Here is a 68,416-nt window from a genome sequence, read left to right as displayed (position 1 = left end):
AACCTAGTGTTTGGTACGGTGTTAATTTGTGTTTGCAAATCCGAGTAATTGAATTACTAAATATTATATTATATAGATAAATTTTAACTTGAATTATTAAATTAAATGAATTAGTTTTTTTCAATTTTAATTTATTAATTTTGTATTAAGTTTGTGTCAGGTTTGAATGAGACGTGTCAAAATTTACTTGTTCTTACGTCGCATGTCAGGTTTAGGTTATATCAAGGCATGAAGATAAGATTATATAGTTTAATTCTAATCATTTAATTAAATGGATTAAACCTTTATCTTTGATCCACTAATTTCGTATTGAGTTTATGAATTGTGTTAAAAATTGTCCGCTCTAATACTGAAGCCATGGCTACTTGTTCATCAATTTTGCTTTTTTAAAAAGGATTATGATTTTCAACCATTTGGATGACAGGATGTGTCCAAAGCTGGCTACTCAATTTTGATTTTTATTCAATTGGATGAATCAAAGGGTTGAATTCGAGCTTGCCGTGACTGAAAAATCTGATTGGTTAATGTGTGTAATCAAACTCGATTTTGTTTCTTAAACAGCCTCCATCCTGGGAAAGATTATGAAGGAAAAGACGAAAGAAACTTCAAAAGAAGGAAATTTTCATGTTACCAGATTTCTTATGTTGAAAAATCAACCTATAATTATTTTAATTTTGTAATTTAGTGACAACATTGTCACTTCAAAATGTTTGTGACTTGTCTGTGGGAGGAGGGGGCAACCTTATGTACACAATGAAGCAACCATGAAGTGAAATGAATTTGTAATTGGTAAATGTATAAACCTTCTTTTATTTTATTATTATTATATTAATAGTAAATGCATCTTTAGAGCTATGAAATATCAAAATCATTCTTGAAAAAAATTTACCATCATTGTTGCTAGAATGAATTCCAATAATATTTAAATATTATAAAGAAAAAAATAGATAATCCGGCAGAAAATTCATTTGAATACCATTAGCTAATATATATATAAAAAGGTTAACTATTTTAGATTAAAATTTAGAAAGATAAGTATATACACCAACTTAAAGCAAGTTCCACAACTCATGAGGAAGATAAGGCTGCAATGTCCCCAAAAATGGCAGCCTAGTGGGTAGTATTTTGGATTACTCCACAGTTCAAAGTCGGTGAAGCGTATGCCTCTCTCTTGTAGGGTATGTCCTCCTACCTTGTAATTTTTGTCAAAAGTACTATAAGGTTGACCCCAAAAAAGAAAGGAAAAGAATGCTGCCTATCCCCTATATTTATCCTAATTAAATTCCGACCTACTCAATGCACTTTTTCTGGTGACAATTGCAATACGAAAACAATTGGTAGCAAAACCACATCGATAAGAAAGATTGCTTTTCGAAGTACGTATTTTAAGAGTTTGTTTTCGTTTGGGTAACACGTGTTTGTGGGGAGCTTTTTTTTTTTTTAATTTTTTATTGGAATTAAAGAAGTTTGAGGTTATTTTGAAGAATATAATAATATTCCAATCAAAATTGGGATTTTATTCTTATTAAAAAAATAATTCGCAGCTCAAGGTGGACATAATAATAAATAAATATAACTTGGCATTTGAAATTTAATTTGTAGCGAGTCAAACTCATTTTATAATTGAAAATTGAAAGTGGGGATTTGTGGAAGAACCCGAGGTAAACTAGAATCCATTCACCACTTGGGAGATGCGAGAGTGCGTTAGCCAATAATGCAGTGGATTACCCCAAATCCATACTTTTCACCATTTGCTTATTGTTTTTAAATATCGTAAATCCTCACAAATCTCACACAAATAAAAGCTTGAATATGGACCCTCTCGGCCTCTCCAAAAGTACAAATAAAAAAAAGTTGTTATCAGCTAAAATCGCTAGTCGCTAACCGAAAAAGAAAAAAAAAAATCAAAACAATATCGTTTTTACAGTAATATCATATTTAAGATATTATTCATTTCCAACCCATTACATCCATTAGCATATGTTTGAATTTTCAAACAAAAATTCAACTTGATTCCATTACCATTTCCAACAATAAAGGGGAATTGCTAATACAAGTCTTCGACTGCTAATACAAGTCTTCGACTGCAAACATATGATAAGTCAGATGTCAATTTCGAGTCCCACTCCCACATCTAATTTTTGACTTTTAAAGGAAAAGTCTTCCACACTGCAAATCATGTTTCTCCTTAATGTTGACTCTCTACAATTTTCCTTAATGAGGAGGATTTTTTTATTTTTACTTTTGGCCCGTTTAAAAGAATTTAAAGCAAGATAACCCTTTTTAAAGTTAAATTTTTAGTTCTGTCCCTATGTGTTATCCATATCCTGAGGCAAAATTGTCTCAAATTATTATTGGATTGAAGTTAAAAAAAAAAAAAAAAAAAAAAAACTTGAGAGTAATTATGTAATTTTATAAATTTGATGAAAATTAATAACGAAAGGTTTAAATTAAAATATTTTAAAACATTAAAAGAATATATTGCTAATTTTTAAATTTTAAAGTTTAAATTAAAAATTTTTTAATACCTCATAAGATAAAGTAAATTTTTTTCGAATATATACTTTTGTAGAGGATAAATAAAAAATAAATAAAAATGGAAGAAGACAGGAGAAGCGTGAGAGCTCGGTTCTCAAAAAAAAAAGTGACGTGTAGGTGGGTGTTGGAGAGAGAGAGGGGGGGGGGGGTGGTTGGGGATGCAGGAGTAGGCATGTCATATATAGCAGAGGGGGTGGCATTTGCTCCTTGCTGGTTCACCATTGCATGCCTAAAAAGCACAAAAGATGAAAAGAAATAAACTCTAAAAATCATACGTACGGATATGTCATCTTTTGATGCACAGATCTACGCCTTCCCCCGTCTTTGTGGGCTTCTGTTGCCTCTTGGTGCCATGAGAGAGAGAGACAACCAAATTTACCTTACAATTCTTCTTCTACTCTCTCTCTTCCGCGATTCAACCACACTCGCCGCCTCTGCCTGACATGTTTATGCAGTCCTTGCTCTCTTTTTCTTTACTCTAATATTTGATTTGCATTGCCATATCAATTTAATAAAATAAAAATATAATAATTTTTATTTTATTTTATTGAACAATGATATATATTATATTCTTACGTCCGGTTTCTATTACGTCAACTTAATATGATAAAAGTAGAATAAAAATGTAGTGTTTAACATTTTTCTTATTAAATTGAGGTTTTAATGCTCGGAGAAGCTTCCGAAATATTATGGCCCAAGTCTTGCATTTTGTATGGGTCATGGAATGACATGTCGTGGACATGCCTACCAATATCTAATTTTCTTAATTTTGTATGGAATCCGATGTTGTTGAAAACGTACACAACTTTGAATTTAAATGTTGGGTTTGGGTTTATCAAATTGATTAAAAATTTTAAACCATGATTTTAGGAATTGATGTAATCAAATTGAAAACATACTCTCGGTAATTTTTTGCAACTTTATTATTTCCTTTTCTTTTTTTTTTAATCCTTTTTCTGGGCAATTTCTTGATGGATTAATTAAAGAGGTAATATTCTCGGCGCAGCCAAAAATGAAAAAAATAATAATAAAAATAAAATAAAGGAGGAAATTGCCATTAGCGTCGTCGTCAACTACCGCCCATCTGTACCTGAAGTTTCCTTCTTTAAAGACATCGCTTTATGTCGATTTTTGAAAGCTGTCAACCTTCACCAAGAAATAAATAGTAATGAAAAAAAAAGCAGACAAAAGCATCCAACATGGACTCATTAAATAATAGTTCTTAAATTGGAGGAATAAATGCTTCTTTTTTTTTAAGAGTTTTGACAAATAATTTTTCTTGTTTTAAAAAGTGATTAATCATTTCATAGGATAAGTAAAAAAGAACGATATTATAAAAATTGATAGAGTTTGTCAATGTATTAAATAAAAGTGGTTGAACCGCTCCTTATAGTCTTAGAGGTAACTAAGGTGATTCAGTCACTCCCTTTAAGCATATTTGGGGTTGGCCAAACTCTTCAAACCATCTTATAGCCATGGCATAAGATAGTTCGGTCACCTCCAATATCAAAAAAAAAAAGACAAAAAAAAGTGAAAGCAAAGGTGACGAACCACATCCAATGGCCATTTGGTGGTTTGATTACTCCCTTGAACCTCTTGATTCGTGCTGATGATGCACTTGTTAATGGATTTTGTTAATTTTTCTAAGTGTATAAACATATATGTTCTTTCTTTATTTACTTTTTATCACTCTTTAAAACTCAAATTTGTCAAAAACATAAAGCACACGGACCAAAAATACATTTATATACATATATATATATATATATATATATATATATATATAAAACAGAAGCACTTAGACTTTGTGTGTTATATATAAAACAGAAGCACTTAGACTTTGTGTGTTGTCCATGCCTACTCTTATCCTACCTAGATCTACAGCTATGAAAGCAGCTCAACATTGACAAGGCAAGGCAAAATTTCAGCATATGCCAACTCTTATCCTATTTGGCATGACGTGCATGTGTTGAAACTCAAGTCTTCCAATTGCTCAACATGATGTCCGTGTGCCGACCAAACAGAATTTGGCAAAATACTACACTTTACGTCCCACAATGCTTTCCTATTGATCCACATCACACACATATATATATATATCAATCACGCCCATACATACATACAACTCGACCGTTGCGTGCATGCATCTTTCTCTTTCTCTTTCTCTCTTTCCTGTTCACGTACGCACATATATTCGGCAGAATATGCTTGCTTATTTGGTAGTACTCCAAAACCCAAGTTCCTCCTTTAATTTCCTGCATCATCATCTCTCCATGATCATCGAAGATACGTGCATCAATTTTCTTACTTAAACGACTACTAAATTACTAATCCTTTTGAACTTCTCATTCTTCTTCCAAACCATGAAGTTAACGACCACCACAGTTAGGATATATAAGGCATTTTCTTGGATATCATCACTGCCATTATATTTACCAGGGAAAATGATATATGGGCATGTTAAGTTAACCCTTTTAACTTTTTTACCCTTTTAATCATATTCGGCAACTTATTAACCTCGTATTCTCATAATTTTACAAGTGTAAATGCCCATGCTAGTAAAGTTGAAAGATAGATGCAGGCACAGTTTTCTGTTTATGATTTTTTTTTTTTGGGTGAGCCGTATTTGCACAATGATACAGAGAAGATGTTACTTTCTTCGATACAAAAGTCAGAATAACAGAATAGTACTGTGATTGAGTGATATAACCGTTACTTAAGAGAGAGGCTATTATACAACATGTCAGAAATAGCTGCCAGAAACTCTGGTTTAAGGAAAAAAACAAAGGGGAAACCTTATTTACTCCCTAACTACCCAGCAACTAAGTCCCTCTTCAATTTTAAATTTTTTTTGTTTCAAATTCTAATCTTTCATTCACTTTCAATTATGTATTGCTAAGGAATAGCTCAATCAACTGGAAATCTTGTCTCATAAAACGAAGGTTACTAGTTTAAATTTTTCTTTTCCCACGTGTGTGGACATATAAAAAAAAAAAAAAATTTATGTATTAATTTTTTTGTTAACTTGAATAGCTAGCATGTAAAATGCCTGTTCTACCCATAAGATTTTTAAAAATATAACCATGCCTTTATTTAAAAAAATTAAAAAGGACAACCGGCCGACGGGCGACACCGTGGGTATGGGTGGGTATCGGTCAAAACAGTCCGGTTTTGGCTCTTATCGGTTATTAACCGATAATTTTCGGTTAAACGGTTTCTTGACCGATACCGAACCGATAAGAATTTTAACCGAAATTATCGGTTATAACGGAACACGGTTAAACAGTTCGGTTAAACCGGTTAACCGATTATAAATCTCACCTTCTTCAGTGTTCTCTACTTCTCTAACCCCCAAGCACCAAAAGACAAAAACTTTTACCTGAATTAAATCTTTGATGCTAAAAGAGAGGTCTATGAGAGCAGATGGGGGTGGATGTTGCGAGAACTAGAAAGAGAAAAAAAAATGGGGAAGAAACCCATTCTCATGCAATGGTGAGAAGGAAAAGAAAGAAAAACAATGAGGAAGAAAGAGTCTGCTGCGTGGGAGGAGGAGAAAAAAAAAGAAAAGAAATATGTGGAGAGGAAGAAAGAGTCTATAGGCACTTGAACCCATGACCACAAGAATCTGAGCCTTATGATCTAGTTCCTGAACTAGATCAGTTTTATTACTAGTCTTCCTCCACACCGGTTATTATTGGTTAAAACGATTAACCGATAACAAATTGTTAACCGGACCGAATCGAACCAATAAGAATTTCGGTACAAAATTTTTAACCAATAAGAATATCGGTTAAACAGTTACGGTTAATATCGGTTCGGTCGAAGCCGGTAGACGGCCGGTTAAACGGTAACGGTTAATTTGCCCACCCCTAACCGTAGGTCATTGTTTTCTTTCTTTCTTTTTTTTTTTTTTTTTTTTTTTTTTTTTTTTTAAAGGAATAAATTGATTCTTTTGTTCCCTCTGTAACCGTAGAGGTGATCGAAAAGAATTGAAATATTCAAACCCCACATTACAAATTTTCAAATCATCTAATAGTTATGTTTTCTCAAATAGTTAAACTTGGGCTATCAAAGTTATTTTCTTGTAAATTATAGTCCAAAGCACGTTTTAGAACATGAGAGCACACCAGCCTTCGTTGTTTTATCGCACCTAACAACAATAATGAGCCCGTATGATCATCAGTTCCTGGCCTCTAAATTCTTAAATGGGGTGCGGCCACATGTCGGGAAAGACATAATCATGCCCAACATGAGGCTTGTTTGGAGGGGGACAAGTCTTCTCCATAATTAAGTACTTTTACACTAATATTATCATTCTTCATCTACCCCAATGAAGATCGTGCAAGAAAAAAGTAAGTAGGAATTCCTGATTATGCTGTCTTCTTGAAGCGACAGCGTTTGTTATACCAATATACTTCTATTATTAGATACAGTGACTTGGGATATCACTGGATTTTCCGACCATTAATAAAATTTGCTTTTCCATACATGTAGTTCCAATCAAACCTCTTGGGATATCATGCATGATTTTATGGCAAATTTTATTGATTAATTATTCTTCTTTTTATGTTTTAAAACATTGAGAGTATCAAATTTTATCATTTTCTTAAGAAGCTAAGCCTTATTACTAGGGTTGGCAATTTAATATGCAATATTCCAATTTAACATGAACACGACAAACAGTCTTAAAATTATGGTTTAAGTTAAATGGGTTTGGATCATAAATGAGTCAACACGTTTAATAAATGTGTCATGTTCGAATTAACATAAACAGATTGGTGGTTAACCAAGGTGACACAAATTTGATACGTGAACCCGTTTTGTCAAACTTATTTTTTACTTGATTATCACAATTTTAAATCATTTTAATCCTCAATTCTTAAGTGTAATCCAGATATTGCCTTCATTTTCAGGCACAGAACCCGGTTCAGATTAGTTTTGATGCATCTAAAGTGTATATGCATGTTATCACATTATTATTAAATAATTATATCTGAAAAATTTAATGGGAAGAAAAAATGTTACTAAGATAATAGAAAAAGAGAGTTAAAAATCTACTGGTGGGTGGGAAGATAATCAATCATTGCAGCTCCTAGAAGAGAAGGAGCCAGTGCTTTATACTTGAACAAATTTGTCTTCACCTCTCCATTCATCTCCAACTAGGGAGAACCCCAGTTGGAAGAGGATAATAGAGTATGAACTGTATGATAAAAGGTTGGTGGGGTGATAATAATGTCAGTGCACGACGACACGACGTGATTTGCACCTTCGTAATAATCCAATAGTACAACAATAAATGAAAACGTGGGGGCACAATGTGATCATGAGAAGTCAATTCTAGTCAGAACAATGTAATCCGGCCAGCAAATTTGCCGGTATTCACAAACAGCAAATTTCGGACAATCTCTCACATATACAATGAACAATTTCATTCTAGAGTTCCGATAAAAAGGAACATAAATTCCCTGACCTTAGATTTGTGAAGTTTGAGGTCATAATTAAGGGTTTGTTTGTTTGTTTTTTTTTTTAAATTTTTTTTTTTAATGTACATAATTTAAATAGGACTAATAATTTTTGACATGACTAACAATTTCAATTCAAATTCAACACAAAATAATGTGAATTGTAGCTAAAGGGTTTAACCTGTCTAATTAAATGAGATCAAGTTATACTTAATTTATACAGTTTTATATCTATGTCTCGATACAATTTAAACCCGATAAGTGACGCAAAGGCCGACACACTTTTGTTTTTGTAGAAAACATGAATCCGACACAAAAATAAGTTGACTAAAATTGAGATATTTAATTTATTTAATTAAATAGATGAAGTTTCAAAAGGATTGAAACTGAAACACGTGAATAAGCATGGCTACCCCATAATTTAGAAAGAGGAATTAATAATGCGGAAAATGTTGAACGAGATGGCAGTTTGGGTTAAGAAAATGAGCAACCCTACCCTAGAACTGGCTAGCACGTAGCACTTGAAAACTGAAAAAAAGGACGTGTATGTGTCCTGTTGGGCAAGCAGTCCAAACTTGAAAAGAAAAAGTGCGGCCAGTGGTCTAGAAAATGTCCATATCATTCCCAACACCGGGTTCCACCGGAGGGAACACTCACCTAACTATTTATTTGTTTCATTTTATTGCTCCATTTATTAATTCATCAAAACCCTTTCTACCTCTATATTAATGTTTCCACCCACACCCACCACCTTATCGCTCTAACAAAACCAACGTAATCTTAACTATTTTGTTTCAGGTTCCTGAAAAGTTATACTTTCCTGTATTCTATTATACCATTTTATAATAACAACAGTGAAAATTTTGCCTTCATTTTTTTTATTTTTAAAATTAAAGCTCCGCTTTGTTTTGATGTAAAATATTTTTATGTTAGTGTTCGGCTCGGAAGAAAAATAGTGATGACAACGGCAACGGTGACGGTATGCTGCGTCCAGCGAACTCCAATAAACTCGAACACTGACTTTCAGGAAAATTCAGTTGTTAAAACACTATTTATTTCAAAAGTTTAAACTGATAAGAATAAGTAAATATAATAATTTAATCAATATTTTAACATTCTCCTTCATGTATGAACTCAAACTTCATTTGAATAAGTGAGGCTAATAAGTAGAAGTAGAAGGAGCAAATTGATAAATGAATGATTGATGGAGACGCCAAAGCTCTTATTACTATTGTTCTTGTCTTTCTCTTTGGGGATCAGGATGAAGGCAGCTTAAGGTCACCACTCACCACTCTGCACTACTTTGATGCTTGATGTGCACCTACTACACGTGTGAGTGACAGTCTAGTCACAATTTTCTCCATTGTGATGATCGAAATGAAATTGGATATAAAGGGTCAATTATTATAAATGACTTTTTTTTTTTTTTGTTTTGTGTGAATAATATTTTTTTATTAAATTGGGTTAAAGAAATTTATCATAATTTAATAAAATAATAGTATTTAGTAGATAATTATACAATTTTCAATCATGGAATATAATATTTTTTCAGATATTTAGAAAAAAATATGTTATTAGACAAACTAGTGAGCACCTTGTAGTTGCATTTCACTGGAATCATATCTTTATTTCCATTTTTTCGAGTAAAGTAGTTCAAATCGACATGATAGAAAAATTGAATAAGTGCTAAACCCGTGCCCAAAAATTAGTGGCGCATTAGCATAGACGTTATCCAATTGGACTGGACTGGGCTGGGCTGGGCCAATATGGTCACGTCTAGCCCGTTGGGTTGGCCTTCCATCTCATATTTTTCAATTGTACAGAAATGCTCAACAGAAGCACAAATTCTAAAACATTTTCAAAGCCAGATATGTTTGAGTTCTAGTTTGGTTGGAATAATCGAAATCTGACAAGAACTGGCTTTTAACTTTTGCTTAAATCACGTCAAACATTTGTAGCCAAGCAAAGCCTTGAGACTGAAACCAAACAGTGCTTTGCAAATTGCAATGATAGCGTAGACCACAAGAAATGTCACGGTTTGAGGTCTCCCAGGTCGAATGCAGAAAACCCCACCTCAACCCCCACACAATAAATTGATCAAAGGAAGGTGCCACGATTTTAGGCTAATTAAGATTTGACAAGTCCTTTGCTGGCGGGATCATTGGTGGTGGTTGAACCAAATCTTGTGGGGTCCAAAAATCAACCCTCCCAAATGGGTGCCTTTAAATTACATGTGGGACGACGTGTCGTTGCCAGCTCTTACTGAAACATCTTGGAGACATGAGATAACAACCATTGAGGGAGGAGGCAGTGTCATTGACTTGTTGGTATTCCCTGAGAATGTTACAAAAATGAGATGTCGTTTCATGTCTGGGGGTACCCTATAGCAGAAGCAAAATCCTGTGAAGAAAAATGGACTGCCCTGTAGCACAAGCAACCTACCGTGAATGAGAGAACCTTTGGGGGACCTTTGTACTTTGTGAGAGGTGCGACGGGTTGCTCAACATACATAGATTGCCAAGAATAAAAGGGAATGACTAATTTTAAGAGTTAATACAAATTCAACTTGCAAGTATTGGGTCATGATTGACACGACCAGTAAATCAAATGCAAACTTAGAGGATTAAGATTGATGTGTCTGACTCGTTTAATTAAAAAAGTTAAATTATGATTGACTTAAAACATTTATATTGAGCTCTTCAAATAAAAGTTAAATTTGAAGAGAAAAACTCACTTTTTTAAATTTGAAAAGTCACTTTTAAAATGAACAAAATATTAAACTCTCAATATATTTCTCTATTTTAGTTAAATATTATTATTATTATTTTAATTCTTTTTTTATTCTTGGTAGATGTGAGAGAGAAGGAAAATGAATATATAAGATTAAAAAACTAAATAATTTTCACTTTTTAGCACTTGGTATTTGGAGAGTCTTGTTAATCAAAGTTAAATTTGAAATAGAGTAGACAGCTTGTTAAATGATTATTTTTGTGAGTTTTTTTTTTTTTTCAAATTTTTAAAGAAAAGCCAAATTTAAAGAACTTAATGAGGATGCTCTAATATACCTTTATATTCACGCTTCAATGCGACTATAACTTGAAATGCAACATTAGAGCAAGAATTTTTTTTATAGGAACTAAGAGCCTAAAATTGATAGATTGATTTTGAAAAAATCAAATCCAAAAACTTTAGAAAGTGGGTAGATCCGGGATTGAGAATGGCGGTGGAGGTTTGAAACTAGACGACTTGTGGTGTAGGAGCCGCTGATAGTGCATATAAACAGAGCTAAGGCTTCAAAAGAGGCGGAAAAAGTCGCCAAAGAAACGAATAGTGACTCAATTAAAGAGGTAGATAAAACCTCTAAAAATGTGGATAAGACCTCGGAAGAGGTAGGAATGTTGATAGGACCTCCAAAGATTTTGATTTGAAGATTGGAAAGGCAAGAAGATGAAGAAGCTGTATTAGGGAGTTGGTATGGCAGGTTAAAGTGTCCCATGATAATGTTTCGACATAACTAAGATCTATGGGACACGACGAAGTAGCATGGATAAAATGATGGAGGAGAGGAAGAGGATGAAGACTTGCCAGTTCGGGGTGGCTGGCCAACTGACTGCCACCATTTTTTTTTTTCCTCTCTATTTTGATTTTTTAAAATTTGTACTTTTTTCAAACCTATGAAGTATTTTGTCTTACTAAAAAAAATAAAATCCTTTGTCTTGTTGTTGAATACTGTCAACATTAATTTCAATAGTTTAGAGAAGACATTATCCCAATTAAAAATTTGAAAGAAATATTGTTAATTGAATAATAATTTTAGGGTGAAATGTGGACTCTCCGCTAAATTTTATATTAAAAAAAAAAAAAAACCAAAAATTAACTACTTTTGATAATGTACATACATATATATACATATGTTGTACATATCCAAAAGAATTGTCAGCCACGTAATATATATATTATCATTCAAAAAATACTAGTCAATCTGCAATTAAAACCCTCTAAAATCACTTATAAAACTTAGTCTCATATAATAAGAATTAGCTAAAATTGAGCACATTTATAATCAACATAGTTTTTTTTTTTTTTCTGCTAAACTGGAGATAAACCGAACTTTTTTATGCATCCAAGCTCACACCACTCCTGATGGGAGACGCAAGTCCTCAATACGTACATCAAAATCGCTGCATTCAAAAGGGGAAACGTTTAAAATGTGCTTCCTAGGAAAGTGAAAAAATATAATTAGGAAGTTTGCAAAATCAAAGCATGTTACATACGTGGTCATGTAGTAGTAGCAATAATCTGCAAGAATGAAACCATTCACCAATTCAAGAAGGACACCCATAAAAGCCCAACGCATATCATAGAAACCCAAATGTCTATAATAACCTAGAAATGTCACCGATTGTCCTTGACTAAGCAATATCTGCATAAAAAAATCAAGTGATATCAATAGCTTGGAAAGAAACTGAGCTACCATTAATTACCAAATATAAATTAAGAACCAAATCATATCTCATATATGTAATCTACAGCACTTGTGTGAGCTCTGTTATCAAACCTCAATAATCAAATTTCCAAGGTATGATAATCTCTGAAATCCCAATAAACATATATATTGTGATGTAAGTCGATCAACAATATGAGAATTTAAAGAAAGGAAGATGAGAAAACAAATTGTCTAAAGGTCAGACGCCATAATATGTAACAAAAAACGATGCATAAAGTGCCATGGACGATGCACCATCAAGAATAAAACATACCTCTCTCTTACGCATTAGCTCTAGCTGAAGTAGTATCGAAATAGAATTAAGATAACAACAGAAGGCTATGGTAATCCCAATCCAGATATTATCTGATGTCACTGAATGAATTACTAATGATAGCAAAGCACAAGGTATCACCTGCATCGAGGTAAAACCAAGACACAAATTATATTAAGAAAAGATCAAGAGGTAAATTTCCGAAGTAAATTCTATAATCAATAAGGGTGGGCAAAATATCCGATTGTCGCCTTCCGACCACCCACAGACTTCTGACAGGCAGTAGTTAAAAAAAAAAAAAAAAAATTGTTCTGATGTTGGTTCAATTTGATAGGCGGTAAAAATTTTATTTCGTCGGTCAGCCGAACCAAACCGACTTAAATCAACTTTGGCCCTCAATTTGTTTTGCACCACTTGTTTAGACCAAAAAGATGCCAAATAAATACTTGTTTAGCCCAACAAAAAAAAAAAAAAACCATTTGAGCCCAAAAACAATCTATTTGGGCCCAAAAACAATCTATTTGGACCAATAAAAATAAGCTTAGCCCAATATAAAAACCCCAAGACAAACAAACTTATCCGAGTTCGTCGAAATTTTTTATTCATGTCGGTATGAAATCAATTAACTGATTCTTTGGGTTTGGTGGGCGAAAATACCCCTACCGCTACCGACTTAACCGATACCCAACCCTAATAATCATAATAAATTAATACAATGACTGTAACTATATGGTAGATTCCAATAAATAAACCTTTACTTTTTCTTCCAAAACATTGCAACAGAAAAAAGATGCCCCAAAAAGTCAGAAAGCACAAGTATCAACTATAATGGAAACCTATCAAACCAACGATGGTCCTGCCAACCCAAAAATTTCTGAGAGCAAGCAAACCTGACAACTCCCACAGATGCATAGCCATATCATGAGTCAAGTGCTTATCATGCCAACAGTCTAGACGAGCTAAAGACTCTCCATGCTTTTTACCACCTATGCGCGATACTGAAATCACTGATCAAACCCTAGTGATTTTGGCCTAAACTCGATTTCCCTCATTTTTGAGTAACATTTAGGTAGCTGAACTTGGTACGTCATACCTGATAATTGTATTAACCTCGTACATGAGCCTAGCTTGTTAAATTTCTGGAAGTTTAAAATAAGTGAGGTATATTGCCAAAACCATGTCTATTGGAATTACTACCTAGAAACACGTAAATAAAATAAATGCACCAAAGTTTCGAAGCTGCAGAGCATTCTCTCATCTTCAAACCCCCACAATGTTCAGTGAACAACTCAATCTGTTTACTTTGATAAAAAGCCAATATACTTTGCAGTAAGTTAAAATAATGAACTCTTGAATTCTCAAAGATTTAATAAAAAAAAAGACAAGACAAAAGATTCAAGGGTTTTTTAAAGAGCTGGTTAAAACTTCAAAAAGAAGGGTAAAAATAAAAAAAAAATCAAAAGAGAAAAAGTCCTGCTAACTCAAGATGTACTAAAGAGAAAGCAATGGTGCAATAAAAACCCATACCCAATGGGAGACACCACTTCAAAGCTCACAGCCAAGAATTTAAAGGTCGGTTAGATCATAGACAAAATAATTTTACATGTCAATGTTGGCAAAATTGAATCAACATTCAATTGTTTTTATAAGCGAATATATGCTAAGAATATGAAGGTACAAAAAAGAGGGAAGGTTAACAGGATTGAGGACTTACCAGGTATAATATTTTGAAGTTGTCTTGATTGTCCAGATAACTAGACTTGCCTTTAAAACCAACGATGATCGAAAGTGTTCCCAAAAATGCAAATATATCAAAAAAGCGTACATCATATTCCACCAGGAAACCATAAGACACTTTAACCGCCAGATGTAGCACTGCTAGTAGCAGTGATTTGAGTGAAAGCCCTGCATGCAGATTGTTAACATTAATGATGAAACTAATTAACAAGTGCTAGAAACTGAAGTGAGAGCAAAATACCAAAAACCTCAAGAGTCTTTTCTATTATGATATTTATTATTATTATTATTATTTTTTTTGGATAAATAATATTTTTATTCAAAACAAACATAAATTTACAAAGAATACACTCCGGCAACGGCAAGAGACTAACTCATCTGGATCTCCGGTTGCACACTAGCAATACAAATTATCAATTAAGAACGACAACAACCAAGTACTCCCTCCCTCCCTCGTTATTAATCTATCTTAAAAAATCTTTTCAAGGGTCACCACCACTGATTCATTGTCTTTGAAATGAAAAAGTTACAAAAAATTTCAAACCATTAAGTAGGGGTGCAAAGGCGGGCGGTTAAACCGCTATAACCGCCAACCGCCTAACCGCCAACCGCCTAACCGCCTAACCGTCTAACCGTATTAACCGCTAACCGCCTAACCGCTATAACCGCCTAGCGGTTAACGGTTAGCGGTTATTGGGTCTACTAACCGTAACCGCTAACCGCTTTTTTATATAATATATTTTTATAATTATAATTATAAAAATATTTATACATATAACATAATCACTTGATCATTAAATCACAATTTTTTTTAAAAAATAATTAAATCACAATTTGAGTATTAATATATTATCACTATAATTTATGTGATTATATCATATAATCACTTGATCATTAAATCACAATTTTTTTAAAAAAATAATTAAATCACAATTTGAGTATTAATATATTATCACTATAATTTATATGATTATATCATATGAGATTGATCATTAAATCATTTGATTATATAATAACAAATTATACATATATAATATGACATAACTCATAAGTATACCAATTCATACTAATACAACAATTAAATATCTAGAGACTTATTTCTAATGTATGTTATAAACTTATAAGTCTATATAAGTCTACATATGTATATGAATAATATAAATGTATAATATCAATACTTAATCATATGATTCAATGACAATTCAAATACTTTATTCAAGACTTCAAGTGAATCATATTATTAATGTACAATGATGATATGATTCGTATAATATCAAATTAAGTAATTGACATTGGATTAAACAATGACCAATGTGTTACTTATAAACACAATTTAAGTATTAATGTATTATCATTATAATTTTAGTAATTTATATATTATCACTATAATTGATATGATTATATCACATGATGACTTGATCATTAAATCATATGATTATATAATAATAAATAATACATATATAATATGACATAACTCATAAGTCATAAGTCTACAAGTTAATCATATGATTCATGTACAATGATAATCACAATTGATTCAATTGAATTAAACAATATATTACTTATAACTACAAGTCTACAATTTAATTAAAGCATTATTAGATACTTTAGGAATTTAGGATTTAGGAGTTTGAACATTACCATTTACCATTAGATATTAAGTTCAATTCAAAGAAAAAAGATTATAAGTAAATATGATAAGAATTTAAATAATTAACCGGTTATGATTTAATATTTAAGGAAATTTTTTTAAAGTACAAGTAAATGTAAATTTTGGGTCAAATATTTTTGATTTTTCAATATGGACTCTTTTTATAGCAATTGGGCCCAAGAGGATATTAAAAATACAAGAAGAAAAAAAATGAGGGTAAAAAAAAGCTCAAAAAAATAAGCCCAAAAAGCCCTACAGAAAGCCCAAAAAGCCCAATTTTAAAAAAGCGATTAGCGGGCGGTTATCTATTTCGCTAACCGCTAACCGGCGGTTAACCGCTAACCGTTAACCGCTAGGCGGTTAGCGGTTGCGGTTAGTAAAATCTACTAACCGCTAAGGCGGTTACGGTTAGCGGTTATTGCCACTAACCGCTAACCGTAACCGCCTTTGCACCCCTACCATTAAGACTGTGTTTGGCAAAAGGCCGGATCGGATCAGACCCAAAAATAAAAAATAAAAAATTCTCAAAATTAATTATAATATTTTTACTTTTTACATCACATTAATTACATTTTATTATTATTCAAATAAAAAAAATTACTACAAAATAATTTAATTTTAAATTTTTTATATAAAACATTCTTATTATTATTATTTTTTTCATATCAACCAATCAAATCTACGATTATCAAATCTAAGTACCGTTCCACTCCCTTTTCAATGGATGAAAGCGATGGATGAAAAGGACACGAGGGCAAGCGTTTTACTGTTACAGCAGTGGGGTGTTTTTGTAGACGGATCGGACGGTTGGGATTGAGGGGGAGGGGCGTGGCTGACATGTAAAATTGGGGAAGCTTTGCATGTTCTACATTTTTCTGGGGGAAAAAATCTCTGCAGTACTGAAAGCTCATTATGCCTATTCATTGAATGCCTGTCCTCGTTACCAGACAAATTCGGGTTGCTTTGGCGGCGTAACATTTTCGTTGCTTCGTGCACAGAGGGTGGGACTGATTTTATCTGGAACTGTCCAATTAAAAGAAAAAATAAACCAAAAAAAAAATCTAATACTATTTATTTGTTTGTTTTATTTAACATCACAACATCGTAAAACATTAATTAAATATTAATTAATTAATTTTTAAATAAAAATAGAAATAATATAAATTAAAATCAAATTAAAAAATAATAATAATAACATAGCTAGAGAAGTGAATGACAACACATAGGGCATTGCAAAAAAAAAAAAAAAAAAAGAGCTAAATATAGCCAACAAAGTCTCAGATTCCATAATTTCGATTCAATCACTTGACAAAAAAAAAAAAAAAAATTAGAATATTTTTACTGCTATTCAAACTTCTTGTCTCGGGATATCTGCTTTTGAGGGTGGGACTGAGTAGCAGAAACGCAGGATCCTTCACGTCCAAACACCCGCCCGCACATAGAAACTTGCTTCACCTAGGTCGTTAATACACAGAAAAATTAAATTATAATAATAAATCTAATTAAAAAAACAAAAAATAACATAGCTAGAGAAGTGAATGACAACATATAGGGCATTGCAAAAAAAAAAAAAAAAGAGCTAAATATAGCCAACAAAGTCTCAGATTCCATAATTTCCATTCTATCACTTGAAAAAAAAAAAAAAAAAAAAAAAAAAAAAATTCGAATATTTTTACTGCTATTCAAACTTCTTGTCTCTGGATATCTGCTTCTGAGGGTGGGACTGAGTAGCAGAAACGCAGGATCCTCCTCGTCCAAACACCCGCCTCGCACATAGAAACTTGCTTCACCTAGGTCGTTAATACATAGAAAAATTAAATTATAATAATAAATCTCATTAAAAAAACAAAAAAAAATTAACATACCAAGGTTAGTCCTGCCAGAGAAATTGGCATACAAGCAACAACAATCTTCCAAACAGCATCCGGCAAAGTCTCGAGGCTGAAAAGGGCTGGTGTGGTCACCAGTGCAATTAGTAGAATGTTTGTGAAGATTGTCTCGCGAATGTGAGAATGCTCATTATGAACAACCTTCATATAGCAACAGGCGGAGGAACATATTGAGCAGAACACGCCCCAAACTACAAGGCGCTGGTGAGCAGCAGTGTGACATGCTATGGGAATTATAATCTCAGAAGCACAATTAAGGTAAAGTTTCTTCATAGGCTCCAACCCCGCCAGATCGAAAGAAAAATGAGAAAAACCAGAGGCCATTCGGTTCCGCAAGGCCAATAACACCGCAAACGCAGAGAAAGCAAGGAAACGAAGCAAACCAAATGTGCTAGGAAATTGCAGGGAATTGAAACCCACGAGTGTCCAAACACAAAGAGAATAGATGTCGTTAATAATCGCAGCAAAAGCGAGAGTAGAAACAGTGGAAACCTCCACGGCTAAGTGAATTCAAATTACAAAGATGCGGTAGTGAATGGTTCACTTATATATGTTCTACTTGTATATATGAAAATGTAGTGGTAATCAACGTAGGGAGCAAGGAATATTGGAGCCGTGACTTCACGTGGGACCGTGCATTCTCTGTTGGTTGTTTCCTTTTTTCCAATTTCCTTACCATTTAAAGAAAAAAAAAAAAATTGCAGCTGTTAGCTGTTTGAAGTTCTTAATAGGGAGGAATGCAAGTCTAATTAATCTATTTAATCAAAAATTAAATGAATTTATATAATGTTATACTCATATGACTTAAGCCTAAGGACGCACTAAACTTAAGGATGCACCAAGGACGAGTAATTTTTGATCGACACATGCTTTTCATGTAAACCCGATACAAATTTAATACAAAATTATGCAAACTCCAGGCAAATTTAATACAAAATTACGAGTAAATTAAAATTGAAAAAATAACTCATTTAATTCAACAATTCGACTTAAAATTCATAATTGGATTACTCCAATTTGCAAACACAAATTGGTGACCAAAAGTACGAAACACTCGCTTAGGGAAGCAGTTTCATGGACATGTGGGCTTGGGTCTGAGCAACCAGACAATAGAAGCTCCCAAAGGTGGGACTGAGTAGCAAAAACGCAGGATCCTTCTCGTCCAAACACCCGCCTCGCACATAGAAACTTGCATCACCTAGGTCGTTAATACACAGAAAAATTCAATTATAAAAATAAACCTAATTAAAAAAACAAAAAAAATTAACATACCAAGGTTAGTCCTGCCAGAGAAATTGGCATACAAGCAACGGCAATCTTCCAAACAGCATCCGGCAAAGTCTCGAGGCTGAACAGGGCTGGTGTGGTCACCAGTGCAATTAGTAGACTGTTTGTGAAGATTGTCTCGCGAATGTGAGAATGCTCATTCAGAACAACCTTCTTATAGCAACAGGCGGAGGAACATATTGAGCAGAACACGCCCCAAACTACAAGGCGCTGGAGAGCTGTACTGTGACATGCTATGTGAATTATAATCTCAGAAGCACAATTAAGGTAAAGTTTCTTAATAGGCTCCAACCCCGCCAGATCGGAAAAAAAACAGGAAAAACCAGAGGCCATTCGGTTCCACATGGCCAATAACACCGCAAACGCAGAGAAGGCAAGGAAACGAAGCAAACCAAACATGCTAGGAAATTGCAGGGAATTGAAAACCACGAGTGTCCAAACAGAAAGAGAATAGATGTCGTTAATAATCGCAGCAAAAGCGAGAGTAGAAACAGTGGAAACCTCCATGCCTTAGTCAATTCAAATTACAAAGATGCGGTAGTGAATGGTTCACTTATATATGTTCTACTTATATATATGAAAATGTAGTGGTACTCAACGTAGGGAGCAAGGAATACTGAAGCCGTGATTTCACGTGGGACCGTGCATTCTCTGTTGGTTGTTTGCTTTTTTCCAATTTCCTTACCATTTAAAGAAAAGAAAAAAAAAAAATTGCAGCTGTTAGCTGTTTGAAGTTCTTAATGGGGAGGAATGGAAGTCTAATTAATCTATTTAATCAAAAATTAAATGAATTTATATAATGTAATACTCATATGACTTAAGCCTAAGGACGCACTAAACCTAAGGACGCACTAAGGACGAGTAATTTTTGATCGACACATGCTTTTCATGTAAACCCGATATAAATTTAATACAAAATTATGCAAACTCCATGCAAATTTCATACAAAATTACGAGTAAATTAGAATTGAAAAAATAACTCATTTAATTCAACAATTCGACTTAAAATTCATAATTGGATTACTCCAATTTGCAAACACAAATTGGTGACCAAAAGTACGAAACACTCGCTTAGGGAAGCAGTTTCATGGACATGTGGGCTTGGGTCTGAGCAACCAGACAATAGAAGCTCCCAAAGGTGGGACTGAGTAGCAAAAACGCAGGATTCTCCTCGTCCAAACACCCGCCTCGCATATAGAAACTTGCATCACCTAGGTCCTTAATACACAGAAAAATTCAATTATAAAAATAAACCTAATTAAAAAAACAAAAAAAATTAACATACCAAGGTTAGTCCTGCTAGAGAAATTGGCATACAAGCAACGACAATCTTCCAAACAGCATCCGGCAAAGTCTCGATGCTGAACAGGGCTGGTGTGGTCACCAGTGCAATTAGTAGACTGTTTGTGAAGATTGTCTCGCGAATGTGAGAATGCTCATTCAGAACAACCTTCTTATAGCAACAGGCGGAGGAACATATTGAGCAGAACACGCCCCAAACTACAAGGCGCTGGAGAGCTGTACTGTGACATGCTATGTGAATTATAATCTCAGAAGCACAATTAAGGTAAAGTTTCTTAATAGGCTCCAACCCCGCCAGATCGGAAAAAAAACAGGAAAAACCAGAGGCCATTCGGTTCCGCATGGCCAATAACACTGCAAACGCAGAGAAAGCAAGGAAACGAAGCAAACCAAACATGCTAGGAAATTGCAGGGAATTGAAAACCACGAGTGTCAAAACACAAAGAGAATAGATGTCGTTAATAATCGCAGCAAAAGCGAGAGTAGAAACAGTGGAAACCTCCATGCCTTAGTCAATTCAAATTACAAAGATGCGGTAGTGAATGCTTCACTTATATATGTTCTACTTATATATATGAAAATGAAGTGGTACTCAACGTAGGGAGCAAGGAATATTGGAGCCGTCATTTAACGTGGGACTGTGCATTCTCTGTTTGTTGTTTCCTTTTTTCCAATTTTTGTTACAATTTTTTTTCTTTTTTTTTTTTTTAAAAAAAAAAAATTTGCAGTTGTTAGCTGTTTGAAGTTCTTAATAGGGAGGAATGCAAGTCTAATTAATCTATTTAATCAAAAATTAAATGAATTTATATAATGTTATACTCATATGACTTAAGCCTAAGGACGCACTAAACCTAAGGACGCACTAAGGACGAGTAATTTTTGATCGACACATGCTTTTCATGTAAACCCGATACAAATTATGTAAACTCCATACAAATTTAATACAAAATTACGAGTAAATTAGAATTGAAAAAATAACTCATTTAATTCAATAATTCGACTTAAATTTCATAATTGGATTACTCCAATTTGCAAACACAAATTGGTGACAAAAAGTACGAATCACTCGCTTGGGGAAGCAGTGTCATGGACATGTGGGCTTGGGTCTGAGCAACCAGACAATAGAAGCTCCCAAAGGTGGGACTGAGTAGCAGAAACACAGGATCCTCCTCGGCCAAACACCGGCCTCGCACATAGAAACTTGCTCCACCTAGGTAGTTAATACACAGAAAAATTAAATTATAATAATAAATCTAATTAAAAAAATAAAAAAAAATTAACATACCAAGGTTAGTCTTGCCAGAGAAATTGGCATACAAGCAACAACAATCTTCCAAACAGCATCCGGCAAGGTCTCGAGGCTGAACAGGGCTGGTGTGGTCACCAGTGCAATTAGTAGAATGTTTGTGAAGATTGTCTCGCGAATGTGAGAATGCTCATTCGGAACAACCTTCATATAGCAACATGCGAAGGAACATATTGAACAGAACACGCCCCAAACTACAAGGCTCTGGTGAGCTGCAGTGTGACATGCTATGTGAATTATAATCTCAGAAGCACAATTAAGGTAAAGTTTCTTGAAAGGCTTCAACCTCGCCAGATCAGAAGAAAAACGAGAAAAACCAGAGGCCATTCGGTTCCGCATGGCCAACAACACCGCAAACGCAGAGAAAGCAAGGAAATGAAGCAAACCAAACATGCTAGGAAATTGCAGGGAATTGAAAACCACGAGTGTCCAAACACAAAGAGAAGCGATGTCGTTAATAATCGCAGCAAAAGCGAGAGTAGAAACAGTGGAAACCTCCACGGCTAAGTGAATTCAAATTACAAAGATGCGGTAGTGAATGGTTCACTTATAGATGTTCTACTTATATATATGAAAATGAAGTGGTACTCAACGTAGGGAGCAAGGAATATTGGAGCCGTGATTTCACGTGGGACCGTGCCTTCTCTGTTGGTTGTTTACTTTTTTCCAATTTTCTTACCATTAAAAAAAAATAAATTAATAAATAAAATTGCAGCTGTTAGCTGTTCGAAGTTCTTAATAGGGAGGAATGCAAGTATAATTAATCTATTTAATCAAAAATTAAATGAATTTATATAATGTTATACTCATATGACTTGAGCCTAAGGACGCACTAGGGACGAGTAATTTTTGATCGACACATGCTTTTCATGTAAACCCGATATAAATTTAAGACAAAATTATGCAAACTCCATGCAAATTTCATGCAAAATTACGAGTAAATTAGAATTGAAAAAATAACTCATTTAATTCAACAATTCGACTTAAAATTCATAATTGGATTACTCCAATTTGCAAACACAAATTGGTGACCAAAAGTACGAAACACTCGCTTGGGGAAGCAGTTTCATGGACATGTGGGCTTGGGTCTGAGCAACCAGACAATAGAAGCTCCCAAAGGTGGGACTGAGTTGCAAAAACGCAGGATCCTCCTCGTCCAAACATCCGCCTCGCACATAGAAACTTGCTTCACCTAGGTCGTTAATACACAGAAAAATTAAATTATAATAATAAATCTAATTAAAAAAACAAAAAAAATTAACATACCAAGGTTAGTCCTGCCAGAGAAATTGGCATACAAGCAACAACAATCTTCCAAACAGCATCCGGCAAGGTCTCGAGGCTGAACAGGGCTGGTGTGGTCACCAGTGCAATTAGTAGAATGTTTGTGAAGATTGTCTCGCGAATGTGAGAATGCTCATTCGGAACAACCTTCATATAGCAACATGCGGAGGAACATATTGAGCAGAACACGCCCCAAACTACAAGACGCTGGTGAGCTGCAGTGTGACATGCTATGTGAATTATAATCTCAGAAGCACAATTAAGGTAAAGTTTCTTGAAAGGCTTCAACCTCGCCAGATCGGAAGAAAAACGAGAAAAACCAGAGGCCATTCGGTTCCGCATGGCCAACAACACCGCAAACGCAGACAAAGCAAGGAAATGAAGCAAACCAAACATGCTAGGAAATTGCAGGGAATTGAAAACCACGAGTGTCCAAACACAAAGAGAATAGATGTCGTTAATAATCGCAGCAAAAGCGAGAGTAGAAACAGTGGAAACCTCCACGGCTAAGTGAATTCAAATTACAAAGATGCGGTAGTGAATGGTTCACTTATATATGTTCTACTTATATATATGAAAATGAAGTGGTACTCAACGTAGGGAGCAAGGAATATTGGAGCCGTGATTTCACGTGGGACCGTGCATTCTCTGTTGGTTGGTTGCTTTTTTCCAATTTTCTTACCATTAAAAAAAAATAAAATAAAATAAAATTGCAGCTGTTAGTTGTTCGAAGTTATTAATAGGGAGGAATGCAAGTATAATTAATCTATTTAATCAAAAATTAAATGAATTTATATAATGTTATACTCATATGACTTGAGCCTAAGGACGCACAAAGGACGAGTAATTTTTGATCGACACATGCTTTTCATTTAAACCCGATACAAATTTAATACAAAATTATGCAAACTCCATGCAAATTTAATACAAAATTACGAGTAAATTAGAATTGAAAAAATAACTCATTTAATTCAACAATTTGACTTAAAATTCATAATTTGATTACTCCAATTTGCAAACACAAATTGGTGACCGAAAGTACGAAACACTCGCTTGGGGAAGCAGTTTCATGGACATGTGGGCTTGGGTCTGAGGAACCAGACAATGGAAAATCCCAAAGGTGGGACAGAGTAGCAGAAACGTAGGATCCTCCTCGTCCAAACACCCGCCTCGCACATAGAAACTTCCTTCACCTAGGTCGTTAATACACAGAAAAATTAAATTATAATAATAAATCTAATTAAAAAAAACAAAAAAAAATTAACATACCAAGGTAAGTCCTGCCAGAGAAATTGGCATACAAGCAACAGCAATCTTCCAAACAGCATCCGGCAAGGTCTCGAGGCTGAACAGGGCTGGTGTGGTCACCAGTGCAATTAGTAGAATGTTTGTGAAGATTGTTTCGCGAATGTGAGAATGCTCATTCAGAACAACCTTCATATAGCAACGTGCGGAGGAACATATTGAGCAGAACACGCCCCAAACTACAAGGCGCTGGTGAGCTGCAGTGTGACATGCTATGTGAATTATAATCTCAAAAGCACAATTAAGGTAAAGTTTCTTGATAGGGTCCAACCCTGCCAGATCGGAAGAAAAACGAGAAAAACCAGAGGCCATTCGGTTCCGCCTGGCCAATAACACCGCAAACGCAGAGAAAGCAAGGAAACGAAGCAAACCAAACGTGCTAGGAAATTGCAGGGAATTGAAAACCACGAGTGTCCAAACACAAAGAGAATAGATGTCGTTAATAATCGCAGCAGAAGCGAGAGTAGAAACAGTGGAAACCTCCATGGCTAAGTGAATTCAAATTACAAAGATGCGGTAGTGAATGGTTCACTTATATATGTTCTACTTATATATATGAAAATGTAGTGGTACTCAACGTAGGGAGCAAGGAATACTGGTGCCGTGATTTCACGTGGGACCGTGCATTCTCTGTTGGTTGTTTCCTTTTTTCCAATTTCCTTACCATTTAAAGAAAAAGAAAAAAAAAAAAAAAAATTGCAGCTGTTAGCTATTTGAAGTTCTTAATGGGGAGGAATGCAAGTCTAATTAATCTATTTAATCAAAAATTAAATGAATTTATACAATGTTATACTCATATGACTTAAGCCTAAGGACGCACTAAGGACGAGTAATTTTTGATCGACACATGCTTTTCATGTAAACCCGATATAAATTTAATACAAAATTATACAAACTCCATGCAAATTTCATACAAAATTACGAGTAAATTAGAATTGAAAAAATAACTCATTTAATTCAACAATTCAACTTAAAATTCATAATTGGATTACTCCAATTTGCAAACACAAATTGGTGACCAAAAGTACGAAACACTCGCTTGGGGAAGCAGTTTCATGGACATGTGGGCTTGGGTCTGAGCAACCAGACAATAGAAGCTCCCAAAGGTGGGACTGAGTAGCAGAAACGCAGGATCCTCCTCGTCCAAACACCCGCCTCTCACATAGAAACTTGCTTCACCTAGGTCGCTAATACACAGAAAAATAAAATTATAATAATAAATCTAATTAAAAAAACAAAAAAAATTAACATACCAAGGTTAGTCCTGCCAGAGAAATTGGCATACAAGCAACAACAATCTTCCAAACAGCATCCGGCAAGGTCTCGAGGCAGAACAGGGCTGGTGTGGTCACCAGTGCAATTAGTAGAATGTTTGTGAAGATTGTCCCGCGAATGTGAGAATGCTCATTCGGAACAACCTTCATATAGCAACATGCGGAGGAACATATTGAGCAGAACACGCCCCAAACTACAAGGCGCTGGTGAGCTGCAGTGTGACATGCTATGTGAATTATAATCTCAGAAGCACAATTAAGGTAAAGTTTCTTGAAAGGCTTCAACCTCGCCAGATCGGAAGAAAAACGAGAAAAACCAGAGGCCATTCGGTTCCGCATGGCCAACAACACCGCAAACACAGAGAAAGCAAGGAAATGAAACAAACCAAACATGCTAGGAAATTGCAGGGAATTGAAAACCACGAGTGTGCAAACACAAAGAGAATAGATGTCGTTAATAATCGCAGCAAAAGCGAGAGTAGAAACAGTGGAAACCTCCACGGCTAAGTGAATTCAAATTACAAAGATGCGGTAGTGAATGGTTCACTTATATATGTTCTACTTATATATATGAAAATGAAGTGGTACTCAACGTAGGGAGCTAGGAATATTGGAGCCGTGATTTCACGTGGGACCGTGCATTCTCTGTTGGTTGTTTGCTTTTTTCCAATTTTCTTACCATTAAAAAAAAAAAAATATTGCAGCTGTTAGCTGTTCGAAGTTATTAATAGGGAGGAATGCAAGTATAATTAATCTATTTAATCGAAAATTAAATGAATTTATATAATGTTATACTCATATGACTTGAGCCTAAGGACGCACTAAACCTAAGGACGCACTAAGGACGAGTAATTTTTGATCGACACATGCTTTTCATTTTAACCCGATACAAATTTAATACAAAATTATGCAAACTCCATGCAAATTTAATACAAAATTACGAGTAAATTAGAATTGAAAAAATAACTCATTTAATTCAACAATTTGACTTAAAATTCATAATTGGATTACTCCAATTTGCAAACACAAATTGGTGACCGAAAGTACGTAACACTCGCTTGGGGAAGCAGTTTCATGGACATATGGGCTTGGGTCTGAGGAACCAGACAATGGAAGCTCCCAAAGGTGGGACTGAGTAGCAGAAACGCAGGATCCTCCTCGTCCAAACACCCGCCTCGCACATAGAAACTTCCTTCACCTAGGTCGTTAATACACAGAAAAATTAAATTATAATAATAAATCTAATTAAAAAAACAAAAAAAATTAACATACCAAGGTAAGTCCTGCCAGAGAAATTGGCATACAAGCAACAGCAATCTTCCAAACAGCATCCGGCAAGGTCTCGAGGCTGAACAGGGCTGGTGTGGTCACCAGTGCAATTAGTAGAATGTTTGTGAAGATTGTCTCGCGAATGTGAGAATGCTCATTCGGAACAACCTTCATATAGCAACATGCGGAGGAACATATTGAGCAGAACACGCCCCAAACTACAAGGCGCTGGTGAGCTGCAGTGTGACATGCTATGTGAATTATAATCTCAAAAGCACAATTAAGGTAAAGTTTCTTGATAGGGTCCAACCCCGCCAGATCGGAAGAAAAACGAGAAAAACCAGAGGCCATTCGGTTCCGCCTGGCCAATAACACCGCAAACGCAGAGAAAGCAAGGAAACGAAGCAAACCAAACGTGCTAGGAAATTGCAGGGAATTGAAAACCACGAGTGTCCAAACACAAAGAGAATAGATGTCGTTAATAATCGCAGCAGAAGCGAGAGTAGAAACAGTGGAAACCTCCATGGCTAAGTGAATTCAAATTACAAAGATGCGGTAGTGAATGGTTCACTTATATATGTTCTACTTATATATATGAAAATGTAGTGGTACTCAACGTAGGGAGCAAGGAATATTGGAGCCGTGATTTAACGTGGGACCGTGCATTCTCTGTTGGTTGTTTCCTTTTTTCCAATTTTTGTTACCATTTAAAAAAAAAAAAAAATTGCAGTTGTTAGCTGTTTGAAGTTCTTAATAGGGAGGAATGCAAGTCTAATTAATCTATTTAATCAAAAATTAAATGAATTTATATAATGTTATACTCATATGCCTTAAGCCTAAGGACGCACTAAGGACGAGTAATTTTTGATCGACAAATGCTTTTCATGTAAGCCCGATACAAATTTAATACAAAATTATGCAAACTCCATACAAATTTAATACAAAATTACGAGTAAATTAGAATTGAAAAAATAACTCATTTAATTCAACAATTCGACTTAAAATTCATAATTGGATTACTCCAATTTGCTAACACAAATTGGTGACCAAAAGTACCAAACACTCGCTTGGGGAAGCAGTGTCATGGACATGTGGGCTTGGGTCTGAGCAACCAGACAATAGAAGCTCCCAAAGGTGGGACTGAGTAGCAGAAACGCAGGATCCTCCTCGTCCAAACACCCGCCTCGCACATAGAAACTTGCTTCACTTAGATCGTGAATACACAGAAAAATTAAATTATAATAATAAATCTAACTAAAAAAAACAAAAAAAAAATTAACATACCATGGTTAGTCCGGCCAGAGAAATTGGCATACAAGCAACAGCAATCTTCCGAACAGCATCCGGCAAAGTCTCGAGGCTGAACAGGGCTGGTGTGGTCTCCAGTGCAATTAGTAGAATGTTTGTGAAGATTGTCTCGCGAATGTGGGAATGCTCATTGAGAACAACCTTCATATAGCAACAGGCAGAGGAACATATTGAGCAGAACACGCCCCAAACTACAAGGCGCTGGTGAGCTGCAGTGTGACATGCTATGTGAATTATAATCTCAGAAGCACAATTAAGGTAAAGTTTCTTGATAGGGTGCAACCCCGCCAGATCGGAAGAAAAACGAGAAAAACCAGAGGCCATTCGGTTCCGCATGGCCAATAACACCGCAAACGCAGAGAAAGCAAGGAAACGAAGCAGACCAAACTTGCTAGGAAATTGCAGGGAATTGGAAACCACGGGTGTCCAAACACAAAGAGAATAGATGTCGTTAATAATCGCAGCAAAAGCGAGAGTAGAAACAGTGGAAACCTCCATGGCTAAGTGAATTCAAATTACAAAGATGCGGTAGTGAATGGTTCACTTTTATATGTTCTACTTATATATATGAAAATGTAGTGGAAACAGTGGAAACCTCCATGGCTAAGTGAATTCAAATTACTAAGAGATGACAAAATTTGAGGGCTTGTACAATTCCTCCATTGTTTTGGCTACATTATAGCCAGGCTATATGTCTCGTACGTGCATATAGAGTTTTTTTTTTTTTTTTTTTAACTCCTTTGATTGACTGAATATAGAGTATCTTTTTCTAAAAAAAAAAATAATAATAAAAAATTGTTTACTATAAAACCAACTAAAATAACCTTTTAATCCACTTTTCTAATACCTCGTATGACGTATCCTTTGCTTGCCAAAAAAAAAACACAGGTCTCGAAAGTGAATGAATAGCTGAATGCATCGTCTTCATCTTTTCCTACTTTTGGAAAAAAGGAAGGAGTTTTTTCACCACAATTACACCATAATTAGACTATGTTGATATGGCATGGGTTTTGGTAGTAGCCATTGAAAAAAAAATGTCAAGTCAACGTCGAATGATTTTTATGTGAAATATGAAAATTATCTTATCTTCGTCTTCTGCCTGTGCTCAACAACTCTAGCTCTTCTTGCAAAATAAATGATGAAAACATTGGCGGTTTGCCGCATGAATTTTAGAACAAGGAAGTCGTGTGGCTTGCTTGTGATTGATTCTGATGACTGTCCCAATTGGAGGTCGGAGACCCATGATTGAGGGTTGGCGACCCTTGTTTGACGGTCGGAGACCCATGATTGAGGGTTGGCGACCCTTGTTTGACGGTCGGAGACCCATGATTGAGGGTTGGCGACCCTTGATAGAGGGTTTGAGACCTTCGCCGTTAATAGAGGGTTGGAGAACCATGATAGAAGGTCGGCTACCCTTGCTGGAGGGTTGAACAACCTTGCTTGAGGGTTGGAGACCCGTGTCTGCTTGGTTGGCGACCCATCTATAAAAATTGAACTTCCCTCTTTTTTTTTTCTCTCTTAAAAAATCCGCTCCGTTTTCCGTCTACGGATAACTCTATTTCTCGGGATTTCCCCGGGTCATGCCGGACCTCGCACCAAGGTCGCCGGACCTCGCTCCCTAAGGGACGCCCGAATGCGTACTATGATCGCCAATCCTCGACTTAGTTTCGCCAAACCTCGCTTAAACCCTATGCCATTTCTTCTATTTATCCTTTACAAAAAAAAGTAATTATTCACAAGTAAATTCTAGCTCTTCTTGCAAAATAAATGATGAAAACATTGGCGGTTTGCCGCATGAATTTTAGAAGAAAGAAGTCGTGTGGCTTGCTTGTGATTGATTCCGATGACTGTCCCAATTGGAGGTCGGAGACCCTTGATTTTGGTTTGTGACCCTTGTTGGACGGTCGGAGACCCATGATTGAGGGTTGGCGACCCTTGATAGAGGGTTTGAGACCTTCGCCGTTATTAGTGGGTTGGAGAACCAGGATAGAAGGTCGGCTACCCTTGCTGGAGGGTTCAACAACCTTGCTTGAGGGTTGGAGACCCGTGTCTGCTTGGTTGGCGACCCATCTATAAAAATTGATCTTCCCTCTTTTTTTTTTTTTTTTTTTTGTTTCTTTTTGTTTTTTTCTCTCTTAAAAAATCCGCTCCGTTTTCCATCTACGGATTACTCTATTTCTCGAGATTTGCCCCGGGTCAGGCAGGACCTCGCACCAAGGTTGCCGTACCTCGCTCCCTCAGGGTCGCCCGAGTGCGTTCTATGATCGCCAACCCTCGACTTAGTTTCGCCAAACCTCGCTTAAACCCTATGCCATTTCTTCTATTTATCCTTTACAAAAAAAGTAAATATTCACAAGAGAAATTTGCTCCCTATATTACAGGCCATAAGAGCTGAACTTTAGATTCCTTATGTTGGAAATGATATAAAATAATTATAATTCTAATATTAACAATAAAATAAATAAAATCACGCAATAAAAGTTTATTCGTGCACACAACAACCTAATGAAGACTCGAGGTTGATTCAAGTAATGGACCACCACATATAAAAAGCAATATAGGAAATACACCGTTGCAATGGATTCAAAAGTCAAATCATATACCTTGCAAATTAGTTCCCTGAAATTCGCCATGGTGCTTATCAGCACTATTGAGCGTCACTTAGTAGGTTGCACCAAAGAACACCCGAATAAATAATTCCAAATCTAGATTCCATAAAGATGTGAAAAGAAACTCTAAGTATAAATAATTCTCATTAATAAAATCAATAATCAATAAAAACATGAAAAGTTAGATGCATGTAAATGTTAAAAAAAAAAAAACCTTATACTACCAACATTATGTTACTTTGCAACCATACGTTTTGGCTATATAACCATTCAAGACCAATTCAACAATACTTAGCTCATCTATGAAGGCAAGTTTAATAACAACATTTCACAAGGAAGATAACACACTTAGTTTCACAGAAGAATTTTTTATTTTTTATTTTTTTATTTTTATTTATTTTTATTTATTTTTATCATTTGAGTGTTTTAGGGGGGCTTGGAGATGGCAAAATTTGAGGGCTTGTACAATTCCTCCATTGTTTTGGCTACATTATAGCCAGGCTATATGTCTCGTACGTGCATATAGAGTTTTTTTTTTTTTTTTTTTTTTTTTTTTTTTTAACTACTTTGATTGACTGAATATAGAGTTTTTTTTTTTAAAAAAAAAAAAAAAAAATTGCTTACTATAAAACCAACTAAAATAACCTTTTAATCCACTTTTCTAATACCCCGTATGACGTATCCTTTGCTTGCCAAAAAAAACAGAGGTTTCGAAAGTGAATGAATAGCTGAATGCATCGTCTTCATCTTTTCCAACTTTTGGGAAAAAAGGGACTTTTTTCACCACAATTACACCATAATTAGACTATGTTGATATGGCATGGGTTTTGGTAGTAGCTATTGAAAAAAAAATGTCAAGTCAACGTGGTATGATTTTTATGTGAAATATGAAAATTATCTTCATCTTCGTCTTCTGCCTGTGCTCAACAACTCTAGCTCTTCTTGCAAAATAAATGATGAAAACATTAGTGGTTTGCCGCATGAATTTTGGAACAAGGAAGTCGTGTGACTTGCTTGTGATTGATTCTGAATCTCTGATGACTGTCCCAATTGGAGGTCGGAGACCCTTGATTGAGGGTTTTGGACCCTTGTTGGACGGTCGGAGACACATGATTGAGGGTTGGCGACCTGTGATAGAGGGTTTGAGACCTTTGCCGTTAATAGAGGGTTGGAGAACCATGATAGAAGGTCGGCTACCCTTGCTGGAGGGTTGAAGAATCTTGCTTGAGGGTTGGAGACCCTTGTCTGCGCCCGGGTCTATTTCTTGCGATTTGGGCCGGGTCACTCCGGACCTCGCATAAGGTTGCTGGTCCTCGCTCCCTAAGGGTCGCCAGAATGCGCATCATGATCGCCAACCCTCGACTTAGGTTCGCCAAACCTCGCTTAAACCCTATGCCATTTCTTCTATTTATCCTCTACAAAAAAAAGTAAATATTCACAAGAGAAATTTGCTCCCTATATTACAGGCCATAAGAGCTGAACTTTAGATTCCTTATGTTGGAAATGATATAAAATAATTATAATTCTAATATTAATAATAAAATAAATAAAATCACGCAATAAAAGTTTATTCGTGCACGCAAGAACCTCATGAAGAACTTCAGAATATTATATATATATATATAGAAATTGGTTTAAGACCCAACGGTAATAAAAGAAAAATTAAATTAAATTAAATTAAGTAATAATAAATCTAATAAAAGATTGTTACAATCTCCCATATGTTACAAGCAATAGAATAGGAGAAGATTGAAAGCATACAATCCCCATATGTTACAAACAAAAGAATAGGAGAAGAAGATTGACAGCACGCATGGACAAAGATCTCAAGATTTGCTTTGTAAAGGAGTGACTTACTTGGGGCGACGGAAAACATCCACTGCATTGGTGATGGCATTCTCATCTGTTGTAAATTTTCTGCAGAATGACTCGAGGTTGATTCAAGTACTGGACCACCACATATAAAAAGATATATATGAAATGCACCGTTGCAATGGATTCAAAAGTCAAATCACATACCTTGCAAATTAGTTACCTGAAATTCGCCAGCCACCAGTAAATTCTCCTTAACAGCCATGGTGGGCACTCTTGAGCGTCACTTAGTAGGCTGCACCACCCGAATAAATAATTCCAAATCTAGATTCTATAAAGATCTCAAAAGATAGATACTCTTTGGGTTTAGAAGAAAAAACTCAAGTATAAATAATTCTCATTAATAAAATCAATAATCAATAAAACATGAAAAGTTAGATGAATGTAAATGTTAAAAAAAAAAAAAAAAAAAAAAAGAACCAAACAACAGACCTAGCTAGATTTATTTAATTGGAAGTCCCCATATATGCCTAAAGATTTTAAATTTGGACTTGTTTTATGTTAAAAAAAAAAACAACAACAACAACAAACCCAACTAAATTAATTTAATTGGGTTCCCAAGGGCTAGTTCAATCCGTTAGAAACTAAGCCTCTTCTTGCATTTAAATTTGGACTAATTTTGATTTGTTTAGGTTTTGCAAATTTACATTATATAAATGTTAAAAAAACTAACTAACCTAGCTATATTTTTTTAATTTAGGGTCTCCTACTACCAAGTGCATTTAAATTTGGACAAGTGTTAATTTAGTTTAGGTTTTGCAAATTTAGACTATGTAAGTGTTAGAAAATTTTAAAAAACTTATATAAAAAAAAGAAAAAGGAAAAACAAGTAACCTAGCTATATTTTATTAATTTAAGGTCCCCTAGCTACCAAATGCATTGAAATTTGGACTAATCTTAATTTAATTTAGGTTTTACAAATTTAGATTACATATATGTGTTATGTAATTAATTTATTTGTTTGAAATAGGTGATTTTTATTTGTGAATTTGTTTGTATATATGCATGGTTAGGGCTGTTAAGTGAGCGAAGAGTCTCGTGAGCAAGCTCGGGCTCGGCTCGTATAAGCTCGGCTCGTGCTCGACTCAAATATTAAATGAAACACTTCATGAACACAAATCCTAGCTCGAATATTAAACGAAGCAAGTTCGGCTCGACTCAGCTAAGCTCGTGAGCTTGGCTTATATAAGGCTCGCCTCGCTTATTAGGCTCGGCTCGTATATTTTTTATTAAGTAACAAATAACAATATATAATCAACATTACTCATTTACTCAATAATAACAAATATATTATATACCTTTGTTTTTTTTTTTTTTTTTGTTATTTATGCATATGTGTGTGTGTATATATATATATATATATATATATGTAAAATAAGAAATATATGATATTATCATTAATCATTTTATCATATGATATAATCATATAGTACAACCATACAAGTTATTGTGTCATTTAATACAAATATTATAATTAGATAGTTTATACTTTGGAAATTAGAATTGTATATATCACATAATCATTAATCATTATATAATCATAGGTATATCTGCATGAGTTATTGTGTTATTTAATCAATACATTATAATTATATACTTTATTCTTATAAAACATATATGATGTATCACATGATCATAGATCTAAGATAATATTAATATTAATTGTGAGATAATATGATCATAAAATTTAAGTATGAGTGTACGACCATTAGATCATATGAATTTATTACTTAGAGTTTGAGTATTACTATTAGATTAAATGATTAATAATTAAGTAACTACTGTGTTTGTTATAATTTATACATTATAAATTTATAATCACAATTTACGGTAAGTAAAAACTTAACAATTTGAATTTAAATCATATATCATGAATCGTGATAATGAGAACATATAATACAAGTATATAAGTTATAACAATTAACATTGACCAATTACCCATATAAATTAGATAATGATACAATCATATAACCATATAAGTATATAAATGTTTACATATAAGATACAATATATATTAATATTGACATTATATACTTGACCCATGTTAAGCATTAACATTTTAACATATTAACTAAATACTATATGTAATATGATAATAGTGATTAGTGTGTGTGAGTGTGTGACATAAAGCGTTTTACGTTGTGATTTAAAAAATACTTAATCTAAAATAAGAAGAAAAAAAAATACGAGATTGAAAAAAACACAATTTTTAAAATTGTAATTATTAAAATTGAAATAACAAACTGACCTTAAATAATACTACATAACACAATTTTTATTCCTAATTCCTAAATTTTGAATTTTGAAATTTTTATTGAATTTAATAATTTAATTGAATTTGAATTTGATCTATGGTATATAAGTGTAATCGTAGCCGTCCAAAATGGTTTGTTGATCTAATAGCCGTTGGATGATATTAATGGATGACAGCTATCAAGCATTTACTAAGAAGAATGTGTATGGTGTAACAGAGACACCGTAAGCTTGCCTTGTTTGATCTAATCTGACAAGTAATATTAAATGTTGAAAACGTATATATAGTCAATGGATCATATTAAACAAACACACCAGATCTAAGTAGAGACAGCCATATGGGATAAGCTTTTGGTAAAATGAATCCAACCGTTAATATTTAAAATTTAATTATTTTTCCAAATCCAACGGTTGCAAATTAGAGAACCCAAATTTAACCTAAATCTATCATCTCTGATCTCTATTCTCTCCATTCTCTCGACTCTCCTCTCACTGTCTCCACCATCCTCCTCGCCTCCTATCTCTGTTGCCGCTCGGCCCGCTCCTACCACTCCCCTAGTGCCCCCAACAGCAACCACCACCACCACCGTAGCAACCACACACCTTGACGCCTGGTTGAAGCTGAACAGCTCGTGCCCGGTTTTTAGGAACTTGCCGCTGCCAACCCCGCTGTCCATGCCTCTCTCGGAGGTCGTTTCACTCTCGCAGACTCGCAGTACGCCGCGGATCGGAGGCGGAGGAGGTGATAAGATTTGTGGGTTTTTCTTTTCTTTTTGGGTTATTTTTTTCTCCGTTTCTTCTTGGGTGGTGGGTGGTTTGGGGTTTTGCTACACGGGTGGTTTTTTTAAAATAAAAACCACAATGGAAGTTCAGGTTTAATTTTTTATCATTAAAAGGAGCATGATAATGGTATGATTTTAAGAATGTTTTTGATAATCCAAGGAGAATGAAAGTACCTCCCAAAGGAATAATTATTTGTAAAAAATGGACGACATCCTGGGCCCTGGCTAGTTTTAGATGAACAATGATTTTTCTTTTTTGGATGACTAGATGAATGGCTTTTCTGCTTGCCAACTTTCTGGTATTCTTAGTTGTAATCTTGGTAATATCAGCTCTTGTCGTGAAATATGAAGACCTTGTTGTTTATTGATGGTTTAGGTTGTGATTGCTGAACAAAGATAAGGGCTTGGACTTGAACAAAGATGTCCATATTCAAAATTGGCACAATTCATGAAGTTTTGTTGTATTACAGCTGCATAAGCTGTGTTAATTCAGCAGTTTTGAGTTTTATTTGCAGTTTCCCTTCTTTATTGTCATCCAATTCTAATAACTATGGTCTTAGTTTCAGATCTGTACCAACTGATAAGGGTTTATTGTGACGTTTCTGCAGTCAATTACTTATCAAAAATCTGCAGTCAATTAGCTTTTTCTTCAGATCTATACCAATTGGATGATTTTTGTAATCTAATACACTTAAATTACAAAATCAAAAAAAAAAAAAAAAAGGTCGAGCTCGAGCTCGAGCTCTAACAGGGTTCCAACCCTGTCGAGCCGAGCTCGAGCAGCAACGTTGGGCTCGACTCGAGCTCGAGCCTGACCCAAAAATAAACGAGCCGAGCCTGGACAACCAAAAGCTCGCCCAAGTTCGACTCGTTTACACACATAGACCCCTATGCATGGTAAGATTGTTATATTTGAACATGCATGCAAAATATAAGGTAATTTGTATTAGGTTTATTATTATTATTGACTTGTTAAAAGTGCTGCGTCAATAATTAATTGAGTGTCAAAATAGACACGTCAACAAAGTTAATGACACGCCACAAAGTTAATGACGTGGCATCAATAAAATTATTGACATGACGTGGCAACAATAAAATTCTTATAACACGTCAAAAAATTCCTTTAGTGACACCTTGACCTTCAAGGTTTGGACAATAACACATTCAAAATAACAAGTCAATAACTTTAGTGACTTGTCAGGAGGCTTGGCACCTCAAGAAATGCTAGTCAAGTAAAACTCATTTTTTTGTGTGAAACAAAGACATGAATAGAAAATTTGGCATGAACTATTAAAAAAAGAAAAAAAAAAAAAAAAACTTATACTACCAACATTATGTTACGTTGAAACCATACGTTTTGGCTATATAACCATTCAAGACAAATTCAACAATACTTAGCTCATCTATGAAGGCAAGTTTAATAACAACATTTCACAAGGAAGATAACACACTTGGTTTCATTTCTTTTGGGCGGGGGGGGGGGGGGGGGGGGGGGGGGGGTGGGTGTTCGTAGCTTGATGTGCTTTTGTGGGTTTTGTGGCTATGTTTTGTTTTGTTTATGGATTTCTGGGTATCTTTTTGTTCTTTTTTTTTTTGGCAATATATTGGTATTAATTTGAGAACTTCGTTAGGATCAGGGGGCTTAAGCCTAAGTTAAAAATGGTATGTTTTTGGGATGTTCTTGAAGCAATATCTGTCGTTTATGAAGTACTTGCTGAAATTATGGCACTTGTTTTTGTTTGTTATACGTTAATCTACCAAGTTAATATGGTTGGTGATGATAGCAACATGTTCTTAATTAGAACGAGTGGTCGAATTTCATCGAGGCATGGTCATTACCATGGTGTTTTGTGGTTGTAAATTTCGCGTATAATGTACTACTATTGACTTCTATTGCTCTTGGGCTGATCAATTTAGTTTTTTTCACTAATGCTCTTTCGTTAATTATGTGTGGAATTGTATAATTTCTTGGGAATTTTAACATCCTTACTGGATGAAGCAAGCACGGTATTTCTTGTCATTTATAGATATTGTATATGATTTCCTTATACTACGTACATTATCTGATGTTGTATATATTAATTAGGAGTTTCCGTTGCTATATTGACCATCATAATTACTTGGGCAACTGCTTAACTTTGAGGATATTCTTAACTTCAAATTTGAACCTAAGATATTTATTGAGGTGGGGAAAATAATTTTCAGCTTAAGATGTATGGTGAGAATTTTGAACTTGAGATACCTACCGAGGTAAACACGAAAGATGTTTGGCGAGATTACTTTCTGTGGAGCCCCCACAATGACATCCTAAAGAGTAAAGACTTGGGTAAAATTGATTTCATCTTTCTGAATGATTGCCGGAAAACCCTGACTTGTTCTCTCATCTTGTTGACAAGGTTTAAATCATGGAGAGGTTATACTGCTTTATCTCTTATGGTGTGAATTTTGGAAGTCCTTTAATGGAGAGGGGAGGGGATTTGATTTATCTTTTTCTGGGTAAGGGAAGGAGCAGAACGTTGCAGCTTCAATTGATGAAGCTTGTTTCACTGAAATTGGACTACTCAAATTCCAACTTATACATGAAAAAGTATCTTCTGGATTGTACAGAGAATGAGAAGGCTGATTTTGTTTTCTGGTGAGGAAATAAAAGCAATTATAAATGCAAAGGGGGTATAGATGATGTACAGAAGAGCCTAAGTGGTATGGACTGAGGTTTGGTGTTGTTATGTTGGCGTGCCATTCATGAAATAATGGGGAGAGAGAGAATGGTGTCAGAGATTAGAAAATTTCAGGATGCAATGGGTCGATAGAAAACATCTAGATTTAAGCATATATGTATGCAATGGAACTGATACAGTGTGGTGGAATTTCTTAAACAAAAAGTTGACAAATTAATGGACTTAACTCTAAAGCACATGGAAGCCTGAACATTGTTGAATAAAGTTAGTTAATGGAAAATGAAATATGAAGAGGTGAAGTGGAAGGATGTCCAGCATAGTCTCTTAAGGTGCAACATGTAGGTTGATGCTACTTGGTTCACTAAATTGGTACTACTATAACTGAAGAATGCAAGAATGTGGTGGATCTATTGGGGAAATTTTAAATTGGAGGAGGGGACCTTAAAGGTTATCTTAAGTGACTGTTGACCACGCTCATAAAGTGGAGATTCTTTCACGTAGCAGAAGACTAAGGTAACTAATCAAAGAGCAGCGTCTTTGATTCTGCAAGGAGAAGCGTTTTTGTCTTCTGCCCAAAAGATAAAACAAGCCTGTAGCGAAAGACTAAGGTAACTAATCAAAGAGCAGCATCTTTGATTATGTAAGGAGAAACGTTTTCGTCTTCTACCCAAAAGATAAAACAAGCTTGCAGGCTAAAAGAAAAGTAAAACTCCGTAGAGTATTTGAGAGAATTATCTGATTTGATAATAATTCAATGAGTTTTAGTTTTACATAATAAACTAGCCTATTTATAAAAGAGAAATACTAGTAGAGAAAGTAAACCTAATCCTAATAGCAATAGTAAACCTAATCCTAGTAACAATAGTAAACCTAATCCTAATAAGGGAAGGAAAATAATTAAAGCAAATCTAACCCTATTAAGGAAAGGAAATAAAGTTCTAATAAAATAAAATCCTACTTATGAGAGGATTATACCTCCGCTAGGGTTTTGCAGATTCGCATTGCAGCTTGTTTTTTTGACTGTCGTGGCAAGGAATTTGGACTAGGATGGCTAGAATCTACATAGATCTTACTGCGATGGAATTGTTAAGAAATATAACTTGGAACAAGATTGAACAAAGACATGAAAAGAGAATGAATTCTCGGATATTATTCTGCATCTTTGAGCTATGTTTTATAGTACATTAAGGGGGACAAAATCCCACAAACTATGGACTAAGAAAAGGAAAATACAATTCAAATATAAAATCTAATAATGACATACAGGTGTGCTTCTATATACATGGAAACTAATTAAGAGAAATAAATGGTAGATAATCAAGGGAGGAATTTCAAGGAATCAAATCATATCTCAATACTCCCCCTCAAGTTGGTGCATGAAGATCTGTAATGCCCAGCTTGCTAAGGAAACTAAGGAAGTTGTCATGGCCCAAAGCTTTAGTGAAAATATCGGCAAGCTGATGGCTAGCAGGGACGTGAGTTGTACAGATGATCTTAGCACAGAGTTTTTCACGGACAAGATAGCAATCAATGTCGATATGCTTCGTTCGTTCATGAAAAAAGGGCTTGGCAATGTGAAGGGCTGCTTTATTGTCACAAAAGAGCTTCATGGGTTGAGAATGAGTAACCCCGAGAGACTGAAGAAGCATCTTGAGCCAAAGGAGTTCACAAGTGGTTGCTGCCATAGCGCGGTATTCGGCTTCTGCGGAAGAGCGGGAGACAGTGGTTTGCTTCTTGGTTCTCCATGAGAGAGGGCCAGTGCCAAGTGTAGTAAAATAGCCGGTGGTGGATCGACGAGTGATGGGGCAACTCGCCCAATCTGAATCTAAGTAACCATAAACTTGGAAGTCACAATTAGTAGGGAAAAAAATACCTTTGCCAGGGGATGATTTGATATAGCGGAGAACTCTGATGGCAGCATCGTAGCGTGGCTGGCGTGGTTGATGCATAAACTGACTCAAAATGTCGGGCCTAGTGATAGTGAGATAAAGCAAACGGCCCACAAGACGCCGATAAGGGCTAAGTAGGGGAGTACCTTCTTCATTTGTAAGCTTGAGATTTTGCTCAATTGGAAAGGTAGTTGGCCGAGCACCAAGATGACCACTATCACTAAGAATGTCCAAAGCATATTTTCGTTGATTAAAAAAGATACCGGTTGGTGATCGAGCAACTTCGAGGCCCAAGAAATATTTTAAAGTGCCAAGATCTTTGATGCGAAACTTTTGGGCTAAGAAGTCTTTGAGTTTGCTAATGGAATCCAAATTATTACCAGCCACCAAGATGTCATCGACATAGATAGGAACTATTGTGAAAGATGGGCCTTGTGACTTAGTGAATAGAGAGTGGTCAGCTGGAGATTGTTGAAAACCAGCAGCAACAAGGACAGAAGAAAATTTGGAAAACCAATTGTGAGAGGCTTGTTTAAGCCCGTAAAGTGATTTGTTGAGATGACAGACTCGATTCTCCCCCTTCTTGCATGGAAGGGTCATGTAGACCTCTTCATCAAGGTCTCCATGCAGGAAAGCATTATGAACATCCAACTGATGGAGAGACCAATGACAGGCAGTAGTAACGACAATGACAAGCTTGGCAACAGGTGCAAAGGTATCATGATAATCGAGCCCTACACTTTGAGTATAGCCTTTAGCCACAAGGCGGGCTTTGTACCTTTCAATGGTGCCATATGCTCGAAGCTTGGTCTTGAAGACCCATTTACAGCCGATGGGTCGTTTGCCAGATGGTAAGGCTTGAAGTGTCCAAGTGTGATTTGCCTCCAAGGCTTGAATTTCAGAAGCCATGGCATCCCGCCAATGTGAGTGTTGGACCGCTTGTGTATAATTGATGGGATCTTTATGGTGAGACAAAGCAGATAAAAAAGCCAAGTGTTTGGGGTGAAAACGATCATATGAAAGAAAATGAGACAGAGAATGGACCATACCTGCCGAGTGCTGATGAGGGGAAGTCGTGATGGACTTGTTAGGTAGATGCGCACAAATAAAATCCCTCAAATAGGTAGGTTTGGAGATGGTGCGTTGAGGCCGAGTGGGGATGGGTGGTGGTGTGGGTGAAGGCATAGGAGGGGTAGGAGGACGAGACGAGACAAATGGGTCGGTGGGACTTGGAGCAGAAATGAATGTTGAAGTGGTTGGCGTAGATGGGTTAGGGAGAGAAAGATCCATAGAGGGTGATAAGTGCCAAATATTGTATATTTGGACCCCTTTAACTTATGTTTGTTAAGCTCTTAGCTGTGTTAATTTATGATGTTTTTGTTAGTATGTCTCTCCCTTTAACTTATGTATGCCTCTCTCTCTCTTGTGGCCACGAGAGAGAGAGAGAGAGAGAGAGAGAACCAAATTTACCTTACAATTCTTCTTCTACTCTCTCTCTTCCGCGATTCAACCACGCTTGCGGCCTCTGCCTAACATGTTTACGCAGTCCTTGCTCTCTCTTTTTTTTTTACTCTAATATTTGATTTGCATTGTCATGTCAATTTAATAAAATAAAAATATAATAATTTTTATTTTATTTTATTGAACAATGATATATATTATATTCTCACGTTCTGTTTCTATTACATCAACCTAATATGATAAAAGTAGAATAAAGATGTGGTGTTTAACATTTTTCTTATTAAATTGAGGTTTTAATGCTTGGAGAAGCTTCCGAAATATCATGGCCCAAGTCTTGCATTCTGTATGGGTCATGGAATGACACGTCGTGGACATGCCTACCAATATCTAATTTTCTTAATTTTGTATGGAATTCGATGTTGTTGAAAACATACACAACTTTGAATTTAAATGTTGGGTTTGGGTTTATCAAATTGATTAAAAATTTTAAACCATGATTTTAGGAATTGATGTAATCATATTGAAAAACATACAGTCTTATATTTATGTCTCGACACAGTTTGAACCCAACAAGTGACGCAAAGGCCAACACACTTTTGTTTTTGTAGAAAACATGAATCCGAAACAAAAATAAGCTGATTAAAATTGAGATATTAAATTTATTTAATTAAATAGATGAAGTTTCGAAAGGATTGAAACTGAAACACGTGAATAAGCATGGCTACCCCAGAATTTGGAAAGAGGAATTAATATTGTGGAGAATGTTGAACGACATGGCAGTTTGGGTTAAGAAAATGAGCAACCCTACCCTAGAACTGGCTAGCAGGTAGCAATTGAAAACTGAAAAAAAGGACGTGTATGTGTCCTGTTGGGCAAGCAGTCCAAACTTGAAAAGAAAAAGTGCGGCCAGTGGTCTAGAAAATGTCCATATCATTCCCAACACCGGGTTCCACCGGAGGGAACACTCACTTAACTATTTATTTGTTTCATTTTATTGCTCCATTTATTAATTCATCAAAACCCTTTCTACCTCTATATTAATGTTTGCACCCACACCCACCACCTTATCACTCTAACAAAACCAACGTAATCTTAACTATTTTGTTTCAGGTTCCTGAAAAGTTATACTTTCCTGTATTCTATTATACCATTTTATAATAACAACAGTGAAAATTTTGCCTTTATTTTTTATTGGGAAATTATATCTAAAATTCTTAGGTAAACGTGCTATTATTAAAAACTCTGTGGGTTTTTTTTTTTTGAAAATTTAGTCCCTGGGTCACTCGAAATTACTAGAAAACTTGCTACCGTCAATTTTTGCTAACTTCCGTTAGTCTACTCAAAACTCATCGTTTTATCTGATTAAAATATTATTATTTTTATTAATTTAATTTAAAAAATTCAATCTTAAAAAAAAAAAAAAAAAAAAAAAAAAAAAAAAAAAAAATTTGAAGGGTGGCCAGGGGTGGTTCGCCCACCCCTGGGGTGGCTTGCGGCCACCCCAAACCACCCATGGAGTGGTTTCGAGTGACCCAGGAACTAAATTTTTTTAAAAAAATACCCATGGAGTTTTTAATAATAACGCATTTGCCTAAGGATTTTAGATATAATTTCCCTTTTTCATTTTTTAAATTAAAGCTCCGCTTTGTTTTGATGTAAAATATTTTTATGTTAGTGTTTGGCTCGTAAGAAAAATAGTGATGACAATGGCAACGGTGACGGTATGTTGCGTCCAGCGAACTTCAACAAATTCGAGCACTGACTTTCAGGAAAATTCAGTTGTTAAAACACTATTTCTTTCAAAAATTTAAACTGATAGAAATAAGTAAATTTAATAATTTAATCAATACTTTAACATTTTCTCTCATATGTGAACTCAAACTTCATTTTAATAAGTTAGGCCAATACGTGAAAGAAAAATGGGCAAATTGATAAATGGACGATTGATGGAGACGCCAAAGCTCTTATTACTATTGTTCTTGTTTTTCTGTTAGGGGATCAGGATGAAGGGCCGAAGGCAGCTTAAGGTCACCACTCACCACTCTGCACTACTTTGATGCTTGATGTGGACCTACTTCACGTGTGAGTGACAGTCTAGTCACAATTTTCTCCATTGTGATGATCGAAATGAAATTGGATAAAAAGGGTCAATTATTATAAATGACTTTTTTTTTTTTTTTTGGTGTGAATAATATTTTTTTATTAAATTGGGTTAAAGAAATTTATTATAATTTAATAAAATAATAGTATTTAGTAGATAATTATACAATTTTCAATCATGGAATATAATATTTTTTCAGATATTTAGAAGAAAAAAAAATGTTATTAGTGAGCCCCTTCTAGTTGCATTTCACTGGAATCATATCTTTATTTCCATTTTTTCGGGTAAAGTAGTTCAAATCGACATGAGAGAAAAATTGAATAAGTGCTAAACCCGTGCCCAAAAATTAGTGGCGCATTAGCATAGACGTTATCCAATTGGACTGGACTGGGCTGGGCCAATATAGTCACGTCTAGCCCGTTGGGTTGGCCTTCCTTCTCATATTTTTCAATTGTACAGATATGCTCAACAGAAGCACAAATTCTAATACATTTTCAAAGCCAGATATGTTTGAGTTCTAGTTTGGTTGGAATAATCGAAATCTGACAAGAACTGGCTTTTAACTTTTGCTTAAATCACGTCAAACATTTGTAGCCAAGCAAAGCCTCGAGACTGAAACCAAACAGTGCTTTGCAAATTGCAATGATAGCGTAGACCACAAGAAATGTCACGTTTGAGGTCTCCCAGGTCGAACGCAGAAAACCCCACCTCAACCCCCACACAATAAATTGATCAGAGGAAGGTGCCACGATTTTAGGCAAATTAAGATTTGACAAGTCCTTTGCTGGCGGGATCATTGGTGGTGGTTGAACCAAATATAGTGGGGTCCAAAAATCAACCCTCCCAAATGGATGCCTTTAAATTACATGTGGGACGACGTGTCGTTGCCAGCTCTTACTGAAACATCTTGGAGACATGAGATAACAACCATTGAGGGAGGAGGCAGTGTCATTGACTTGTTGGTATCCCCTGAGAATGTTACAAAAATGAGATGTCGTTTCATGTCTGGGGGTACCCTATAGCAGAAGCAAAATCCTGTGAAGAAAAATGGACTGCCCTGTAGCACAAGCAACCTACCGTGAATGAGAGAACCTATGGGGGACCTTTGTACTTTGTGAGCGGTGCGACGGGTTGTTCAACATACATAAATTGCCAAAAATAAAAGGGAATGACTAATTTCTAGAGTTACTACAAATTCAACTTGCAAGTATTGGGTCAAGATTGACACAAGATTGACACGACCTGTAAATCATATGCAAATGCAACCTTGGAGGATTAAGATTGATGGGTCTAACTGGTTTAATTAAAAAAATTAGAAAAAACTTCACTTTAGTTTTCTGAACTTCCACCCGATTTTATAAATTCTCCTAAACTTTCAAATCTCTCATTTTAAACCCCTCAACTTTCAATTACTCTCAATTATAATTCTTCCGTTAATTTTAGCCAAAAAAAAAAAAAGAAAAAGAAAACCAAAATGTCCTCGAATTTCATTTTTTCAAAAATAAAAAAAACGTTTTGGAAGTTTGAATTTTATACAAAAGTTAGAGGTATAAACGTTGTGTAACATTTAAAATTTGACTGAGGGGTTTACATTGAGAGTAATTGAAAGTTTAAAAGGTCCAAAATGAGAGATTTGGAAATTCCAAGGGCTTTGTAAAATTGAGTGGAAGTTCAGGGGACCAAAGTGAAGTTTCCTTAAAAAGTTAAATTATGGTTGACTTGGAGCATCTATGTTGAGTTCTTCAAATAAAAGTTAAATTTGAAGAGAAAAACTTACTTTTAAAATGAACAAAATATTAAAGTCTCAATATATTCCTCTACTGTAGTTAAATATTATTATTTTCTTATGTTTTTTTAATTCTTTTTTGGTTCTTGGTAGATGTGAAAGAGAAGAAAAATGAATATATAAGATTAAAAAACTAAATAACTTTCACTTTTTGGCACTTGGTATTTAGAGAGCCTTGTTAATCAAAGTTAAATTTAAAATAGAGTAGAGAGCTTGTTAAATGATTATTTTTGTGAGTTTTTTTTTTTTTCAATTTTTTAAAGAAAAGCTAAATTTAAAGAACTTAATGAGGATGCTCTAATATACCTTTATATTCACGCTTCAATGCGACTATAACTTGACATGCAACATTAGAGCAAGAATTTTTTTTTTTTTTTTTTGTATAGGACCTAAGAACCTAAAATTGATAGCGACTTCCTGAAATTGATAGATATGATTTTGAAAAAATCAAATCCAAAAACTTCAGAAAGTGGGTGGATCCGAAATTGAGAATGGTGGTGGAGGTCTGAAACTAGACGACTTGTGGTGTAGGAGCCGCTGATAGCACATCTAAACAGAGCTAAGGCCTCAAAAGAGGCGGAAAAGGTCTCCAAAGAGACAAATAGTGCCTCAAAAGAGGTAGGAATGTGGATAGGACCTCCAAAGATTTTGATTTGAAGATTGGAAAGGCAAGAAGATGAAGAAGCTGTATCAGGGAGTTGGTACAACAGGTTAAAGTGTCCCATGATAATGTTTCGACATAACTGAGATTTATGGGACATGACGAAGTAGCATGGATAAAATGATGGAGAAGAGGAAGAGGATGAAGACTTGCCCATTCGGGGTGGCTGGCTAACTGACTGCCACCTCTCTTTTTTTTTAAAAATCTCTTTTTTGATTTTTTCAATTTGTACTTTTTTTCAACCTATAAAGTATTTTTGTCTTACTAAAAAAAAAAAATCCCTTTTATCTTGTTATTGAATACTGTCAACATTAATTTCAGTAGTTTAGAGAAGACATTATCTCAATTAAAAATTTGAAAGAAACATTGTTAATTGAATAATAATTTTAGGGTGAAATGTGGACTCTCCGCTAAATTTTATATTAAAAAAAAAAAACCAAAAATTAACTACTTTTGATAATATACATACATATATATACATATGTTGTACCGATCCAAAATAATTGTCAGCCACGTAATATATATATTATCATTCAAAAAATACTAGTCAATCTACAATTAAAACCCTCTAAAATCACTTATAAAACTTAGTCTCGTATAATAAGAGATTAGCTAAGAATGAGCACATTTATAATCAACATAGTTTTTTTTTTTCTGCTAAACTGGAGATAAACCGAACTTTTTTATGCATCCAAGGTCACACCACTCCTGATGGGAGACGCAAGTCCTCAATACGTACATCAAAATCGCTGCATTCAAAAGGGGAAACGTTTAAAATGTGCTTCCTAGGAAAGTGAAAAAATATAATTAGGAAGTTTGCAAAATCAAAGCATGTTACATACGTGGTCATGTAGTAGTAGCAATAATCTGCAAGAATGAAACCATTCACCAATTCAAGAAGGACACCCATAAAAGCCCAACGCATATCATAGAAACCCAAATGTCTATAATAACCTAGAAATGTCACCGATTGTCCTTGACTAAGCAATATCTGCATAAAAAAATCAAGTGATACCAATAGCTTGGAAAGAAACTGAGCTACCATTAATTACCAAATATAAATTAAGAACCAAATCATATCTCATATATGTAATCTACAGCACTTGTGTGAGCTCTGTTATCAAACCTCAATAATCAAATTTCCAAGGTATGATAATCTCTGAAATCCCAAAAAACATATATATTGTGATGTAAGTCGATCAACAATCTGAGAATTTAAAGAAAGGAAGATGAGAAAACAAATTTTCTAGAGGTCAGGCGCCATAATATGTAACAAAAAAATATGCATAAAGTGCCATGGACGATGCACCATCAAGAATAAAACATATATACCTCTCTCTTATGCATTAGCTCTAGCTGAGGTAGCATCGAAATAGAATTAAGATAATAACAGAAGTCTATGGTAATCCCAATCCAGATATTATCCGATGTCACTGGATGAATTACTAATGATAGCAAAGCACAAGGTAATTTAGGGGTGACAAAATGAGTACCTAACACAACCCGATTACGACCCGCGGGTACCCGTTACACGATTAGCCTATACCCAGACACGACCCGTTTAGCTAAACGGGTAATCGGATTTGACACGATTATGATACGAAAATAACCGGGTAACCCGACACGACCCGTTTTACCCGTTTAAAATAACCGGGTCTAATCGGGTAGTACGACCCGACACGACCCAATTACCCTAAACTATAAAATTAAAAAATAATAATAAATAAATAAAATTCAAAATTGTAATAATAATACTAATACAATAATACATCAATATAGTCAATGCAAAAAATTGAGTTCTAAGAGATTAAAGGCTTTAATAAAGGATAAGAAATATATATATATATTGGAAAGTGACTGTAATTGACAAATTGTACTCCAAAAGAAATTACTAAACTCATAATTTCACCTAAACTTAAAAGTTAAAAGTTAAAAGTTAAAACAAGTAAGTTCATTTATTAAAATAGTCCACTTATTATTTAGTCTCACATGTAACAAAAGTGTTAAAAAATTAATTTAAACAATGAAAATCACAGTTTTCTTGTTGGCTTTCTCTTTTGTTAGTAATTATGTATTAACTTATTTCTTGAAGCAGGCTTCCTTGTCCCCAAAGGCTGAATATGGTAAAGTAAGTCTTAAAATCTGTACTTAAAAACGCAAATTATTCTTGCGAAATCACAATCCCACCCGTAGTGTTGTGCGGCGGCTTAGGGCTTTTTAGGTTTTAAGGTTAAAAGGTGCGGGGCGAGTACTCAAATTATTGAAAATATTTGACCTGAGACCCGCCCACCCCGCACTAGTAATCAAATATCCAATCATTTAACACTAAAATTAGGGGTGGCAATTCGGGTAATCGGGTAGACCCGATTAAGACCAGCGACCCGATTACCCAAGACACGAACACAACCCGTTTAGCTAATCTGGTTAACGGGTCTGACACGAAAAATACCTGGGTAACTCAACACGACCCGTTTAACATTACCGGGTAAGATCGGGTAAACACGACCCGACCCGACACATACGCTAAACAAGTAATCTAACCCGACATGACCCGACCCGATCAAAAAAAAAAAAAAAATGCAGAAAATCCATTTGAGCAACCGACCTGCATCTTTTGTTGAGGTGTTGCATGAGAATTGTTTTCAAGTGTTTGAAAAGTAAAAGCACTTCTCAAAAAGTTTGCCAAACGAGAAATTAGTCCTTACACATTAATTGCATCTACAGACTACAAATCAAACCTCCTGTTCAAATTTTTTGGATTCGAGGGAGATAGCCAAATAGAGCCGAGAGGGAGAGCCCAAAGGGAGTGTCGGTTCGCCGGAGAGGGAGAGAGGAGAGAGAGGCGTCGCCGGTTTGGGGTGGGCCGGTGGGAGGGGGGGGGGTGGCGGCTGGCGATTGGTGGGCTCGTGACTCGTGAGGGTGAGCGACTGAGCGTCTGAGAGAGTGAGATGGAGTACTGCACTGGAGTAGTCGTGTTTTAGTGTTTGGCTGTTTAGGAAATTTTGATTTTAGCAATTTAGGGTTTCACTTATTCTTAGTTTCTTACCGGGTTGGGTTGGGTTACTTGGGTCTTGGGTACTTGGGTTGGGTAGTTGGGTTATGCTTGGGAGTTGGGGCTTGGGCGAGTAACAGAGTAAGTTGGGGTTTTTTTTTTTTTTTTTTAAAAAAAAAAATATATATATATAATTTAAATAAGTTAACGGGTCACCCGTGACCCACCAGACCCGTTAACTTAAACGTGTCTGGCGGGTCAACCCGCCAGACACGAATTTATCTGAGTCTTAATCGACCCGATTAAGACCCGAACCCGATAAGCATAAACCTGACCTGTTAACTTCGTGTCGGATTCGCGGGTCGTGTCCAAATTGCCAGCCCTAACTAAAATGCGGTCTTTGCGGAGCGGTCTGGTCGAATGGATCGAGTATTACGAGTTTGGGCGGATTTTGCCCACCCCCAACGAAAATGTAATACTATTTGTTTTTATTTATTTATTGATGCCTTTGCTAATCTGATATTCATTGACCAATTCATTTGAGTGTTTCAGGGTCTCGGAGTTGGAGATGGCAAAAGTTGAGCTACGACAATTCCTTGTTTGTTTTGCCTTTGCTAATCTCATGCATGATTAGCATGGTATTTAGAAACATGGAAAATAAACAGCAAGAAGGGATGATAGATTCTTACAATTTTCTTTTTAAGATGTTTTTAAATGGAAAATTGTCCCAAACGTCTGTGTTAGATATATGTCACAAATAACTATAATAACTATAAGGGCATGAGTTTGTAATTTTGATAATTAAGCTCCTTGGTTTGTTTTGATAGACAAGTATGTTATTTTATCATATTTTTCATTTAGTCCTTAACAAACAAAACTTGCCGCTAGATATATTATCCACGACTAGACGTTTTCATTGGCCTCACGTGGACAATATTGTCAGTGTCAAGTTTTTCATTAAAGACTAAATGAAAAATTTAACAAAAAAATCCTATTTATCGTGCAAGCAAAAAACACAAAACTTTAATTGTTAAAATAAGAAAATTAGATTCTTAAAAATAACATAAGTAAAGCTTAAAGCTTTTAAGATAATTTCACAAAAGTTCCATCTATATATATTAAAAGCATTTTTTTTTTTTTTTTGTAAGTAAGAGCTATTGCAGCGTTGCTTAGGTAGTTAGGTATATGAATGAAAGAGCGAAAGACTGTGATACCATCTCAGCTGCGCGTTTGATAGAAGATGTTACACTTGCAGTCTTACACCCAAATTTGCGTACTGTGGTTTGTGGCGGTATACTTGAACTGTCACCTTCTTTACCAATTTAATGAAATTTCAATTAAAGTTTCGACAGGCTCATTGGGACTTTGTTCCTCCTGCCACATACAACAACATACTTCGAGGAAGAGGTGACGTCATCTTCTCATAGGGTCATGACCATACTGCCTTTAACACCTTGCTGTTGCTAGATGGGGGTATTTTTGTAACACACAGTTCTTTACACTCCCAATCCATTAGTTTGAATTTTCAAATCCTTCACAAGGAGTTGTTTTTTTTAACAGCCATTAAAGGTCCTTCAATGGGTTTCCACGTAAGACTCTCGCCTTTCCATTCTTTTTCTCTATCAGTTATACTCAACTCAAAAAAAAAAAAAAATCTCAAAAATAACATTAATTTCATTAGAATTTAAAACTCTTAAGCTACCAAGTAGTACAAAATAAAAGAGAATTCATAAAAAAAAAAAAAAAAAAAAAAAAAAAAAAAAAAAGGTTCACAAAGGATAACTCAATCGGGTAGAGAACACGTCTTATAAAGCGAATGTCACTAGTTCGAATCCTCCCTCCCCACTCTTGTGTGAACATATCAAAAAAAAAAAAAAAAAAGGGAGTAAATAATGAATAGTGCAATATTAGTATGTATTAATTCAAAAAAAAAAAAAAGGCTTCCACAGTAGACACACCAAGACATTAAGCCAATGGCCAAACCGTAAGCTGTTACGTCAGTAAATATAAGTCCTCTTAGCGAGCAAGCCATAGAAATTGAATGCGAATTATGTTTTAAGGTATGTAATATATATATATATATATATATATATATATATATAGCCCTTGCATGGGGCCCACTACATGAAACATGATGATCATCTGGGCACTTAAGCTGGTGCAGACAGAACCGTGAGATCTGTATCAAATATTGGCACTAGATTAGGGCACAATGATCTTTTCTATCGCATTCCCTATCAACTATCACGTCCATCATCCAACCCTAGCTTGCCCATCACATTGTTGGACATGAAGGATGACATTGATAGTCAATTACAAGTTGTGTTTAAAAATGGTATATAAATATAACATACATGTCATGTATTTTTAGGAGTGATGATGCTTAATTTGACAATGGCAAATGCTTTTGTGCATTCTCCCACCCATCTCCTCTCTGTGTTTTTTTTTTTAAAAAAAAATCAAGATGTTAAAGAGAGAAAATGGTGAAGAGATGGGTGGGAAAATGCATTGTAGCAAACCTCTTTGACAATGGGAGCTTTCTGTTTACTATATATCATTTTTTGTAATTAAGTGCACATTAAGTAATTTAAAACAAAGCACTCATCTCCTCAATCCCAATGACATACATGATAAGAGTGACATTGTTGGTAAGAAATATTATCCTCTTGGCTACTGTGTAATTTACTTTAATATATAGTATTTTCGTAACCACGTTATAAATTGTATTTTTATCTTATAATTATTTAATGAATAAATTTATATATTATTCTTACATCTCACCAAAGTTAATGTACCTAGTATGATCTTTCATAACGTGGCATTTTTCAAGGACTACCAACTCATCTCATATTAGTACAGTATAATTAATTGAGGTGTGAAAAATAGCTTTTTTTTTTTTTTTTTTTTTTTTTTTTTGCTTTTGCTTTTTTAGCTAGTAGAAGATGAAGCGTTGAGACTTGAGAACAAAAACAAAACCCAAAGGAAACTCTTCACCTATATATGAGAATGTTTAAGAGATGAAGAAATGGTTTTTTATTGGGATTGTAAAAAGTCCTGAGTCTTCGACTATTCACTTTCGAGACTTGTATTTTCTGGCAAGCATATGTCATATTTAGCCAATAAAAAAAAACACAAATATTTATTTTAAATACTAATTTTTTTTTTTCAATACTAATTTCAACATATTTTTTTATTTTATTTTATTATCTATGTTGTTTAAATATCTATTTATTATTTTCTTAAACAACTAAGAGAGAAGACAGAAAAATAATTATGGCAAAATGAGAGATGAGATAAATGATTAAAAAACAACATAAGCTATATTGCTTGCCTAAAATAGATAATCAAGAAGCAAAATGTGCATTTTACACAAACAAACAGAAGGCAAACTGTTCCCATATTAATTAAATATACACAATATAAGAAGTTTAGAACATTTACGAAAAATGCTTAATTTATTGGGTTAGACCAAATAGCTTAAAAGATTATTATGGCTAACTCTGGAGCAAAACATTCTCAAAACAGCTATACATCCGAATAATCAAAATAACTAAAAATTTGTTGAGCAACTTGAACGGATTGCTTTAGAGAAGTGGCTAATCATATTTTTATTTAAAACAGCTAATCAAAAATTGCTTTATCTATTTTAGATAATAACTTTTAAAATACACCCCTTTATTCTATTCAAATATTATTTATATTCTTCTTAATTATTTTTATATTTTTTTTTTATAAGTATCCAGTGCAATAATTAATTTTCGAATATATTCATCCTTTTTTTTTTTTTTTTTTGGGTAACTATTAAGTTCATTTTTTAAGCCTGCAATGGCCGTACGAGGACTTTTTACGAGGCATGAGTCATCAGATCTACACGATTTTCTATCTCTTCCATGTATACCCCCGAATTACGCTCTTACCAACCACTTACTTATTTCTTATTTCACGAGTATCAAATGATTTATCATTTATAACTTCAATTTTTATAACTTAACTTGAAGAAAATAAAATAAAAAATAAATTTAAAAAATCCAGAAGATAGCACCATATTTTCCAAAACCTTTTTGATTACTGATACCTGGCGAATGGTCCTCTTTATTTTATTTTATTTTATTCAAATAGGGGAATGGTATATTATTTCAAATTATTTGAATATTAAAAAGACATTGACTTTGCCTTCTTTTTCTCTGAAAATAAGAAACCATTTTTTACTTGCTTTGTTTAGAGTTTTCCAGTGGTGGGAAGGAGGACATGGGTATCCGTAGTCAGCGAAAATATGGCAAAATGACAGATGGAAGAAGGGCTAAGACAAAAGAGGAACAGTAAACTCCACAAAACCAAAGGGAAAATCGAACAAACCTGACCGATCTTGTATGAATTTTGGCAAAGAGACAGAGAGCCCAAGGAAAGACAAAAGAGAGATGGTTTATGGTTTACAGACTTTGCTTTCTGAAACACTCAAGATTGGTTTTGCGTGCATGGATCAAAGAAAGTTGAAAGCTTAAAAGCATTTTCTGAAAGAATTGAGACATATGGCGGAAGGAAACCTTAAGTATGAAAACATGGTGGAAAAAAGTGGAAAAAATCAGCAGGAAAATCTCACCTCCTGCTCTTGCTTGATTTTGATAGCCACGAACACCCTCCATTAATGAAACATCCAGTCTCTCGTACACGTACATTAAATGCTAAATGCTTTTCTTCTGTCGCGACCGACTCTAGCTGTTCTCTCTCTTTTCAGTACTGAAGATAAACAATTCACATGTGTTGGATAAGCCTCACATGTGTTAGATAAACAATTCACAGCTTTGCAGCATAGCCTTTTGAATTTTGTTTTCTGATTTATTTATTATTATTATTTAAAAAAATGTAAATTAAAAGCACAAGATAAAACAATCCACAACAAGTATGTGCCTCATCTCATGTTGACTCAATATTAAACAGTCAAGTCCCTATTCCCAGCATAGTGATGATTCAAGATGAACTTTTTGTCTAATCCCAACTTACACAGTTTTTTGGATTTTATTAATAAAATAAGAGAGATTGCTCAATGAAAAAAAAGGAAAAAAACAATCGGAATAAGTATTTTCTTTTTCATTCGTTTATTGGGGCAACTTACACATGTCATTTATATTTTATTTTTCATTTCCTTTAAGCATGTGTTTTGTCAAAGTATTCCTATGACAAAGGAATAATACAAATTTGTAAAAAAAATATTTTGAGTTTAATTTAAAAAGTGTTTTGTATTTGAAATGAAAAATATGATGGAATGAGATTTTTCAATCTCAACCAAAACAAACTCAGGAATTTAATTATCAAAATTACAAACTCATATCCTTTTTAATTATTTGTGATATTTAAAAATCTCACAGACTTTTAAGGACAATTGCCCTTTTATTTTCCATGTTAATCATGCATGAGACATAGCCTGGCTAGAACATAGGCAAAACAAAGGAGGAATTGTCCTATCCTAGCCCTCAACTTTTGCCATCTCCAAAGTCCCTTAAACACTCAAATGATAAAAAATAATAATAATAAATAAATAAATAAATCTATCTTCTGTGCAATATCAGGTAATCTGAATTAACCTTCAGATATTATAATGATTGCACCGTAAAAAAAAGATAAAATTTTAACCTTTTTTTTTTTTTTTAATTGACAGTTCTCGACAAGTACTGCAGATAAAATCAGTCCTCCAACCCTCTGTGCATAAAGCGACGAGGACATGCATTAAATGAATAAAAAAAGAAAAATGTATAACAATTCTCCAAAGCTTCCCCATTTTACATGTCAGTTACGCCCCTCCCCCTCAAATCGCTTTCTGCTTTGTTGGAAACCGTGCGAACATCTTCATTTTGAACTCTGCCGCTGCCTACATGCTTGGGTTTTCGAGGTGATCATTACTTCGTCTTGTCTTCTCTCCAATTTTTTGCCTTTGTTATTTTGCTCTTCACTAGGTTATCCTTCTTTGTCACAGCGTCTCCACGTTCTCATTTGCATGATTTCCTATTTTCCTTCGCTTCTTCTTTGCTCGTGCTATCTTCTTTCAGGCTTCCGTTAGATCTGTACCTGTGAGCAATTTCTTGGGTCCCAGAATCCCTTGAATCTGCTCATCCCCTTTTTGGAGCCCGCCGTTCCTTATCTTAGGCTGTTGGAGGCGCGCTGGTTGCTTCACTCAAACTGTCAACGCGTTCCCCCTTCAAATACCAGAGACGATTTACCTGATGGACAAGTCAACCAGGGGGCCTTCTGCCAAGAACCCAGGTTCAGACCCAGTAGCTGATCCTGTCATCGGAAAATCAAAGAAGAGCGCTGCTGTAAAGGCCGTTGGTGGGCCGGATCTGGGTGCTCAACCTGTGGCTGCTGAGAGATACAGGGTCGAAGCTCACGCCAAGTCTGTCAAGAAATGTAAGGTTGAGTTCCTCTCCGAGGCTACTGAAGAGTTCAGGGTCGACACACGCATTGATGTTGGTGAGAAGTCGGAGCTCCGGGTTACGAAGGCACCTCATATCGAGGCTCATAAGCCCCTTATACCAGTTGTGATCCCAGTGAAGAGGAAAAGGAACATTGTCGAAGAGGAAAAGGTAGAATTCTTCGACACTCTCGCTGAGGAAGAGAAAGCCAAAGCTCATTCCGCTGCACGTCCCTCGGCTAGGGGCGAGCCTTCCAGAGATGTTTTGGCTTCTTCAGAAGGTGAAGGGTCGGAATCCACTTCTTCTCCCAACTTCCCGGGTGGTTTCAAGACTGTCGTTCACGAGGGTGTGCCTCTCTGGCACGATGATTGGTGGAAGCTGGTAGGACTACTTGGCGACCCTATGGCGGCTCTAGCCCCAACAATTCCCCTGGGGTTCTCTGGGGCGGGAATAACTTCCTCGAGGCAGTTGGTGCTTGCTGTGGCTCGTCGACAGATGCTGGTATCGGCTTGTACTCTACCCTCGTACCCTCTTTCTTCACTGCCGTTCTTATTTGGCATGCTCACCCTTTTGTTGTCTTTCCGCTCTTTTTTTTTTTTTTTTTTTTTTTTTAGCATTCATCCAAGCTCGCAAGTCTGTTGCTCCGAGGGGGCCTGCTTTTGGATCAACCATCGCCTGAGATGGAGTCCTTGAATGGCGAACTCACTGTCTTCAAGGAGCAGAATCTTACTTTGAAGAAACTTGTGGAGGAACAGCAAAGTCTGATGGAAGCCAAACTTGCTGCTTCTGAAAGAGAGAAACTTGATTTAAAGAACCTTATTGAGGAGATGGAGGCTGAAAGAGAGAGAGAAGCGGGGGAGGAGGGTAAGAAGCGTTCGAAGCTCGAGGGGAGTCTGAAGGAGGCTGAGGCTCAGATTAAATCTCTTCAAGCGTTTCAAGGGCACTTGCTCGACACTCTAATGAGTGCAAGAGAAAAGGCGATGGAGGATTTTGAGGAGATGGCCAGACTTCGGGATGACCTTGACAAGGCTCGCCAGGCCTACGAGGAATTGGCCAAGGTTCACGCAGAGACGGATCGTCGTCGCATGGAATCTGAGGAGTTGGCTAAGGCTCTGACTCGGGCCGAAGAGGAGAGGCTGGCTGCTGCGGACAGCTTTGAAAAAGAGAGGATCATTAACTTAGCCGAGCTATCTCGTTCGGAAGGAGTTTGCCGGGCCCTGGAGAGGAGGGTGGAGGAGCTTGTCGAGAACTTGGCGGACTTGAGTCAGTCTCTCAAACTATGCCAGGAGAAAGAATGGACTTATTTTGCCCAACTGGGGCGGGTGTTCTCCGTGAGGAATCGAGCTTGGTTCCGCGGTTATTTGTGGGGTTTCGAGATGTTTCGTGCATTGATGAGCATGGACAAATATAAAGTGAAGCCGGCGGAGCTAAGACTGGACGACTTTGAAGTTGACAAGGCAGCGATGGAGGAGCTTATCATGATTGGCCAGGAAGAGCTTCCGGCAGCTAGGTTCCTGGAGTCTACGCACTTGCACTTTGAAGAAGAGGTCGTTAAGGAAGAAGAGGAAGAGGACATCTCTGAAGAGGATGGCAAACCTTAGGAGATTCTGATTGGGAAGGTGTTGGATCAGTTTTTGGTAGGGCTTGCGGTGATGCGCAAAAATAACAAGAGCAACAAGAGAGTCAAAGGCCCCGGCTTTGGTCTGGTACATGGTGCCAAAAATACGGCTTTGGCCGGATACACGGTGCTTAAGTTAGCATTTGTTAGCATGTTTGGCCTTGGCCGGATACACTCCAATGTTTATGTTAATGTTTAAGTTAATATGTTTTGTCTAGAGTGAAAAATATAGTAATGAGCTTGGATCTTAAGGATACAGATCAACCTCCTTTTATTGGTGGTTGAAAAATATAGTAATGAGCTTCGGGATTGGGCGGATGCGAACCCTAAGAAGGTAGAACCATGTTTACACAATTTCCGGTCAACCCTGGAGAATTTAGGTTGGATTGAGGTGGTGTAATGCACTGGGTTGTTGTTAGTAATTAGGAGAGTTGTGAACTCAGTGGGGAGAAGAAGTAGGAGTTTTTTCAAGTATAAGACTCTTGTTTCATGAAAAATTCCTCTCATCTCATTAGCAATGCTTGTCTCATATATATATACACACATTAGTAGACCCACACGTGTGTCACTTGTATTATTTTCTTTCTGGGTTTGTCATTGATTTGAGTTTTGTGCATTGGTTATGTGCTTGTGTTTGCGACTTGTATCGTTAGGTTGGATTGAGGTGGTGTAATGCACTGGGTTGTTGTTAGTAATTAGGAGAGTTGTGAACTCAGTGGGGAGAAGGAGAAGTAGGAGTTTTTTCAAGTATAAGACTCTTGTTTCATGAAAAATTCCTCTCATCTCATTAGCAATGCTTGTCTCATATATATACACACATTAGCAGACCCACACGTGTGTCACTTGTATTATTTTCTTTCTGGGTTTGTCATTGATTTGAGTTTTGTGCATTGGTTATGTGCTTGTGTTTGCGACTTGTATCGTTTTTCATCCAGTGTCTCTAGCGGTTTATAAATCATTTTCATACCACATCCACATCTACTGATCCACACCAAGCGATGAATAGTGCTTTAATGATCTCACCACAAATGTTAAAAAAGGCAGATTTTATTAACCGTCTTTCACCCGCTAATCACACTAACCGCTTTTAAAAGTGATTAGTGGTGTTTTTAAAACTACTAACCACTAGTAGCTTATATATATATATATATATTCTTTAAGCAGTTAATATAAAATTTCGCTTCCTTGATTAATCTTTGTTTTTGGATCCTTTCTCTTTCACTCTTCTTTTCTGGATCACAAAAAGGCGAGTAATTTTAGAAGGTCTATAGTTTTAGAAGATCTACTTGTATTCTACTAAGAATGATGTGGCTATTAAAATTACTATTTAATCAAAATTTAATAATGATTGATCATAAGTCCAATGGTAATTTTAAGGCCACCTAGAATTACTGAAAAAGGCTGATCACAATTTACAACCATAAACAAACTCCATTTCATATTTATATCTTTTCTTTTATGTTTTTGCTGGGCATTAAGCAAAAGTTAAAGCTTGAAATTTTATGTTATTTTTACGGTACTATATATATATATATATATATGAGAAATAACGAGAGACTTCAATTTAGACTAATGATCGGAAACAGGCATAAGTGGATGATTTAAGTAATTGATTGGTTAAAAATATGTGATTTCTTTAAAGAGTGCCATTTTAGGACAAGGAAATAATAAGTAACTGAATATTTAAATTATATAACCCCATTTGGTCAAGAGTGTTGGTGAAGCACGAGCCACGAGGTTTGAATTCTTTACTCCCGCTTTCTTTCTATCTACTTATCTTTTAGCTGTTAGTTTATTGGTGTTTGGCAAATGGGTTGGCCTAGACACTGTAGTTGATGTAGATTGATGTAAAAAAAAGTAAGAATGTTTGGTATAAAAAAATGAAAAAGTAGTATGAAAAAATGAAAAAGTTTTGTTTTGTAGTAATTTTTTTATTTGAATAATAAGAAAAAGTGAATAATTTGATATAAAAAGTGAAAAAGTTAGAATGTTTTGATGTTGATTTTTTTGGAAATTGTGATGAATAGTGTTTGGGCCAAGCCCATCCGCTTTACCAAACAACAGCGTCTTGGTTTGGTCTCACCTTTAATTTAAAATTTTAAATGGTTGGTATTGGTTAGGGCTGTAAATGAGTCGAGTCGAACTTTGTCAATACTGGGTTGGCTCATTACAAAGGGCATATAATCGAGTTGGTCTCGAACTCGAGCCGAGCTAGTAAACCATTGCACGAACTCGGCTCATTGGACAATTGCATTGGCTCAGGATCGAGCTTGGGCTCACACTACAAAAAACTAGATGGTTTCTGACGTGGCAAACAGTAATCAAATTTTGCTACGTCAGTAATTATTGACGTGCCAAAAGTGGCACCTCAATAATTATTTTATTAACGTGCTGAATGTGCCACGTCAATATTTATTGACGTGACAAATTTCACACGTCAATATTTAGCAACGCGTCAGTATATTTAAATTCATTTTAATTTGTAAAACATTTATTTAAATAATTTAATATAGTGACGTGGTAAACATTTATTTAAGTAAGAGGATCGTACTCCCTCTTTGTGAAAAAAGAGGGGCTACGATCATTTCTATTTCATTTAAAATGGAGATAAGCTATATATTTTATGATTAATATATTTTTTTAATGCATTTAATGGTGTACATAATGTCATGTAGTAAATACGTTTTAATTTTTTTTTTTTAAACGTTAAATACAAGAAAATAAAATAAAATAGATTGTAAAATGGAGAGGATCATATATATCTCTGCCGTCTTGGGTTCGGATAAATGCTCTTTCACATTCTATGAAGAAGTCTCTCGAGCCCTAAAGCAGTTTCGTAGTTCCTAACTAGCCGTTGAGCAGATCCAACATATATATATATATATATATATATATATATGCGCGTAATTATCTACATGTATTGAGCTGAAACAAGCAATAGATATGAATAATAACTTTGAAACCTCACGGGAAGTCGGCATGAGAATGTTTTATATTGTAAAATGCTATGTTTACATTCTAAAACTAATTAATTACAAAGATAAATGAACTTTGAGAAGAGTTGTGCCTGAAACGACAAATGAACATGATAAAAGAAACTCATGAAACTACGGATCAGAAGGACAATAAATCTTGATTTATCAGAACGAAGAGAGAGGATATAACCAAAAACATTTACTGTAGTCCAACACCTGCTTTCCCAGTACGCTTCAGTATCGAAGCCTCTCTTGAGCATTTTTCAATTAAACTGAATTTTATGGATGTTAAGTGCTCACGTTTCCTTTTTAATTCCTCATTATCTCTATCGAGTTTATCAAGAGCCTTGCTTCCTTGCTTTTCAATATTAGGACCAAAATGAGCGAGTGCAACTCTCTTCAAATGATCCAAGGCAAATTGCATTCTAAATCCTGATGCGAATTTTGAGATTTCCAAGCTTGTCCACCAGTTGAGAAGATCATTTGTGGTGATATCCACAACATTGGTGTTTATCATGCTATATATGCAGTCACATAACATGTGGAAGAAATAAAGTTTCACCCTTGGACTTAACTTGGACTCCATACTAACATCACCGTGCTTGGAAGGCAAATCCTTCAAGATAGGGGCCAACTTTGGAGTAATCTTGTAATCTCCAATATTGACAACCTCCTCTTTTGGAAGCTGCTCATAGCAAATCTTGAAAAAATTTCATGAACTGTGTGTAAGCGTCATCACCCTCGAAAATTTCTATGTATTCACTATATTTAGAAGTAATTGTTTTCCAACCCCTAGCCCTTAGAGCATTACTCAATTCCTTTTTCTCCGTTTCACTGAAAGAATTAAAAATATCATACAAGGTTAAAGCCGGATTGATCACGAGTTCTTGTTTCTCGCGAATCAGATTTCCAAACTGTCCAGAAGGATTCCTCAGCTCCACGTCTCCATGCTTTCCCCTTAGCAATGATACTACCTGAGAACCAACCAAAGACTTGAGTCTCGAACATGAACCCATTGTAAAATGTTTGTCAGAGGAAATCACACTGGTGCAAAATTATTAAACCGGCCATCTGCACACTTTCTAAGTTGGAAATGGTTAAAAGATTAGGTTATTAAGAGAAATGTTTTACACAGTGTACACTTTTTAACATGACAGTCAAAATTATATCCAGAATTTAATAGTAATATATTAAAGTCTAATAACAATTTTCCTTAACATGTAAGAAGTGCGTATTTAAAAAATGTGAGAGAAAGTGTACGTGTAGCATTTCTCATTTTTTATAACAATTTTTCCAAAAAAATCATCTGCACTTGACAGTTGACAATAGGTCATATGAGATAAATGTGAATTTATAAAGGTAGAATGTTACCTGAGAGAACTTTTCCCTAACATTATTATTTGTTGTAATTTTTGTGTTCTTCTTTGACTGATTCTCAACCCAACTTCTAAATCGTTTTCCACCTTTCCGACCATCCTTCTTTTTGATCCCTTTTATCGTTTCAAGTAAATTCTCAACAGATGGGGTATGAATCGCAGTTTCATTGCCATTTGGCCGTGACATGTGAGCTTCATTATTAGTAGTACTTGAATTTTTTATATTTTGAACATGTTTTTCCATTCCCTCTAACATTCCCTCTACAAAAGCATATGCCTCATCATTGTCGGCTGCTTCAGCGACTAATTTTACCACCCTTGGACACAATTTTCTATATCGTTGTGTAACATTTAAATTCACATCCTCTTCCACATTCTTGGTCTTAATATAGATGCGCCCACTCTTTGCTTCTCTTGTCCACCTCTTCAAAATGTATGTATCAGGAATTATCTTAATATCAAGCAAGTCAAAAACTTTCAAAGCATGACAACACAAAATTCCAAATGTTTCGAACTTCATGCAACTACATGAGATTATCTTATTGTCACGGTTGAAAATTACTTTATACTCCTTGTCTTTCTCATAAAGTGCAACAATATACTCATGCACTGACTGACTCTCACTGTGATGTTTTATTATCGTTGCTGATGCATAGTCATACTCATCGTGAAATTTTTTAAATATCACAGGAGTATACATTTGTGCCGCATGCTTCAACAAAGGAGAATTCTTCAATCCCAATGTGGGCAATTTTTGTCGAGCATTATATTGAGCCTCCAATTCCTTATGCCGCTTTTGCTCTACCACTCGCTCAAAATGTTGAAAAAATTCCAATATACCCAAATTTGATTTTAAGTAAGCTTTCAAGTCCCCATTCAAGCTTTCACTGAGTTGACTACTCCGCACTCCCAAAGTAAATGCATTCTTCATGTGACACTTAGCCCATTTTGTCTTCAATTTGTATATACCATCCAACCAACAAATTGACCCACCATTATATGTCTGAATCATTTTTTTCCAAACATTTTCAAATTCAGTCTCATCTTCATATTCAAACATACAAGATTTAAAGTCCTGTAAAAAATGAGAACCATCCTTCATCAAATTCCCCAAATGCTTGATGCCATTTTGCATTATGTGCCAAGTGCACAATCCATGCCAAGTGTCTGGCATCACCTCAGTTAATGCCTTTGCCATTGCAGCATCTTGATCTGTAAATATTGTTTGAGGCTTTTTACCTCCATGTTCATCTAAGAAATTTTCAAAAAGCCATTTAAATGATTATGTCGTTTCATCATATAAAAGTGCAGCCCCAAAAATCACAACTCTTCTATGGTGATTAAAACCAGTAAAGACAGCTAAGGGTCTCAATTCTTTATTCGTGCCATATGTAGTGTCAAAAGTTATAACATCACCAAAATAGGCATAGTCAATGATCATTCTAGCATTGACCCAAAAAATGTTAGTTATTTGCTCCTCATTATCTAATTGGACAACATATTGAAATGATGGATTTTTAGCAAGTTGTTCCTAAAAGTGCCTTAATAAGCAACCAGCTTCACCATATATCAAATTCTTTTGCCGTCTTGTTCGAAGATAATTTTTTTGATCAAGCTTAGTATATCCAAGATTTGCTCTCCCATCAGCTTCTCTACTCATCAGCGCATGGGTTGCCTTAGGTGAGATTCCAGAAGCAAACGCCAAATCAATTGCAAATGCTTGAACTTTTGACATTTTTCATTGTGACCTCATCATATTAACAGCTTCTTGAAGATGCAAAATATGATTATGTTCAACTACAAAATCATAAACCTTGTACTTCTCAGTCTCTCGTACTAATAAAATAAACAATCGTGCATGGCAGTTAGTTTTTATTTTATGTCGATGACAAGTGTAAAGATGATCCCGCTTGTCTACTCCTCGAACACCTTCCTTACAACAAACAAATCCTCTCGATGTTACTTTTCCATCTGACTTACTTTTATTTATAAACTTTTTTCTCCCTCCAAAACCCATTTGCTTTCCATAATTTTTCCAATGCTCCCATGCATCTTCTAGGGTATTAAATTCCATATCAACTTTAGGTGTCCAATCTATTTGAGTATTCATATTTTGAAGGGACTCGTCCATAATGCTATCCATTTATTTTTTGGTTACAAAAGTATATTTCTATCATCAACAAACAAGAAATAAAATTATATAAGTCAAACAAGACATTACTTTTTGTTGGAAGATTTAACCTTCCATACAAAGATAATATATACACACATTAGCACTTGACTGCAGGCTCTTAGGTTTTTATTTTTTATTTATTTTTCTGAAGAAAAAAAAATCGGGTCTTACTCTTAGGTTTAGTTTAAAGTGTGTCTTTTAAAAACAAAAAAGTAATATATTGAATAAATTTTTTTTTTTTTTTAAAAAAAAAAAACTAAAATCCTTATATAAAGTCTGCACCGTAACTTTTTTTTTTTTTAAGCAATAGAGCAACAATATGAGATTATTCCTTAGAAGTCTTCACTGTTTTTGTTATAAAAATATTATCTACTTCAGGGACAACAAATAACAAATAGCAACATAACAACCCCAATCTCCAATACAACAAACCCACTAAAAGACAAAAATGAACTGCAAAAATGGACAAAGAGCTCAAAACAAGATTACCAGTTCGGTAGTGTGATCCCTGCTTAGTCGAAGTTTTTCACAGTTTTTTGATATGAACAGTGCCACACCAGTTGTGGTCCGAAACAGTTGCAAAAGCTTGCTGTCAAAGCTTTTCTGGTTTTTTTTTTTTTTCTCTCCTGAAAGGAAGAAGGAAGAAGTAAGTTTTGGAGGGAAAAAAAATTTAACCTCGGGAATATGCCACCCACCTTTTTGTAGGTGTCTTATTATAAGCCATTAGATGCATCCAATGGCTTATATTAGCAAAAGTGTTGGCTGGCAATTTTAAAGGATTGCCGGGGATCCCTTGTAATTTTTGTCAAAAATACTATAAGGTTGACCCCAAAAAAGAAAGGAAAAGAATGCTGCCTATGCCCTATATTTATCCTAATTAAGTTCCGACCTAATCAATGCACTTTTTCTGGTGACAATTTGAAAACATTGTTACAAACATTAATTTTTTAGTCATTTGAGAACATTTTATTATTTGATATTATTTTCATGAGTTTTTATGGAAAAGAAAAAAAAATAGCTTTAACCATTTTTGATTTGTAACCGTTTGGTCATTATCATTGTTTACAAGTCATTAAATATTGTTTTGACCATTTGGTCATTAACCCATTGATTTCCTTACTATTTTATAACCGTTTGGAGTTAATATGTTTTATTGCATTTTATAACAAATTTTATGCTTAGGAGTTTTTTAACGTTTTGACCATTTGGTTATTAGACTTTCTTTATGACATAGTTTCCAGCACTTTTATATATATATATATATATATATATATATATATATATTGAAGGTAAGTAAGGATATGAGAGATAGAAGAAAAAATCACTTATTTTCTAAGGCTAAGGTCGTATAGTGTGTTGCAAAACACTTGTTTCATGGCATAAAGCCATATGCTATATTATTAGTTTTTTCTACAAATATTATTTTGAAGTCCCTCATCAATTTTGATAATTAAGTTGTTCTATTACTCTTAGTTATTAGAAGTGTGTCATTAACGAAGGTAGACTCTATAGTCTAATCTTGGGATGTTGCGTGTTAAAAGATCCAATCGCACCGAGTTATATACTCTAGGAAGCACGAATCAACCTTTAAGGACAACTCTCTTAGGTGATTCTATAGCATTGTGAGATATTTTGCATGCTCTACTTTTTATCTCATGTATTTTATTTATTTTATTGTTAATTTTATTTTTTTATTTCCAACAAAGGTATCTCTAAATCATCTCCTTTGGCCAATTCAATTACTTTGCTTTTCTCTATCTCTTGTTTTTCCATATAAAAGTTTGGTTAATACTTTCTCTCCAGATGCCCTTATTTTAATTCTTTCTTTTTTTGAGTGGGGAGGTGTTCTTGGAAAAGGATCCTCTCCATTTCAAAATCCCTCCATTTCCTCCATTTAGTGCATTTTGAAGGGTATTATCATTATTAAATGCAATACTCTTCAAAATGCACTAAATGGAGGAAATTGAGAGATTTTGAAATGGAGAGGATCCTATTCCGGTGTTCTTGGTATTGGAATGAAGCAATTCTCCCAAGCTCCATTAAAGTTCGGTGACTCGGTAGTCGAGGTGGAGGCAAGGTATGTATTTATGTAACAACACATTGGGCCTTAGGTATGGGCCTACCAAGGGCCGATGCCCAATACCAAATGGGTATGGTATTTGAAGGAGAGCGCACCTTTAGATTTGGAATAAGAATTGTTTTTAGTTGGTATATGGTATTTCCTCAATTCCTTATTATTGTTTTCAGATTAAAGGGTTAGAATTTAGTCATAGAAACATTTATCACCTTTTTTTTTTTTCTTTTTTTTTTGACATGTCCGCACAAGAGGGAGGAAAAGTCGAACTAGTAACCTCCACTTCATTAGGCGTGGTCCCAGACGATTGAATTACCTCTTGGGGATAGAAACATGTATCACTTATAATGTATGGGAAATGTGATAAATTATACTGTAGTAAATGTGGAGTTGGTAAACAACATAAATACGACAAAATCACAACCTTTTTTTTAAAAAAAAAATAATAATGACTAAAATTTGGAGAAATGTATTTTTAAGAGTAATGACACTCTAGACAGAGTTTTTCTCTAAATTGGGTTAGAAGAAATCTATAAAAATGACATGTGTCATTTAAACATGTGAGATGCACATTTTTTTAAAGAGAAATGCTAAGAGTACTAACTATTTTACTAGCATGATGTAGAGCTTATTAATTAGAGATGATCAAAACATTTAATAAAAAAAAAAATGCTATGAATATCAATAAATAAGCTCCACATCATGTTAGTAACTTAGTACACATCTGTTAGTAAAATAGTTAGTACCCCTAGCATTTCTCTTAAAAAAAAATGTGCATCTCATATGCTCAAATGACACATATTAATTTTATAGATTAAGTTGAAAGAAATTCTTTCAACCCAATTTAGAAAAAAAAACTCTGTTACTTTTGTGTTAATCTGTTAGACATGAAAGTTTTTGTAATTAAGTGCACATTTTTATCATCCTGGATGGTAAAGAACAATCATCTCGTTGATCCCAAGATGGCAATGACATCCATGATAAGGGTAACATTTTTGGTAAGAAAAAATTATCCTCTTACCTACTGTGTAATTCACACTCTAATATATAATATATGCGCAATAAATATTATAAATCATATTTTTATCTCATAATTAGTTTATAAATAAATTTATATATTATTCTTGTATCACCCTCAACGCTAATATGGTGTGATCCTCCATAACATGTGCTATATGAAAGATGATTTTTTTTTTTATTGGAGGCATCACGATACATTAGCTTTGGGGTGATACAAGAGTTAGGGGTGAAATTTAAAACCGCCTAACCGCAACCGCTAACCGCTAACCGCTATAACCGTTAACCGCTAACCGCCTAACCGCTTTGAAAGCGGTTAGTAAAAAACGCTAACCGCCTAGGCTGTTGCGGTTAGTGGGTTTTGAAAATCCACTAACCGCTAACCGCTTTTTTTTTTAAAATATAATATATATATATATATATATATATATATATAATAACAATAAGTTGTGAGTTTATGACTTTTTTTTGGTTGATTGAAATGGGCCTCAAGCTTCAAGTTTAACCATATATGTTGGTTTTTTTGTTGCTTGTGAGTTTATGAATTTGTTTGTGTTTTATTTTATTTCTATGTGTGAGTTTATGAACTTGCTTGTGAGTTTATGTATAAGACTACAAGTGAAGTGATGATTTTGTTGTAATTTTATTTGTATATTATATGATGTGTAGATTTGTAGAAGGTGGCCAACAAGATTTTGGTATATAGCAATTTTTAATGCTAAAATGGCCATGAAAAGGGAAAAAACAAATGTTTAAAATGAGAAAAAAAATGTTTAAAGTGAGCCCAAAACCGGCCCAAACCCGGCCCAAAATCGGTCCAAAGAAAAAAGCCCAAAAAAAAGTCCAAAAAAGCGGTTAGAAAAAAAGCGGTTAACCGCTAACCGGGCAGTTAACCGCCTAGGCGGTTAACCGCTACCCGGTTAGCGGAGGTGGTTAGTAAAATTTATTAACCGCCTAGGCGGTTGCGGTTAGCGGTTTTAGCCACTAACCGCTAACCGCAACCGCTATTTCACCCCTAACAAGAGTGATATATAGCATTACTTAAACAATGGATGTGACTGTCCCAATTGGCCCTTTGATTTTTTTATTTTTTTTAATAATAATTAATCCAAAGGTTGATTGAGACAATCATGGCATGATTGTTGGATAAAAATATAGTTTATATAATTACTTATGGTACATATTTATAGTTTGCTTAGCTAATAACTACAAGGACAAAGTTTACCTCTAAATTGGGTTGGATGAATTTCCATCAATCTAGTTTATAAAAGCAACATATATGTGTCTCTTAAACATGTGAGATGCACATATTTTTTTAAT

General features: G+C 35.0%; 1 protein-coding gene and 1 long non-coding RNA gene across 2 annotated transcripts; one reads left to right on the top strand and one right to left on the bottom strand.

Annotated features, from left to right (window-relative positions):
• Window positions 1–35,789: 35,789 nt before the first annotated feature.
• Window positions 35,790–36,396, top strand: LOC148587762 (uncharacterized). Its single transcript, XR_015911605.1, has 2 exons — window positions 35,790–35,860; window positions 36,265–36,396. It is a non-coding gene; the product is annotated as an uncharacterized LOC148587762 (long non-coding RNA).
• Window positions 36,397–60,655: 24,259 nt separating this feature from the next.
• Window positions 60,656–63,963, bottom strand: LOC148587761 (protein FAR-RED IMPAIRED RESPONSE 1-like). Its single transcript, XM_088512803.1, has 3 exons — window positions 61,828–63,963; window positions 61,338–61,430; window positions 60,656–61,141 (listed from the first exon to the last, which is right to left on the bottom strand). Exons 1-3 carry the CDS (start codon window positions 63,028–63,030, stop codon window positions 60,656–60,658), a joined length of 1,782 nt encoding a protein of 593 aa, XP_088368929.1. The 5' UTR covers window positions 63,031–63,963.
• Window positions 63,964–68,416: the final 4,453 nt, after the last annotated feature.

Source organism: Corylus avellana, chromosome 2 (assembly GCF_965113065.1).
Source record: "Corylus avellana chromosome 2, dhCorAvel1.hap1.2, whole genome shotgun sequence".
Lineage (NCBI taxonomy): Eukaryota > Viridiplantae > Streptophyta > Magnoliopsida > Fagales > Betulaceae > Corylus > Corylus avellana.
Note: the sequence above shows the minus strand (reverse complement) of the source record. Positions and strands in the feature narration are given on the sequence as shown.

What these genes read in the sequence shown, in the direction of transcription:
- LOC148587761 (XM_088512803.1), bottom strand. Translation starts at nt 63,030, where the DNA reads ATGGCAAAGGCATTAACTGAGGTGATGCCAGACACTTGGCATGGATTG. An exon ending in TTAGGGAAAAGTTCTCTCAG is followed by an intron (nt 61,431 to 61,827) that starts GTAACATTCTAC and finishes GTTGGTTCTCAG; the next exon opens with GTAGTATCATTGCTAAGGGG. An exon ending in TTCGCGAGAAACAAGAACTC is followed by an intron (nt 61,142 to 61,337) that starts GTGATCAATCCG and finishes TGCTATGAGCAG; the next exon opens with CTTCCAAAAGAGGAGGTTGT.